The sequence below is a fragment of the Poromitra crassiceps genome (assembly GCF_964638095.1).
Source record: "Poromitra crassiceps genome assembly, chromosome: 6".
NCBI lineage: Eukaryota > Metazoa > Chordata > Actinopteri > Beryciformes > Melamphaidae > Poromitra > Poromitra crassiceps.
In genome coordinates this window covers 26,064,697-26,125,644 of record NC_139627.1, presented here as the reverse complement: position 1 = coordinate 26,125,644, position 60,948 = coordinate 26,064,697, and the positions used below count along the sequence as shown (strand labels likewise).

The window sequence follows — 60,948 nt, the reverse complement described above, 5'->3', positions numbered from 1 at the left end:
TCAATGTTTAATTGCTAACATATTAAATCTGATCAATAGAGCTCAGCTACACAATCCAGACTATTCTATAAAAAACAATGTACATAACACCTAGAAAGAACACATACAATGTATTACAAAAGCAAGATATTTCGTCTATCAAGCACTCAAGTACGAGACCCTTAATGACCCCTTAATTTGAGAGAATAGCGATCAACTCAAGCTAAATTGCATTGGCAATGTAAGCAATTCATACAAAACATTAATAATGGCACAGTTAAGTCAACATCAACATGATTGAGTAATGAAAAATGTACTGCAATCCTACAATCACTGCTTCAAGAACATTCAAGACTACAGATGGAATTTTAATTAAATACACAATTCTACCCAAGCTACCTCCTTAAGACAATTTTACAAGCAGAGGTAGCCTCAAACATTCAAACCGCACAATGCAACGACAGCTGATGTAGCCAAACTACTCACAGAAAAAGTTGTCAATTTAAAATCTGATTCAGCCATTTACATTTGTGTAACTTGACAGTATTCAAATCTACTTCTAAAAAGCTGTCAGTACTAAACATGTGAACAGTCAAACTCTAAAAAAGGTAAACCTGTCATCTCTCAAAATGTGCAAAATGGAAAAAGCAAATTATAAAAGTGTCCGCTCTTTATGCAATTCCATCATAAAGATAGTGCTTATAAAGGTCATGAAAATAACAAGCAAACAAATTCCAAATGAGCCACAACACACTTTGGTAAGGTCTCATTAACAATTAACTGATTAACCTTTATGCTGTTCATAAAAGGCAAATACAAAAAATAAGATTAATAAATAAGTCACACAAAGACAAAAACATTTTCAGAACCTTGTATTTACATATTCACCATTACACCTAAAGTGCCTTTTCTTTCATCTTCATCAATTCCAGAGAGAACATGGCATTTTCAAGAACACTGCCTTTCACGGACACAAAATGGACTAAACATACAGTAAAACAATCAAACATATAAATAAACAAAGAAAATAATGGTATAGTCCAAACTGAAGCTGAGAGAGAATTCCTTTCCCCTCTTGTCAGAGAGCTTGAAGAGGCAGCAGCGTTCCAGCATAATGCCGGGGCAGGGGTAGGGATGATCAGCTCCCCGGGGGAGACTGGGTGGCGCCGCTCTGTGGCTGGCTCTCCTCTGTGCTCTGGTTGGCTGGGGCCGGGGCCGGGGCGGGGATGGCAGGGGTCACGGAGGAGGAGCTGACCCCGTTTGAGGTGCTGACGGAGCTGTGCTGTATGGCCTCACTCTGGGGGCTGCTGGGGACTGACATCTCCTCACAACTCTCCTCTTTTTCACTGACTGCATTTGCAAAGATTACACACATACACACACAGGCACACACACAGGCACAGACACACACACAGAGACAGGCGCGCACACACGCACACACACACGCACACACTCACACACACACACACACACACACACACACACACACACACACACATTTAGAACTAGAGCAATTCGTATCACGATATTTCTGCCATAACGATATTCTTGACGACATGACAAAATACTTAAGAATAATAACATATTTTTCAGTTTTCATATTTTTCAAATATTATTAATTTCAAGAACATACAATTGCATCAGCCAGCCAGCAGCTGCAATGGCTCCAATGTAAGCACACAGGGCACAGCGCCCTGTCAATGTACGTCCAATAAAGTGCTAGTTTTTGCAACTGACAGGCTCAGATTGTTGTTATAAATACATGGAAATGAGAGAAATGGAACGTGTTTCTTTACCTTTCAGTTGATCTGGTCTGTTTGTAGCTGTGTGTAACAAAGTCTCGCTCAGGAGATGTCTTGAGGGGAAGATGAGAAAACTTGAGTTGTTGCAGGAAGAGAACGGTGGAAACGTGAGTGAGAGCTGGAGAGAGGAGTCCCGGCAGGATATTGTTGTGTTGGAGTACAGACAGCATAGCTGTAGCTTCTTTCTAACTGTATTTTCCTGCAATAACTCAACTCTCGCGAGACTTCTCCTTGAGCAAGACTTGGTCACACACAGCAACATACAGACCAGATCAAGCGAAAGGTAAATAAAGGCATTTGATTTATTTCGTTTCCATGTTGCCGGACAAGAACAATCTGAGCCGGAGTAATTTGAAAAAACAAGCAGTTTTAGTGTGGACGTACATTGATGGTGCACTGTGCCCCATGTGATTAGATTGTACATCAATATCAACAAGTCGGAATATTGCCATTATCACGATTCACAATATGAATTTTGGGTGATATATGAATATGAATTGTATCCCTATATCGATAACGATACAATATGGCACACCCCTCGTGTATGGGCCATTTTAGGAAACTGTATTTACCTGATACATTCCAGGAGGGGTTAGGGAAGTGCTCTCATGTAGGCCTAATAGGATGTAAAACAGCTATTTGCATGTGGTGTATGCAAAGCGTTTCATTAATCCCCATAATGCAATTCCTGCACCCCTTCCTTTAATTAAAGTTCCAATGTCAATTTAAACCCACATCATAAGGGTGCATTACATTGTGGGGCATGTGGCAGTGTTTCCCATCCCTAACTGCATTCTCATTTGTTTCTTGTTAGCTTGCCAACTACTGCAGCGACAGATGATTACAGCACCTGATTTTAATGATGCTCACACTGGAGAGTCGGGAAGACTTGGAGTCGAAATGCCACCAGCTGTTAGCCAGTTGCATTGAATTAATTGGATCGCGATGAAAAAAAAAAAAGAGAAGACTCTACTCTCATGCTCTGTTTCATAAAGGAATAAGGAGCACTGTGATCATTAATATTGCTAATGATATGAAGTCACTTGAAATGGCACTTTGTAATTAACGACTGGCTTTGGTATTTGAGAATGTGAAATACACATTTGATAGCAAGGGGCTGCGATAAAACTGCATTTAAAATGTCTTCACACATGGAGGCATCCTCTGCCTTCTCGTGGACTGGGACTTTGACCGTGTGATTTAGTGCTAGTGAATGTCAAAGCAGTATAAACTGCCTTGCCATTTCCCCCAGCAGAAGGTCAGCCTCAGAGTAAATCAGCTAGGAGTTTTGTTCCATGTTCAAGTGCGTATTATTGCTCCTAATGACATTAAGGGCTGCCCGGCTGATATATCATAATAGCAAACATTTCTGGTTCCCTCAGCAGCCAAAGCTGCTTTCTGCTCTCTTGGTTTCTGATGTGCTTTTCACCGTAAGCAGATGGACAGCTTGCACTGCCAAGTGAGAGCATGTTCTGGCTTGTTTGTGGGGCAGGCTTGGTAATTTCCTCCCACCTGCCATGGCTGCGCCTGGGCTGGACGATGAAGGGTATTAGCAGACAGGTCTGCAGGGCACTGGGACCTCCGGGATGTGCACCATTAACACAATAAAGGGCTTGATGATGCCTTTACATGAGTAAGGGCCATGGAGCGGTCAGAATAACACCATCTAACTTAGCAATAAATGTAACACTCCGCCACGCCTGTGCTCTCCTCTCACACATGATCAGTAATGTGGCCTTCCATCTAGGCTCATCTACATTGTACTTCGCTTGTCGACAGTATGCCAAACTGATGTACTACTCGGGTATCTGGACGAGGTTATATTTCCCCACCAGGGTAAAAAAGAGCTCCAAATGTCATCCTTCACAAAGGTCTAGAAAGGCAGGATAGACAAAGACATCCTCAGCAAATGCATGAGAAGGATGACCCAATTCATCTGTGGATCCTGCTAAAAAACAATCCAGACAACACACCAAATGAGGCCTGGCTATGACAGCCCACTCCAGCCTGGAAGCCATCAGTCCCATAATGCACCTGACGCGTGTCAGTGGGATGGTTAGCAATAGGGGATGCATAATGAACAGCCACCCCACAACCAGGACGCTCTGCAGTCTTGTCAAGCTTGCTGCTTTAATGGACTCATTTCGGAGGCAATCATTGTCAATACAAGTGAGCGTTGGCGTTTAGAGCACAGCAGAGACGTGGCTTGGAGCGTACTTGTTCTGCATACCGGCTCATCGGAGAGGGACAGTGAGTTATGACCACCATGCCGTGCTGACAGAAGCCAGTCTTGGGAACAGAGAAATATAGGTGGAAGGACATATTTGTAAAATGAGAACATGTGAGGATTGGAACGAGCCCTGGCAGGGAGACTGCACTCTACAGTTTGACAACAGGACATTTAAATGAAGAGGGAGCCTATGGCAGATTCTCCTCATACATTCAAACAGTTCTAAAGATATGATTCTAAGCTAAAGACATGAAACGTCGAGTGCAGATACCATATCATTAGATAGATACCATTCAATGCCCCTCTAATGCCTATTTATCTCGGACTGTAAATTCATGTAAATTAATATTCTATGCCTACTGAACACTCCGCCACTCGTATATATATATTGGACTGCACTTGCAACGTTGTGATGATCTTTTAGTTATTTTTCCTTTTTCTTTATCTCTGAATATTGACATGAGCGCTACGCTGCATACTGACCACTGACACTAAGACCAATTCCTCATATGTCATCTTGTATATTGTGGCAATAAAGGTGATTGATTCTGATATGTGGATGTCACAAAACAACAACAGGACAGTTGTGCTTCTTCATCTATTTGTGGACAACCCAAACATTTCTGATTGGTCTTCTTGGAGAATACAGTAGACATTTACCTTTACTTAGCTGATGCTTATTTACGGTGCAATCAGGAGAAAACAGGAAGTTGTCTGTGGATACCACGTGTGGCCTCTTGAAAGGACATTGAAGCCACAACAGGGAGAATTTGTCTCCAACAATGCTACCTATAAATATCTAAACTTCAGCCAAGTTTTTCCAAAAAAAAGGGGCCTAATATGTCCATAGCTCTTTCAGGTTGGCTATAAGTAAGACATGTCCTTCTAGTGGTTAGCTGGGGCTCATTTTAGAAGTCTTTCACTGGCAGCCCCGGGCTGAGAATAATGGAGCATTACTCACTGAGATAGGCAGATTTCTTCTGCATGGCGGTTACAGGGCAATCTTTATGAGCCAGAAGAAGCTGCTTCAGCTGAGCCACTTCGTTTCTCAGCAGGGTGACTTCATTCTTTGGGAGAGAGGAAACCGACAACAGCACTCAATAAAACGGTCACTTTGGAATACATATCTGATTAGAACGCAAATGCACACAGAGAACATGTGCACACAGCGTAACTATGCTAACATATGATTTTCCCAAAAGAACAATAGTATGGAAAATTTTTATTTCATTTTCAACCCCTCTTGCGTTCATTTAAGTCTGCATTTAAACGTGGTTGAAAGCCCATCTTCATGCAGTACATACCTACCTTCTAAATGGATTGGGATTTTAATTACCGGGTGTTAACTGTGCCGCTTGAACCCAACATTATTGCCGTGATTGTGGTAAAAAGCCTATCACTTGTACACCTGACGTTAAAATTGCTATTTAGATGAGATGGTCATGATGCATCCAAACCTTGTGTTACGAGGAGGATCATGATGCATCCAAACCTTGTGTTACGAGGAGGACCATGATGCATCCAAACCTTGTGTTATGAGGAGGACCATGATGCATCCAAACCTTGTGTTACGAGGAGGACCATGATGCATCCAAACCTTGTGTTATGAGGATCATGATGCATCCAAACCTTGTGTTACGAGGAGGACCATGATGCATCCAAACCTTGTGTTACGAGGAGGACCATGATGCATCCAAACCTTGTGTTATGAGGAGGACCATGATGCATCCAAACCTTGTGTTACGAGGAGGACCATGATGCATCCAAACCTTGTGTTACGAGGAGGACCATGATGCATCCAAACCTTGTGTTATGAGGAGGATCATGATGCATCCAAACCTTGTGTTACGAGGAGGACCATGATGCATCCAAACCTTGTGTTACGAGGAGGACCATGATGCATCCAAACCTTGTGTTACGAGGAGGACCATGATGCATCCAAACCTTGTGTTACGAGGAGGACCCCGAGCAACATGTGAACACAAGTGGAAATACAATGCTATTACATACAGCGACACGTCACGCTTGAATGTGGCTTTGCATCTTTTCTCTACAGGACTTGAATGACATTTATAAATGGGGTCAGAGGGTTAAATTCTCTAAACCTCCTTTGTAATAGAGGTGCACATGACCACTACATTACTGCAAGATAAGATCATATTTTCTCCCATGACAAACAGCAGACACGTCACATGGGGGGAAGGTAACAGCATCATGACAAACAGCAGACACGTCACATGGGGGGAAGGTAACAGCATCATGACAAACAGCAGACATGTCACACGGGGGGAAGGTAACAGCATCATGACAAACAGCAGACACGTCACACGGGGGGAAGGTAACAGCATCATGACAAACAGCAGACGCGTCACACGGGGGGAAGGTAACAGCATCATGACAAACAGCAGACACGTCACATGGGGGGAAGGTAACAGCATCATGACAAACAGCAGACACGTCACACGGGGGTAAGGTAACAGCATCATGACAAACAGCAGACACGTCACACGGGGGGAAGGTAACAGCATCATGACAAACAGCAGACACGTCACATGGGGGGAAGGTAACAGCATCATGACAAACAGCAGACACGTCACACGGGGGGAAGGTAACAGCATCATGACAAACAGCAGACACGTCACACGGGGGGAAGGTAACAGCATCATGGCAAACAGCAGACACGTCACATGGGGGGAAGGTAACAGCATCATGACAAACAGCAGACACGTCACATGGGGGGAAGGTAACAGCATCATGACAAACAGCAGACACGTCACATGGGGGGAAGGTAACAGCATCATGACAAACAGCAGACACGTCACACGGGGGGAAGGTAACAGCATCATGACAAACAGCAGACGCGTCACATGGGGGGAAGGTAACAGCATCATGACAAACAGCAGACACGTCACACGGGGGGAAGGTAACAGCATCATGACAAACAGCAGACACGTCACATGGGGGGAAGGTAACAGCATCATGACAAACAGCAGACACGTCACACGGGGGGAAGGTAACAGCATCATGGCAAACAGCAGACACGTCACATGGGGGGAAGGTAACAGCATCATGACAAACAGCAGACACGTCACACGGGGGGAAGGTAACAGCATCATGACAAACAGCAGACATGTCACACGGGGGGATGGTAACAGCATCATGACAAACAGCAGACACGTCACATGGGGGGAAGGTAACAGCATCATGACAAACAGCAGACACGTCACACGGGGGGATGGTAACAGCATCATGACAAACAGCAGACACGTCACATGGGGGGAAGGTAACAGCATCATGACAAACAGCAGACATGTCACACGGGGGGAAGGTAACAGCATCATGACAAACAGCAGACACGTCACACGGGGGGAAGGTAACAGCATCATGACAAACAGCAGACACGTCACATGGGGGGAAGGTAACAGCATCATGACAAACAGCAGACACGTCACATGGGGGGAAGGTAACAGCATCATGACAAACAGCAGACATGTCACATGGGGGGAAGGTAACAGCATCATGACAAACAGCAGACATGTCACATGGGGGGAAGGTAACAGCATCATGACAAACAGCAGACACGTCACACGGGGGGAAGGTAACAGCATCATGACAAACAGCAGACACGTCACACGGGGGGAAGGTAACAGCATCATGACAAACAGCAGACACGTCACACGGGGGGAAGGTAACAGCATCATGACAAACAGCAGACACGTCACATGGGGGGGATAACAGCATAACGAATGAATGACTACAGCTCAGCATTCAACACCATAGTACCCTCCAGGCTGCTAAGCAAACTCAGGGATCTGGGACTAAACACGGCAATGTGCGACTGGATCCTGGATTTCCTGACAGACCGCCGCCAGGTGGTGAGGGTGGGCAACCTCACCTCCTCCCCACTGACCATTAGCATAGGAGCGCCCCAGGGGTGCGTCTCCAGCCCCTTCTGGTACGACCTCTACACCCACGACTGCGTGGCGACTCAAACTTCAAACACAATTGTGAAGTTTGCAGACGACACAGCGGTCGTGGGGCTGATCTCGGGGGGCGACGAGACGGCCTACAGAGAGGAGGTGGGGGTCCTGGAACAATGGTGCCAGGACAACCACCTCTCTCTGAACGTCTCCAAGACCAAGGAGATCATTGTAGACTACAGGAGAGGGGGGGGCGCACACCCCCCAATCACCATCAACGGCACAGTGGTGGAAAGGGTGGACAGCTTCAAGTACCTGCGAGTCAACATCCACCAGGACCTGACCTGGGCCGGCCACACCGCCACTGTTGTCAAAAAGGCCCAACAGCGACTACACGGACTCAGGCGCCTGAAGAAATTCGGGCTGAGGAAAGAAATCCTCAGGGACTTCTACAGAGGCACCATTGAAAGCCTGCTGACAGGCGGCTTCACCGCCTGGTACGGGAACTGTACCACCATGGACCGCAGAGCGCTACGGAGGGTGAGGCGCGCGGCCCAGCACGTAACAGGAGGTGAACTGCCAGAACTGCACGAACTGTACAACCAGCGGTGCCTCAGGAGGTCCCTGAAGATCATCAAAGACACAAACCATCCCCACAACAGCCTGTTCTCCCTGCTACCCTCAGGGAGGAGATACAGGGTTCCAAAAACACGCACAAATCGCTTGAGGAACAGTTTCTTCCCGCAGGCCACGAGACTCCTTAATATGCACAAAATAGTGCAGTAGTCGTACCGTACCGTACTGCAGCTGCTACTATTACGGATGCCTAACGTTTAATTGTAAATTTAAGTGTATGTTTAATAAGGTGCCTAACGTTTAATTGTAAATTTAAGTGTATGTTTAATAAGGTACATGCTATTTGCATAATGTATGTATAAAACGTCGAATTTGGAATGTCTGAACACGTCTAACGTATGCACATGACATGTGCACCTATGTGCAATGAATATGCCACTGTCGTATAAGCCACCGACTTGTCTTATTGCTTATTGATGCCTATCTCTTATTGCCTTATTGCTGTCTTATTGCTTATTGATGCCTATTTCTTATTGCCTATTGCTCATTGCTTGTTGCCTATTTGTACTATGTCGTAAACGGAGTCCACTGCACAAGAATTTCACACGTGGTACTTGTACCATGGAGTGACAATAAAAATCTTGAATCTTGAATCTTGAATCTTGAATACAGAATAAAGCATGAGGCACTTTTTCAATTATGTTGTTCCTGCGCAATAATGATGGGCCTTCGCTGGTTAGCGACCAGCACATTTGTCAGAGGTGAGCTGTTCCGATTGTCAGCACAACTTTGTGGATGCTGCAGAGATTTACACTTGTCGTGTGGTTACAGCTCCCGGGGGAACCGGGGATTTCTGCATGTCGTAAAAGAGAGCCACATTACGCTGAAGGTGACTTTATCTGGATTTAGAGCAGCCAGGGGCCAATGGAACACCCCATGGCAGATTTAAGCTCCTTCGCTTCTCCTTTAAAAGGACTATGGGTGGCTTAATCTATTAGTCTAAAAGCAGCCAATTTATTTGATTCCATCTGTTTAGCCTTGTTGCTGATGGCAGGGCCGATCTGTTGTAAGACAGATTTAAACACAGCTGGGAGGACTGTATGCATCACATGTAGTTTGCTACACTTCCACCATGATTGCTACCACTGCTGCGGTGTACAGCCAATAAACGCAGGCTTTCATTTAAAATCTCCCTCTACTCCACGTCAACGCTACTCGAGAGATATACACACTCAATCCTTCGCAAAAGGCTATAGAATCGGTTACATGCTACAGACAACGACCTAAAAATGCAGAGTGATTTTTTTTTAAATACTACTCTGTCTACTTCAGAAGCAAAATCCATGGTAGGGGCGCTACTATCAATGTCCTGTCCACAGTAGCATAAAACTGCGTAGGATTTTATCCGTGGCAAATCTGGACTTTCGGGAGTTAAAACTAGTTTCTAAGTTTATAAATGAACAGAAATGGAGCAAATGGGCCTTGGGTGACGCTGGGAGCCCTGTGAGCTGCCTGGTCTGACACCTCATTAAGAAGCCAGTTAAGGGGGATGTTAAAGTAATTGTGCATCATTAGAGGCAGTTCCGCTGATCAGCTGGGCCATGTCAGCATCAGCATGTCACTTTTTATCAAACTGATTAATGCCTTCATATAGAGAACATTTCCATACTCTTGACATTCAGGTTGCTTTTGCCACATGTTGTTCCCTTCTTTGTATTTAACAGCAATCTGTAACCCTATACACTCACCTCGCCCTCCTACCCCTTTCATCTACCTACATTTAAGTCTTAGCTGGTGCACCTATGACAAGTGGTGATAACTTGTTTTTGAACGCAAATATTAATGACATGGACCCATTCCCCTCCACTGCTGTCCCCCCCCCCCCCACACACATCTTACTCTGCTCTCATAGACAAATAAGACAGCGAGCAAATAAACACCACATCTCATTTAATTGTCTGGAACACCGATGTGCCGCACCCCCGGCTCACACTTATCAACAGAGACAGCAGTTACATGAACTGTTTCGAACTTGTCAGCATCAGATCCTAATTGCTTCCAGCGAAATGAAGGTTCAAAAAGACACCTTTCCCTAGGAGATTTTTGAGGCCAGTCAGTAGGCTGCTGAGACAGAAGCGAAGACACGCTTGTGTGCGGCTGACATCTGGAGGATACATCTTTATTGACAGGGACACATCGATGTAAAGGGCTCACACACTGCCGCTGTCACACAGCAGCTCTTCTTAATCGGCTTTAATGACTTCATCACCACAGAAGGGGAAAGCGTGTGCCTGCGCGCACACGCACCCACACAATGATAAATAGACATAAACAAACGTGCATGGCATGCACACACAAACGGATACACTCGCGCGTATGAACACAAACACAACGAGTGATGTAGTAGTGGCTATTATCCTGCCCGGGGCTGAGTGAAGAGGTGAAGGCAGAGAAGATAATGGACTATAGATAGCTCATTCCAGGCTCCGCCAATAGTATGAAATGGTATATCTTCTGGCCTCCTAAATGGGCGTGGTCACCTCTCTGATGAAATATTGTGCTGACCTAGCACGCTAACTTGAGCTAGAGATCGTGAGTTCCCAAAACTGCATACACCAAACATATAAACACAAAACTGACCCTTGTTAGCTCAATCTAGATGTAATTAAGATATCCGCTGAAAAAAATATTTTTCTAACCACAGATTTAGCTACTACATCTGCGAACTTCATATGTAGCTAGAGCTAATCGCTGCCTGCTAATGTTAGCTCCTGTTGCCACATCTTGTGTGAGTGTGTTTGCTGAGACAGAGATGATTTTCTCCTGATCTGTCTGTCTGGAAAATTACATTTTAGTGTCAGAATGCTCAGAAGATATGTGGGCTTGTGGAAAATTAGCCCAATATTTACTTTGATGATTATGGGGTGAAATAATCTGTCATAAATCTGTTATGTTCACTTGTCCCATTGACTCCAATAGACGCATAGACGCAAAACCCACGTGACACAGATACAGGAAGTGATTGGAAGTTGTGCTGTCTCTATAGTCCATTATCTCTTGTGAAAGGTACCTGCAGTTGTCCGTTCATGGAGTTGAGGTCCTCCGCCTTCTTCTCCAGCGACTCGACCCACACCTTCCTCTTCTGCCTACAGCGGGAAGCTGCGGCCCGGTTGCGCTCCAAGAACTTGCGGCGCTTCTGGTCGGGGTCTTCGCTTGTGGCTCTCCGCCGTCGACCTCCTGTGCTTGGGGTGTGTTGGACAGGGGGCACTGGGGAGGCCTGCACATGGTACGGGATCATAACTAGCAGAACTAAACCAGCACAATCACTGCTGTCACACCCACGCAATACGCAGCATAGGAAGAGCAATATTCTAATGGTGACCTAATAAATCCATATCGGGTAGTGTAATTTCAACATTGAATAACTAAATGTGTATGGATACATATGTACATGCACACAATAGTCAAAGTTATGAGTAATAACACTACAGAGAGCGTCCAATTAAATGCTAGGCCAATACTCCACTTCTGTTATAGCATTTCAGTCTGGAACATGGAATATCTTTCAATAATCTATGATTTACCTGCTAAATTGTCAAATACCGCCGTCTGCTCGCTACCCAGGCACTTATGTATGTACTTAACCTAACTAACTATCCGGTGTGCACAACATTCCCAAAAAACCTACAATCCGCTACAGAAAAATGTATATTGTTTTTAACTGGCCCCTGGCCTTCTATCATTTCATGAAAGTGGCCCCCGGGCAAAGCAAGTTGAGTATCCCTGCTTTACATGGTTCACAGTAACATGTTTTCCTCCAAATAATACAGATTTACATTATTATTTAAGTCAGTTTAGTTTCCACAGAGGAGGACATGACGCACTGAGATCCAGTCTGGCCATCTTGATATTTGAAAAATAATGGAACAATGTCAAATTATGCTGATGTACTTACAGAAACCCTTGAAAGGGCCATTTTGCTGATTTTTTTGTATCATTACAAAATTGGTAGTATTATGCAAATTAACAATGTTTAACTAATCCCTCCATGTAGCCTGCACCGAGAACTCCCCTGTTCATTTGCTGACAAAACTGCTCTATTGTGTGAGAGAGGGAAGAGAGAGAGGGCCGCCGCGCAATTACGCAGTGATGTCCCAAAGCGTGTGCTTACTGTAATTAGACGTTTTGTTCATATAGGCTATAACATAGGCCTACACATCTAAAAATATTTGTTTCTTTAATAGGGTAGGATGTGTGAGATTTTACTTCTAGCCTATTTCAATAGCCTGTGTCAGAATTGTCCACTCTGGTTAAGCCATTGACTGCGGTCACGCCATCCGCGCTGTGGAGAAGCTGGTCTTGCATGCGTGCAATTGCAGGGAAAGAGGTTACTGTACTGGCCGGACACTACGGGTCAGTGCCCTGGGTGTTTTGGGCCGGCCAGGGTGGGGAGAGGCGGCTTGGCACACCACCGTCACAACTTTCTCAAAAGCAATCTACTGTTACCTCACACCACAAACCTGTATGGTCGGGAATTATGTAGCCTAATAAAACCATGACAAACAAATTCTCATTTTTAAATCAAGGTGTGTTTTTTCTGCAATGTAGGCTATAGTTGAAAATCAACATGGCATTCCGAGGAGAGAAGAGTGTGTGCAGGCGCGAGGAGAGTGACATCCATGCCGTGCGTAAATGTATCCAAGCAAGGATTTCCTGCACTGCACGGAGAATACTGTCTGCGCTCAGGCGTACGCCTGGCATAGTGGGGTTGTTTGTGCTAAGACCAGCTATTTGCTGCCGTTAAAATTGAGAGCACCCAAGGCCCATTTTTCTAACACATTGCGCTGGAACGCCTATTTTGGAACGGGCAACGCCCAAACCTCTCTTTGCGCTCGGCACATACCGACGGTATCTTCCCCACAGCGCTAAATGACACTTGCGCGAGACACATGATAGGCTAGAGGCCCACCGACACACCTGGGCCACACCTACACGTGTCATGGAGGCAGACGATAGCTTAAGACGCTGGGAAGATAGCAATAAGAGGCGCGCAAACGATAGCGCCGTACGACGATAGGGCCCTTAGTAATAGTAATAGTACGGTAATTTATTCATCATTACAATAAGAAAATTGTTCAATATACACTGATATGTCCCTTGATAATGGAGCGTGCTATGAGTGACATGCAAACAGCCAATCAAACAGCCAATTCTTAAAGTTCCTACCCAAAACATATTTCAGTCATGAGAGACCAGTTGGTAAGATTTAACAAGCAGCTTTATTCAGCAAGTGGCATGGCATGGCAACTAGGTGGCTCTCCCTGAAAGTGTAGCTAGCGCCTGCTGTAAGGCGCCCCCGCCATTTAACGTTATTCACCACAGCCAGCAATTATTGGGTTTCCCCGCAGCAAATTACACAGCTGCAACACTCAATTTGTGTTTTTAATTGTTGTGCTAACCTCTCTCAGATGGTAAATTAAATACTGAGCTTGGAATTAAAATATTTACCTGTGTGCCTTGATAAATAAGGTGGTTCAAAACAAAGTGGTTAAACTCAACCTTTTTTCTCGTGGTCTTTATTAAAAATAGGTAATTAAAATGTATCAATAATTACCGAGTGATATGAAATATTTTATATGGATAAACGTTTTGTCTATATGGCCCAGCCATAGATAGTACTCTAGTAGTCTAATGACTCTAATGTCTTGACATTGTGACAAGACTGATCAGTGATGTCTCTCTCACACACACACACACACACACACACACACACACACACACACACACACACACACACACACACAATGATGCCAATAGGGCAGGCGAGGCCTCGCCTAGGCCCCTAGCCGATGCCTAGTTACTCAAATTGCCCAACATGCAACTTTTAGCAACCAAGTTGAATTTCATCCATTTGGCCTATGGATGACATTTCAATCATAAAAGTTCATAGGAAACAACATTGCTGGTTCACTAGGCCATATAGGGGTTTCTACTAGACCAGGGATACTCAACTTGCTTTGCCCAGGGGCCACTTTTGCAAAAATGACAGGAGGCCAGGGGCCAGTTAATAAACAAACATTCAGATTAATTAATTTTTCTGAAGCGGATTGTAGGTTTTTGGGGTGTCAGCTGGAGTTTAGTCTCACAATTTTGTGCACACAGGATAGTTAGTTTAGTTAAGTTAAGTTAGTTAACTACATTACATACTGTAAGTGCCTGGGCGATGAGCAGACGGCCATATTTATAATTGTTTAGCTGGAGCTCAGTCAAACTTTATTTAACATTAGTTTTCATTGTGAATTAGAAAATGGTCAGGGGGCCACACTGCACCCTATCGTGGGCCGCATCTGGCCCCCGGCCCGCAAGTTGAGTATCACTGTACTAGACTATAGTGGAAGCTTGTGCCTTTAATGCAGGTGTTAATACTCACAGGTGTCTCTGTGGTGGAGGTGGCTGGCTGTTGAAGGGACTGGAGACAGGGTTGGTCAGGTGTGACCAGGTGAGGAGCGGGGCTCAGGGCCAGGTGAGGAGCAGGGCTCAGAGCCAGGTGAGGAGTGGGGCTCAGGGCCAGGTGAGGAGTGGGGCTCAGGGCCAGGTGAGGAGTGGGGCTCAGGGCCAGGTGAGGAGCCGGGCTCGGGGCCAGGTGAGGAGCGGGGCTCGGGGCCAGGTGAGGAGTGGGGCTCAGGGCCAGGTGAGGAGTGGGGCTCAGGGCCAGGTGAGGAGTGGGGCTCAGGGCCAGGTGAGGAGTGGGGCTCAGGGCCAGGTGAGGAGTGGGGCTCAGGGCCAGGTGAGGAGCGGGGCTCAGGGGCAGGTGAGGAGCGGGGCTCGGGGCCAGGTGAGGAGCCGGGCTTGGGGCCGGGGCTGGAGTTGGGGTTGGAGGCAGGGCCGGAGGAGGTGTTGGAGCAGCTGTGCGGGTCACAGCGCTGCTCTGGACATCACCATCATCCCCATTGGTTATCTGAGGAAGCTGCTGGCTTAACGTTGCTTTCAGCTTCAGGGGAGAGAATTCAGCACAGCAAAAACAATCATGAATCTTGATGCAGGGCTCTACATTAAGGCTGGAGTGGATGATTTTTTTTTTGTAGGACAAGTGGAAGAGAAATTGACTTGCCCCACCGGACAAGTTAAAAGTCCAGTGTTTCCCACACAGACTCTACATGGGTTGGCCGCCCAGGTATATTAACGGCTACCCAGGTATATGGTGACCCATTTCAAAAAAAATTATTCTGCTTTGTGAAACATGGCGCAAAATTTATCAGAACTGAGTGAATTGTGAAAAGTCTGTTTGATAAATTAATTTACATTTGAAATGACTGACGACAAGGCAAATAAAGTCTTCAACCGTTTCCTACGTCAGAGAAAAACCTCCTTTGCAAACAAAATGAAAAAAGTAAATTATCGTAAATTGACTCATTTTTTACCTGGACAAGTGACTTTTGGGCCTGGACAAGTGAAAGGTAAATTTACTTGTCCGAACGACAAGTGACTCAAAAGGTTAAGCCCCGTGATGCAACAATTACTGGTTGACACAAGATCAAAACTATATCCAATAAAGCGATGAAATATTGTTGAAAATAAAGAAGAGGTCACATTTACAGTAGACTATACTATCTTGTCATTCAGTGAAATTGAAAATGGGACTTTGAAAGCTTCTCGTTTTGAACAAGGGTTTCAAATTCACCTTCACCATGAATGATTTCCAATTGTGATTAGCTTCTTGTCAGGGCAAGATTAGCAATCCGCTACTTTTTAAGTCATAAAGTTACCCAACAAAGAAACAAGGCCCTTTCCCATGCATGCACAAGACACATTCTCTTGAACAGACCCATTTTTCTTATGTTTACATTGTCATCTTATCTAAGGTATAGAACTTTAATATTTTCACAGCATACAGTAATGCATTGGAGAAGCCTAACCCAAACAACCCCAATGCAAAAACTTGACTTGTAGGCTAAATAGGACTTTAATCACATACAACACACACTATCACAACACATTCACAGACACTATATTTCTGCAGATTGTTGTCCATGATTCACAGGCCAAATCCTCTAGCATCAAATATTGAGTAAACAAGGTGAAAGTGAATGAGCCTTTCCAACCACCAATAACAAAGTGAGAGGGAATACATTTACATGGGAAAACAGAGGACCACATTATTCTAACAACTACCTTTGCCAGACCAATCTATCTACCAAATTAGTTTATGGTGTAATACCCTTCCAGAAGCTCTTCTGGCAGAAACAAGATATTATTCTCCTGGAATGGCCCATAGAAGGAGGGAAAAACCAGTCAGATTCATATTTCATCTCTGCCATGGAAACCTCATCAGTGTAATAACCCTCCATCTCATGGGTGTTATTCAACCATCTGCTACTATATTACTTATCTTTATTTTGCAACTAATTAACAGCATAATCTTCTAAATTCAGCAAGTTAATTATCATTATTGTGGTCTTTGCAGCATCATCAGTCCTTGTAAAGTGCCGTCTCTGCGCCCCGTGAGAGCTGGGTGGGGGTGGGGAGCGGGCAGGTTGAGCGGGGGTCTGTTTTCTTGACGCGGGCTCATTAGGTGTTTGCTGATGAGCCGAGTGTGGTGGGAGGCACCAGGCGTAAGGAGGGGGCTGGGGTGGTGTGTGTGTGTGTGTGTGTATGTACAGGAGTGAGGAGGGGGCTGGGGTGGTGTGTGTGTGTGTGTGTGTGTACAGGAGTGAGGAGGGGGCTGGGGTGGTGTGTGTGTGTGTAAACAGGAGTGAGGAGGGTGTGTGTGTGTGTGTGTGTGTGTGTGTGTGTGTGTGTGTGTGTACAGGAGTGAGGAGGGGGCTGGGGTGGTGTGTGTGTGTGTAAACAGGAGTGAGGAGGGTGTGTGTGTGTGTGTGTGTGTGTGTGTGTGTGTACAGGAGTGAGGAGGGGGCTGGGGTGGTGTGTGTGTGTGTGTGTACAGGAGTGAGGAGGGGGGTGGTGTGTGTGTGTGTGTGTGTGTACAGGAGTGAGGAGGGGGGGGGTGGTGTGTGTGTGTACAGGTCAGGCAGGATTCTGCTGAACAAAAGGTTCCATGCAGGGTGAGGCTGACTTAATGTGCCGAGCGGAGCGGGTGCCAGGATGCCCCCAGCTGGCTTTGGGTGGAAGCCCCCCTCTGGCTGGCCCCGGTGACGCCGTGCTGAGCGCAACGCTGTCTCCGCGTTTGTCATCTCTGTACCCCGCGATCCCAACAACCCCCTTCCCTCCTCCCATCAGAATAACTGCCCCCCCCCCCCCCCCACACACACACACACACACACACTCACACACAGACCCCTCCTCTCTATGGTGTATCTGTTAATTTCCACAGGCGTAGCGTGCTGTGAACACTTACAGGTTCTGTGATCCATGCTCCATCACGTTGCCACTGATCTCCCTAACAACGCTTCATATCCCTGCCCTTCAACTCTCTCACTTCTCTTACTGTTGGGCTTCGGTACCACACTCTCCTGACTGCACGTAGCCCACTGAGGAATATTTGGAATAGTTCTTTCATGTTTTGACACACTGGTATTAAATACTGCCTAAATACTACTAGCTGGATTCATCTGAATCAGTAAACTGAAAACCATTTTCAAAAACAAAGTCCAGATGAAAAATTCCAGATTTGCAGGAAGGCCATCGGGTAAAAAGGGGAAAGAAAAAAAAAAAGGATGATGAAACCTTAACAAAAACCCAATACAGCTTTTGGATTTATATTCAACCAGCCTTTTACTAGCTCCCTCATCTGGTCAAAGCAAGCAACAGCTGTTACTTCTTGTCATGCTTTCTCATTATTTTGATAATACCACTCTCAGATGGTAAATGAAATACTGAGCTTGGAATAAATAAATAAAATTCACAGAAAGAAAAAAATAAAGAAAAGAAAATATTACCAGCTTGGCTCCTGATTGGACAGGCTGTGGCGAGGGAGGTCCTGGGATCCCGGGGACGTTAGGCACTATGGTGACAGGTCTGACAAGCTGACAGCAGAGACACAGGGACAGACCAGCACACAGAAAATTAGTCTTCCCCGGTAAAAGGCAGGCAAGTACTCCCCCAACACACACCACACGCTCTCAGAGTTTCCTCATATCTCAGCCTCATTAGGTTGGATGGCCTGTTATGTTGTGGAGGCAGCGCCACATGGAGATGCAGTTTGCACGCTAATGAACCTCTGCCTGCCTGTGTGAGAGCATATGGACAGAGAAGCTGGGAGAGGATGGAGAGACACCAGTCAGAAGGCCGGAGCCAGGCCTCCTCTCACAGCCCCACAGTGAGACCGGGGGGGGGGGGGGGGGGGGGGGGGCTGGCAAAGAGGAAGAGGAGGAGGAGGAGGAGGAGGGGGGGGGGGGTTGAGTGAAAGACAGGCCCAGCGGTGCTTTATGTTCTCCATCTCCTTCCGTCCTCCTCTACTTGTCAGAGACGTTCCCAATCCCCACAGACGAGGACGACAGAGGTTTTTCCCTGCTGTGCCACTATCAGGAGATAATCATCTGCTGCTCAGTGTTCCACACAAACAATCAGGACCATCATATAGTGAACAAGACAAGCTCCCACATAGGGGGACAAGAAGAAAAAACAAAACAATCGAGAAGACCCTCATTTCCAGCATATTTCCTATATGAAACACTGTCAGGGGGGCACTTCTAATTGGATTGCAAAACGCATTAGTCATATCATCTATCCGCTCTGCCAGAAACCAAGAGCAATTGAAATAGTAGAAGGACAAATAGCTGTCAAGTATCCTGGACTGGAGCCTGCCATGCCTCAGCCAACTCCTGTCTCTCTGCTACAGTGACACACAGCTGCACTCCAAAGTCCATTAGTTCCCTCAGCCTCTCCTGCTTTGAATGGAATGCCAAAGTCTGTGGTGCCAAAGTTGTAAATATTCAGTCTGTCCAAGTAGAGCAAGACAGATAAGTGGCATTAATATATCACTAGAACGTGAGAATAATGCAAATGGGACTGAATTACACTGGGGAGTGACTTCCGTTTTACTGAGGGGATAATTGTTCATTGACTAAAGGTTGCTGCATGCCTTTCTTACTCGGTCTTGATGATTTCTCCGATGATTTCAATCAAATAACCACTAAAATATCACAGAAACATTTTATAAACAAGCTAATTTCTAATTTCACACAGGGCATATACTGTATTAAAATCTGACAGACACAGTGACTATTAACTACATAACACTCACAGGGATTGTAGTTGGAATATGTACAGTTGAGCTTGTAATAATTGCTGGGATAGCCACCGGCATGGTCTGGCCGTTAGGGAGCTGTAAGAGCACAGGGAAAGTGCCAGACACTGGCCTGAAGGAGGAAAGAAAGTCATCAGCATTGAGAAAAATACCAATCAAACCACTTTGTGATCAGGACAAAACACAAAAATAATGGCAAATTGACTGATGGTTAATAAAACCCTCCAATATGGCATAACAAAGCTACAACTGATGGAGATTTAAATTGGAACTAAAGCAGAATCCAACAATCTAATATGACTGAACAACATTCACGTTCACTCAGTGACAAAGTAAATACAAATAAAGAACTGTGTTGTCATCAAAATGTTCATGCAATATTTGCTGCAATAACAATTATTTCACAATAACCAACATGAATAGAAATGGCTGCTGTGTTCAAATAAACCAACATAAGGACATGCCTGGTGAAATATGAACTTACCAAAACCAAACCGCACAAAAATAATTTAAAAAAGGAAACCAAAACAAAAAAAGGATGAGTTGATAATGGTCTACGAATTTTAAAAAGTAACATTTTGAGTTACTTACACTATAGGTCTATTAGTGGATGGGACTTGGGTAATAACAGAGCTAGATGTTGGCGATGGGAGAGCTTGCTGTATTACAACATGAGCCTCTGAGGTTGCTAGAAGTACATTGGGCACTTGGAGAGATGCAGGACGAACTATAGTGGATGTTGGCAGCGAGGTTGGCTGTAAAGATAAGTCCTGAAAACATCATACAAGACCTTAGCTGCAGTAAGTGTTGAATGAAAACCATAATCTTAACTAAAATCGCTAATTGTGATAAAATGATGCCCATATTTCACCTATTTTGTTCCCTCAATAACACATGAAAGCATGAAAATAAGTTAGTATTCATTCAAATTACTATATCCAATGGACAAAAAGAAAAATGAATATACCCGATTTCTTAATAATCATTTTCTGCAGTACTGTTAGTATTGTGTTGTATTCCCTTTAGGCAGAGGATGATTAATATAAAACATAAAAGTCACAGCGTCTCCACCACAGAATGTGATCTAAAAGTCTTATCCTTACAGTATGCAAGAGGGATTATTATTTAGTTCCTTCACAATTCCAGTCAAATAGTCAAGCACAATACAGATTCCTTTGAAGTCAAGTCAGCGGAAAAAGCATACCATCATTACAATGAATGTGGAAAATCAGTAAACTACCAATCACAGAAGCAGTGGGCCACTCTCCAGTCACCTATGTGCCACCAGGAGCAGCCCGTTTCCAGCCTTTACCTTGTCATCATTTGTAGTAGATTCAGGGTGAGGAAGTGGGCTGTCTCGGTGCGCCCCCATAGCTGAGTGTTCCTCAATTTTGTTCCTTATGATGGGTGTTGCAAGAGGTGACAAATCCAACGGTAACTACACGAGAGACAAATAAATAATCTCAGTACAACAGATCAGAGATGCTAACATGGAACAAATAATAATGTTAACTGATCAGCTGACAAACTATAGCAGTGACAACAACCTTTTTAAGGTCATCTTCAGTGACTTTTTTGAAGTCATGATCAAATGGACTTGCAGTTACAAGTTCATTGAAGAGTCCGACTTCCTCGCAGTTCTTCAAAAAGCGTGTAGGTGTAGGCGTTTGGTCTGCAATGGAGGAAAACCTCAAGCTTAAAAAGGAGATAGGTTAAAAAGCAGTTATTTAATCCCTAAACTTCAAGAACACTGACCAGCAACAATGACACTGTCGTTCCTTGCTGGACCAAACTTCAGTGTCATCTCATGTTTGTGCTTGTGGACAGCCAGGTGGTCTTCATTTGTAAATCGCTACATGGGGGCAGAGAGAGTCCTTTAACACAGCCTGTCATAACCATCATCACCACATGGAGGCAGAGAGAGTCCTTTAACACAGCATGTCATAAGGGACATCATTCACAACATTCATAAAGACAGAGAAGGTGCTTACCTGACCACATCCAGGAGCAGTACATAGGAAAGGTTTATCATCACTCATATTAAGGATTTCCTGTTACGTCACCTATACAATAAAACAGGATAAAGTTAACGCAGGAGTTTAGTGTCAGACTGCTAAGAGGCTCACTATATCCCTGTGTGTGTCTGTGTCAAGATTTGACAAGTTGTGTCAGAGTGTTTACAATGCCGTTCTTGAATCACAATTAAAAAAGTAGCTGTACCGTTACGTTATATACCAGTAAATAGACAGAGCTGGCATCAGAAAATTGGACTAACTGATAGGATGATGAATGGTAGTTTTTAAAGCGTGGGGTTCCTGATAAGAGGATGATGAATGGTAGTTTTTAAAGCGTGGGGTTCCTGATAAGGATCAATGTACCTACAGCAAAAAAAATGTGGACAGGACAAAGCGATGGGTGGTTGCTTTGATTCGGTTGTTTACACCTCTGTCTACGCCACGCTAATTTCTCGGTTTTGTAGTTTTTGACCAGATAAACGACAAAGGACATCCTGAGGATAACGTAGCTATTAGCTAACACCGTATCGCTTTCTATGTTGTGAATATGACAGCCGATCATGCAAAACATATCTATTTATTTGTATAGGAGCGACCATCTGTTCCAGGGAATAGTCACAGCCCTAGCTCTGGTAAGATAACGCCGTCGCCATATTAGATCTAAATATCATTGTAGACAAAGGGAACGTGAACATTTATTTCAAGATCACTTCAGCGCACTGATGCATTAGTCCCTCGCAGTCCAAGAAATTATACATTTTACAACAGCTTTCTAGTCTATCAGTTTATGTGGACACTTACCCCACAGGCACAACCCTTGATTTGAAATCCCACGTCTATGCCAATATCTCGCGAGCACAACATGGGATCTTCCGTAAACGTCACATTCAGTCATACAAGGTTAGATCCTTACCATTATTTTCGTTGTACGTATCGAAATTAAAAAACAATTACATGGCAGTATCCCACTCAAAGCTTTTTAGCCTGCTACTTGCCCCCTATTTATTTTATTCATTCGTTAGAATTACAGGTCTGTCTGAGCCAGTTTTTTCAGAAGGCAACAAGGAAATTAACAGCAGGGTGAACGTGTATTGATACTAACCACAGGCTTGACAACTTGACAAGGCTCTTTCCTCGATGTGGGGTCCAACCAAAGTTGTCTCAATTATACACAATTAAACAGCCATCATTCAGTTTCTTTCCCAAATTATGCAATTTAGTTTTGATTAGTAATGTAAACTTATCCGGTTACAGGACAGGTGCACACAGTGCATGATCCGAACATAATCAGAGGAGTCCAATAGTGTAGTTTTAAAAACAACCCTGCAGGTACTGATAAAATCCATTCATCACATCCAAAAAACTCAAAGCCATTATTTAGCACCAAATTGTTGTCTAGATTTATTTAATGCCATTTACAAAAGCACTGACTTGCTGCCTACTTACAGTACTGCTAATTGACCTGCAGATGAACCAAAGAATGCATTAATATGGACCCCAAAAAAGCTTGCATGTGATGTGTTGAGACACCAGGCTGATTCATAGCAAGTCTACATAGCTGCTTCGCAGAATAAGGTGACATTCATGATAGATTGCTCTCAGTTGCGTTGGCATGATATCCAGACATACAATTTACTGCCATTGTTAAATAGTCAAATACATGCCTTTTAATTGTGTAATTTCTTACATTTTTACAACACATGTTTTGCTTATCTTGACAGCATCTGACAGAAAATGTACATTTCCATGAAACCAACACAGAACAATGTTGGTAGTGTAAGCCACAATAAAATATGTAGTCACATCTGTAATTAAAGTGTTCTATGACAGCAGAGTTTTACATAGCAAACAAGATAAGGAAAGCGACCATCAAACAGAATAGACCCATGGCTTCGGACAGGGCAAATCCCAGGATGGCATAGGAGAACAGCTGCTGCTTCAGAGATGGGTTCCTGCAAAACAAGAAGATGATGTCAGGGAATCTGTCAGAAATACAACAAAACACACACCACACAAAGTTTACAACACATCCTAGTGAATTTGATTATGTTAGGACTCTTAATCATGAGACTGAAAGGGCCTGGGGCTTCTAAGCAATTTCCAGGTCTTGTGGCAGGCACTGAAACGAACCTAGCATAGCCAATGATGAGACTGCCAAACACTGTCCCAATTCCCGCACCAGATCCGGCTACTCCAACTGTGGCAGCTCCGGCACCAATGAACTTGGCGGCGGTGTCGATGTCCCTGCTCACGGCGCTGGTCTGGAAGCCTCTCAGTGCCACCTGAGTGAGGGGGCTCTGTGGCATCAGGGCGACATTGCTCTAAGGGGTGGAAACAGACCAGACATGGCTAAACTTTCCTCATCATTTATATTTTAAACTTTCAGCCTTAAAACATATCCAACAATCATATTGGTTAAATACACTGACTCATGAGATATGAATATAGCTGAAGTAGAAAGATGTAGCAGCAGCGTTTCTTACCTCTGTTACATCAGGCCTGGACAGCACAGAGGCAGAGAGGGGTCTGTAAAGAGCCCGGGAACCAGCACGGACCTGCAAAAAGGGCACAGACACAAAAACACTGATATTTAGCTATATGATAGCATTATGCACGTCCACTATGACTATATATTAAAAAAAGACACTTGCTGGCTATCCTTTGTCAGCGACAGCAAACGCATGACCCCAGGTGGAAGGCACCTTGAATGTCACTTGACAGTTGAACCTGTCATTCACTGTCATGCATGTTCACCCTATGACATTAATGATCTGTTAATACTGTACTGTATGTTTTTGAGTCATGATGCTTGAAGAGTGCAGTGTACTTTAATACAATAGTAAGCTTTACCTGTTATATTGTTATTTTAAAACAATGTGTTAGCTAGCTTAACCTGCTGGAAACGGAAACATGACCTTGGAAGATAACTCTCAGCCCAAATTAAACCTTTAAGGAGATCAACAGTTCCTGAATGAAATAAGTGATCGTTGGTGTGTTTGTTGAAGGCTTGAGTATATGTTTGACAATGAACTTTGCACTAGCAGCCAACAGGGACTTGTGTGGGTGACCTTTGCTGACGACAGTCATCTAAATTGATACTAGGAGCTTAAGCTATGCATTTTCACTTATTCCTGCAAATATCTGATGTGCACTGCATGCACCAACCTTGTTGCTACAATGCCAGGCACACAGGGTCTGTCATCCTGTGCCCATAGCATTAGCTGGCTAGCAGGGAAGCTAGCCTGCTGCAGATACCCTTGCCAGTCAGCTAACGCTACACCCAAGTTCAACCGGAGGCCCTCACGGATTTATGCGTGATATTAGACAGCAGAATCAAATGCTCAGCGACTGAAACAAACCGAACAAATACACTTACCAGAGCCGGCGTAGAGACGAACTTTGCACAGGCGTACATTTCGTTATTTAGGTTGTTTAACCGGTTTGGTCAAATCTGATTGAAGCCCGGGTCTCTCTGAGAATGGAACACCAGACAGAAGTAAGGTCAAACGGGTGTAAAAATGCTCCGCTGACAAAATAAAGACACTCGAATACACATTCACATCCATTGTGCATGCTGTCCTCACTTGTGCAGTGCAATATGCAGTTAAGCAGGAGGATGAATACGGATTTACAACGATCGTCTTCTCATAGAAACTGCAATTACACACTTACCGACTGCAGAGGTCGAACCACAGTGAACGAGTACGCATGCGCGACGTGATGTATGTAGATGCCCGGATGATGACAATGGAAGGTCATTTCACTGCAACTTTATTAATCAGGATCAGAATACAGGGGCAATATTCATTCACAACATAACCTCCTGTCCTTGTTCACAACTAGTCATGTGTTAGGCTACTTTCATTTGGTGTCAAATGAAAAAAATATTTTTCTTCTCTAAATACATTTATTGAAAAGGAACCATACCATTTATTTTCATCAATTTGTATGGACTATATTTAGCAGAGAGGTGGAATTTGGCATTCCTTACTGGCTATCCAAACTTTTTAACCCACACCTGCCTGGAATCCCTATTTATAATACCATGTTGGCATTAACCCCCTCTTTCTTTTAATTTAACCAATGTACATTTTTATTGTGTTTGTGTGCCTTGTTGTTTGTAAATAGCTCAGTAAATTAGATAAAACTCGGTTCCTAGCGTATCCATATGTTGACCTGGAAATGTTTCAGCAAAATGAGATGCATTGTAAATTAATTATAGTCTAGAGAGAAAAATATCTTGGCAGTATCTGAGGCAGTTTTAGATTTGAGCAGTAGGGGCACAGTAGCAACAAACATACGGTAGCTATTCTTTGTAGAACATTAACATTTTGTTTGTTCTCTCTAGAACCTTCCCCAGTTTCTTGGCCTAGTTTTTATTTGGGGCGCCAAATGATAATAGAGAATTGTTTTTTCTGAGTCTGGGCAGCAGAATGAGACACTTGGCTGACAGGTTTTTAAGGGGAATCTTACCCACAATACCTTGGAACACTGTTTTTGACCAGAGATTATCATTCTTTTCATGCCATCATTCTATTTCTCTGAATTAACGAGATAATGCCTAAGCATTCTATGAACATTTTCATGAAAATAAATCAGCTTTGTTTGTTTTTATTCAGAAAAACAGGGCAAATTCATTTATCCAGTGAATGTATTACGCTTCCGTAGATTAGCACAGTGGTTCTCAAAGTGTATCCATGGACCACCCAGGGGTCCAGGTGTCCCCCAGCAAAAATGATACTATATTTTCACTAGAATTCCAACCATAAGTAACACAATGACATTATGTATAACTATTTGGTCATGGGTTTCATACACTTTCTGTAATAAAATGTGTAATGACCCTCCCACTCTCCTGGCCCTTGCAGGAGCCTGGTGTCGGGGTTATTAGGCTGATTGGGTGCACCTGGGCCCGGTGCACTCCTTCAGACCATCAGTCTCTCTCCCTCCTCCTCACCGATGCACCTTTTGTTCTGTTTGTTTGTTTTAATGTAGTTTGTGTTGTCTAGTTATTTTCCCCTTGGCTTAGTTAATAAATTACTGTTTTAACTTTGACTTTAGTGTATGACTCGCCTTATAACCTGGCTTAAGGAAGTAACAAATGAGGGGTGTCACACACCAAAGTAAAAGTTAAAACAGTACCGTAATAGTTTATTAACTAAAATGAAGGGGAAATAACTAGACAATACAAACTACATTAAACAAACCAACAGAACAAAAAGTGCATCGGTGAGGAGGGAGAGAGACTGAATACTGAATAGTCTGGCCTTCGCCCAATGAGCGCACCAGGCCCAGGTGCACCCAATCAGCCTAACAACTCAAACACTAGGGCCAGGTGAGTGGGAGGGAAGTCACAAAAGCTCAAATCTTATCAGATGGGGACCCTGTGGGACAAAATCTTATCAAATGGAGGTCCGTGGTCTAATTTGTGTCCGTTTAGGCAGGGGGTCCTTGATGTTAACACGTTTGAGAACCACTGGATTAGCTATGCATGATAAATAAGCTTTTTATTTTTTGTGATTTCTCCATTTCCCCATTCCCAGTCTATGCAGAAATAAAATAAAGATATATAAACGCCAATATCTATTCCATATTGAACATAACTTGCAAATGGGCCTTTGACAACTTTCTCATCACTGAATTGAAAATGCAAGTTTATTTTGAATCAGTCTGTTTCCAGACATCACAATGTTCATGTCCAGTTACAACTGGAGGAAGAAGTAACATGCAATCAAAACTCTCAGGTTCCTCTGGCCATTGATAGTCACTTTACAGCAGCTAGAATAGCATTTTTGGAATAAGCGAAAGTTCAGCAAACTACTGGAGAGCTTATTGTAACACAACAGTTACTTTGATTTCTGTATTTTTAAGAGTAAATAATGTTAATACTTGTACTTTTTCAAGTATATTTGTTTCATTTTGTTTGCTTTTATTTTTGTTCTTTTTTGTCTTTGTTTATATTGTATGTTTTGATGTAATTGTTAATATTGGTTTAACTTCTTAGGTAAGAGACCTCACATGAGCCCATTAGGGTTGTATCTGTACAATCTTTATGCCTCTGCCGGCGATAGCCAGGCCGGAGGCATTATGGATTGTCTGTCTGTCCGTCCGTCCGCCTGTCCATATGTCCATCCGATGGTTTTTAACGTGATATCTGAGGAACGCCTTGACGGAATTTCATCAAATTGACTTGGACTCAAGGATGAACTGATTAGATTTTGGTTGCCAAAGGTCAAAGTTCAAGGTCACTGTGACCTCACGAACACCATTCCCAAGTTCGTGAACGCGATATCTCAGGAATGCCTTGATGGAATTTCTTCCAATCTGGCTCAAATGTCGACTTGGACACAAGGATGAGCGGATTACATTTTGGTGATCAAAGGTCAAAGTTTAAGGTCACTGACCTCTCTAATGCCATTTTCAAGCTCGTTAACGCGATATCTCACGAACACCTTGATGGAATTTAATCAAATTTGCCTCAAACGTCCACTTGGACTCAAGGATGAACTGATTAGAGTTTGGTCGTTAAAGGTCAAAGTTCAAGGTCACAGTGACCTTACGAACCCCATTTCCAAGCTCTTTACCGCCATATCTCAGGAACGCCTTGACGGAATTTCATCTTATTTGCCTCAAACGTCCACTTGGACTGAAGAACGAACTGATTACATTTTGGTGGTCAAAGGTCAAAATCACTGTGACCTCACGAACGCCATTTTCAAGCTCGGTAATGCCATATCTCAGTAACACCTTGACAGAATTTCTTCACATTTGGCTCAAATGTGAAAGTCTGGACAGACATGGAATGGATATGTCGACTGCTAAACTTTGTAAATTACATATTTAAAATAATCCCAAGACATTTAAAACAGCTTATATAATATTCACCAATACGTTTGGAGCAAGATGGTAAACATCCACTTTTTTCAAGAATTTCTAGAAAAAAAAGTGAAATGACATCAATAAATGTGTCATCGTTAACTTTAAGACACCTTGGTCACTCTTAAATATTGCTACATGGCCACACTGGACCGGAGCTCAACCGTGGGAACTCGAGGCGTTCAAGGCTAGAACTTCTTGGCTGTGGCATTCCTGATGGTCACAAGAAAACCAGGAAAAGTATGTTTAGATGGGATTTGGCCAAAAATAGGAACGCGACCGTAATTATTTATTGAAAGGCCTGTACTTCCTGTTTTAAGGTGCAGTTTCCAGTGTTTCACTGACTCATGTAGCCTACAGAGACATACAAATGCTCTTTTTTAAGTGGAGTGGGTCCTTTTTTTCCTTTCTTTTTTTGGGATCAAAAATTCAGTTGAGGTAGAACAAAATAAGAAGAGTGTAGCCTAAATTAGAGAGTAGCCTGCCCTGCAACATTGCAGTTAGTAGACCTCTGTACAATATCGCAAACACATGCCTTTTGATACATCTTTTGTTTTTATTTAGGTCCATATCTGATGTTTTTTTTTTTTTTCAGTCTTGCCTCCGGCTACGCTACAGGTTGTGGTTGCATGCGGTACCAAAATTTAAACTAGTTTCTCAGTGTGAGTTTTTCACCCATATCCAACCGCCTGCCCCTGTCCACCAGCATCACCTGTTGTGGTGTGAATGTAACAGTCTGCCCAGAGGGATCGTGGCTCAGGGCCTTGTCTCTGCATCTCACAGGCGGATGGTGTGGAGCTGGAGGCTACCAACACCAGGCGGATTTGTAATCTTGATGAATGACTCTACAGCAGCTGGTCTGTGATGGAAAGGTAATGAGCACAGGGAGTCTTTCTTTGCTGCATGCTGGCTGTAAGGGAGGAATGTCCCACTGGCTCCTCAGGTATGATCTTTTCAGTTTTGCCTGGAAGCCTGGACGAAGCCATAGATTCTTGAGCTCAAGAGCATTGAGTAGAATCAGTCAGTAGATCATAAATGTCTCAGACATGGAGTAAAAGACAGTGAAGGATCATAATGCATTAACAAAACAACAGAACAGCTAAATACAGGTAATTAAGGGTATTTTCTATTCCAATCTATTACATGTTATTGGGAACATTTGTGTCTTTATTCTGAGCTTGGACTATTTGCTCAAATTCAACTGTTCCTATAAAGGCCTATTTTACATGATTGCATTTGAGCTGAACATCAGAGCTCTCACCAAGAAGGCACAACAGAGGATGTACTTCGTGCGGCAGCTGAAGAAATTCAAAGTGCCAAAGGCAATGATTGGTGCACTTCTACACCTCCATTGTTGAGTCCATCCTTATCTCCTCCATCACCGTCTGGTACGCTGCTGCCACTCTTAAGGACATCAACAGACTGCAGCGCATCATCCGCTGTGCTGAGGAGGTGATTGGATGCAACCTGCCATCTCTTTCAGGACCTGCACACCGCCAGGATGCTGAAGCAGTCTCGTAAAATCATGGCCGACCCCTCCCACAAACTCTTTAAAATGCTCCCCCTCGGCAAGAGACTGAGGTCTGTCAAGACCAAAAGCTCTCGTCACAAGAACAACTTCTTCCCAACTGCCATTGGCCTCACCAACAAGGGCTGAAAGCCCCCTCTACTATGACTCTACCACCCCCCCACTACCCCTGAACACAGTTAAACCCCCCCACTGACGTGAGCCCCCCCAATCATATCTCACTTTACAGTAACAGCTGCTGGACTTCACTCGTTACATTAAAGTGTTATAGCTGCTTCTCCTAGCAGAACTTTTTACTCCATTAGATTACTCTTGTTAACTACACGCACCGCTTGGACTGTAAATTCCTACTTAATACCTATTTAACTTGGACTGTAAATTCCTACTTAATACCTATTTAACTTGGACTGTAAATTCCTACTTAATACCTATTTAACTTGGACTGTAAATGTCTATTTAATGCCTACTTATTTGTGTATATATTGGATTGCACTCACAATGTTGTGATTTTGTCTTTTAGACATTTTCTTTTTTTTGTATTGATATGATCACTACACTGTATACTTTTTTTGTAGACAAATTCCTCGTGTGTAATCTTGCATATTGTGGCAATAAAAGTGATTCTGATATTGTCATGTAGCCTATTAGGGATAGGCTATGCAATGATCAAACATTTATTTCATCATAACAAACAAATGTTGCATAATCTGGTAAAACTGTCTCATGTTCAATGATTATCATTTAGAAACTGATCAGTTTGCATCAATATATCTCAAGGCAAGTGCTACCTGAGACATGGATATGACTCTTGAAGGCATTATCAAGGAAGCAAGAACAAGATCATTCCTTTAAAAGTCCAGCAGATGGTGCAAGCGGGTCTAATGTGATCCTAGCCATTGTTGCCAGGGTCAATAGAGTGCAGCCTGAGCACTACATTGCAACAACAGCACCAAAATTCATTGGTATGGATTGATTGGCACAGAATATTTTATCTAGTTTTTACCTGATATACATATAAAGACTCATATCATCCTAAAAACAGTAAAATAAATAAACTTTTTTCTTTTTTTACATTTGTATGGTACTGTACCTAATGTTAGCTAAATTGTTCTGTGAATAGAGGGAGCTTTCACAACAAAATGCACCTTTAATTGAATGCTGCAGATATTATATTTCTGTCAATGCATATCTAAAACATAAGTAGGATTACGTGTAATGTAGTGTATATGTATAGGTCAGAGCTGACTGTATGATAAAACATTAGCATAATATATTAATTGCTAGACAGCACACATCAAAGTGGCCGTTAACTACCTGAGGTCATTGTCTATTGTCTAATTAACAGGGGAGTGGTTGTTTGGTCCTACATAGTCTAGGTCCTACATGACTGTAAAAGGTTGAGAGAGCAGCCTATCCCTTGCACCCCCCACCCCACCACCCTTTACTTCCTCCCAGGCACGCACGCACTTGCTGTCTGAGTTCTTGCATAGAACACTCTGAGACATTCCATTTGCATGCCCGTCCCATCAAGCTGGATGCACTCAGACTGGTAATAAAAGGCATTGACCCCCTTAACCTTTATGAATTACAATTTGTGCCTGCAGCACGTCCTGTCAGAGGCCTCAGAAAAGCAGGCACCTCAGCCGGGGTGTGTGCGTGTTGTTTTGCAGTTGTTAAGGAGAGGGGAAAAGGTTTTTACAGCTCCTCGTCGGAGCTCCTGACAAGCTGGGAGGAGGCGGTCTGACAGCAGAAGCAGGGTAGGGAGGGACTGCAGCGCTGCTGATGGCTCCATGCTAATCTCCATCCCTGGATGCAGCACACAACTACAGAGGATCATATCTTTGGCAAGACCAGAGATAGATAGGTTACTGCATGCAAGTTCATCTAGTATGTTGTACTATATGATCAGTCATCTTCTGAGAGCACTCAGTCACTTACCTCATTGCTCAGTCTCCAGTAGATCACTTGAGGCAGTTTCCCACTAATACTAATTGGAGAAAGGAATAGATAAAACCAAATCTTGGCCATCCAAAGAGTCTATTGTTGCAAGTTTTGTAAAAGGCTAACTCTGAAACTGTTTTGGGTTTGTGTGGAGAGACAGCAATCAGAACCAGAAGCTTAGAGCACTAAACATGATTGGTTTAGGGCTTATAAATGACAAGAACCAATCTTCAGTAGATCAGTGTAATCCAAATTAGTATTTCACTCAGGCGTTCTGAATTTGTTCAAACATCTCCCAGGTAAGATTTGTTGCAGCCTAAAGACTGAGGAAAACAGATATTTGAGCCAAAGTATTGTCTTTATGTGTACATCTACATGCCAGTCTAGTTAGCCTGCTTTCCGGTCATTTAACTAGGTGGTCCTTGGCTGTGTAAACATGAATTTCTGGAGCTCCAGTGGTTTGAGGGCAATTTCATGCGCTGCAGACTGGAAATGTCCTTGAGGGCAGCAGCAGCATACCAGATGGTGATTGAGGAGGTGAGGATGGACTCAACGGTGCCTTTGGCATTTTGAACTTCCTCAGCCGCCGCAGAAAGTACATCCTCTGTTGTGCCTTCTTGGTGAGAGCTCTGATGTTCAGCTCCCATTTCAGGTCCTGGCTGATGATGGAAGCCAGGAAGCGAAAAGACTCCACAGTGTTGACTGGCGAGTCACCCAGGGTGATGGAGGACGGTAGGGATGCGTTCCTCCTGTAGTCCACAAACATCTCCTCTGTCTTTTGAGCATTGAGCTCTAGGTTGTTTTGACTGCACCAAGTCATCAGATGGTCCATCTCCCGCCTGTACCCAGTCGTCACCATCGGAGATGAGCCCTATGAGGGTGGTGTCATCTGCGAATTTCAGGAGCTTGATGGACTGATGACTGGAGGTGCAGCTCTTGGTGTACAGGGAGAAGTATGGAGAGAGGACATCGCCCCCGGGCAGCTCCGGTGCTGATGGTCCAGGAGTCGGTGACATGCTTCCCCAGCCTTACGTGTTGCTTCCTGTTTGTTAGGAAGTCTGTGGACCATCTGCAAATGGAGTCGGGCATGCCCAGCTGGGAGAGCTTCTCGTGCAGCAGGGCCGGGGTGATTGTATCGAAGACCGAGCTAAAGTCCACAAAGAGGATCCTGGCTGCCGTGTCCAGGTGCGTGAGAATGTAGTGGAGGGCCATGTTTATAGCATCGTCTGCAGACCTGTTGGCTCTGTAGGTGAACTGCAGGGGGTTCAGGAGTGGGTCCATGATGGATTTTAGGTAGGAGAACAATGAGTTTGAAGGACTTCATGACCACAGAGGTCAAGGCGATGGGTCTGTAGTGCCACGGGCCTTGTCTTTTTCAGGACGGGGATAATAGTTGAGGGTGAGCTGAGGGTGAGACAGTGAGGTCCGGCTGGCTTTCGTGACTTCTGCCTTTTAAAGAGCCTGTTTACATTTATCTCCTGAATGCAGAGAGGTGTGAGGGGAGGGGGAAGAGGTGGACTGGTTGGGGGGGGGTTGGCAGCCTGGTTGAGCATATGTGAGGTGTCGTAAAGGATGGGGTGAGGGTTGCGATGTTTGTCAAAGTGGCAGTAGAACTCATTCAAGCGACTGGCTAGATGAGGGTCATCAATGAGTGTTTGGCAGACAGTTTGTAGCCTGTGATCTCTCTCAAGCCTTTCCAGACAGAGGCTGAGTCATTGGCCGAGACCTGCTGATGGAGACGTTGTGAATACAGGCGATTAGCAGCTCGTATTGCTTTATAAAACCTGTATTTGCTCTCTTTAAACGACTGTTTGTCTCCACTTCTGAACACCTCTTTCTCCAGTCGGAGCTTCTTAAGTTCAGCAGTGAACCAGTTCTTGTTGTTGTATTTGACTGTGGAGCGTGTTGGAATGCAGCTATCCTCAATCAGGGACCTGCTTTCGTAGTTGTAACCGGGCAATCAAGGACGTTGCTGGCAAAATAGTAATGGCTGCTCCCATGGGTCTCCGGCTGGCAAAGCAACGAGCAGTAATGTCAACGATTGTCGAGTTTACACAGCCGGAAGTGCAGTTATTGCAGAAATAGACCCAATAACAATAATTAAACAAGAACAGGAGTACTGTATGTACCAACAGAGTTTCTCGGCGGGAAATACGTTTTCGCTGTTCTTCCGAGTGGATTTGACTGGATCCAACACTGATTGGCTGAAAGACTGGATTTGGGAAGTTGATTGGCTGAAGGAGTTGTCTGTCAAGGCAAGTATTCCTGCGCACTGAAATGACTGTGAACTGCTTCCAGTGTCCAATTCTAACAACTGGTAGTAGCAAGTCTCTTAAATGCAAATGGCACGTGGTCACCTCTCCCCAAGTCTCGTTACTCTCCCCCGCCCCCACTTGTTTTCTTCTTCAAGCAGGGTTAGTGCTTACCTAGCAAGCTCACTTGAAATAGAGATTGTGAGTTCCCCAACTCCACACAAACCACACATATAAACACAAAGCTGCCCCTTGTTAGCTCAATACAGTTTAAACTAAGATATTCCATAAAAAAAAAAAAAATCTAGCCACAGATTTAGCTACTACGCGACTACATCAACAAACTTCACATTTAGCTTTAGCCAATCGCTCCCTGGCTGCTAACATACTGTAAGTTCCTGTTGCCAAATCTCGCAAGAGTGTGTTGCTGAGACAGAGACAGGTCTTGAACAAGTTTAATTTTCTCCTGATCTTTCTGTCTGAAAAATGCCATTTTAGTGTCAGAATATTCTGAAGATATGCGGCTTCGGAGAATGGGCAGAATATTTACTTTAATGAATATGGGGGCGAAGGGATCTGAGATCACGTTGACTTTTCCCATTGACTCCAATAGACTCAGACCTGCCGAAAATCTCTTAGTGGCCATGTCGGTGAAAAGCCATGGGCAAAACCCACATGCCAAAATGACAGGAAGTGAGTTGAAGTTGGGCCATCTTGCTTGAAATCCCCTCGTCTTTGGCTCAACACAACGCACAAACACATGTATCGGTGCGGGAATTCACAGCAAACACGTATGCTACTAGTACCGTCAGCGCAGATCTGCAGAGGGAGCCCGCCTAAAACCTGCATAATCTAATAAGAACCCTTTTTATTTAGAGTGTCGACAGCCTTCAAGCAGCTGGTCCAATAATCCACAATAGGAGTGGGCAGACAGTTGCCTGATACAGCTGGAAATCATCCCACAATAATGCACCAAACATTCTTTATCCCTGAAAGATTTAAAGAACATTAGTATTCACAAAATTGATTTTCCAACAAATCCATAATAACACTGATCTCTGTACTGCTGGTGAGCAGAGCGGTTGGAAGTGGGGTAAGAAGTGCTGAGGCTTGCAGTATCATTAGTCTTTATCCTGACTTTTTAGCTACAGTATGTCCGTAACACCTCTGCATGCTGCTCGGATGCCCATATGCTTAATAATATTCAACTGTACAGAGCCGGTTTTATGAAATAATTATTTAGCAAGAAGTAATGCCAGCCCAACATTGAATGGATTTTTTGGATTGAATGGATTATTTGAGTTGAAAAAATGATACATTCTGTTCTCACAAACAGCACGAAGCAGCTTCTTTCTTCCTCTTGTTTAACATCAGGAGAGCCAGCAGTGAGTGTGTGAACGGGAGCGTGGTTGACAGGGGCAGCCGTGCGATGATTGCTTTACGGATGTGTGCTTTCTCTTGTGACTTCAAGGTCACTAAGATTTACAATGAAATGGCTTATGACTCTTTAGTAAAAGCCACCTAAAGCTGATGACACAAAGAGAAAGAAAATGGAGCTGGCCACTGTAATGGAGTGTGCTTGACCTTTTTTAGTCCATCAATAAGAGGTACTGAAATCTCAATGCATCACAGTATCGAACAAAGATATGCACGTTAAGTTTCACAGACAGAAGGTTGTTAAGGAAGGCATATGGAGAAGAGATTTGATCGACAGACAGTATATGGCACATAGTAGATTACAAGTATGGTACATTTCCAGTTGCAGTCAAACTGTAGTCACAGTCTAGCACCCAAAAGAGCAATTAAATATGATTTAAAGGCCAATCTATAATAGCCTTTCAATCACGTGCTGCCCCCTGTTCAAACAATGTTGCCCTATTTGCTTTTTTAGATGCAGATTTAGTGTCAGGATTTATATTTGTAATGCAATTCTCAAATGTAATTCTCAAATGAGCTTTTGATACAAGGCCTAACAGTATAGAGCTAAGCATGAGTTTTACATGTATTTTGAACCTGTAAAAATGTTGAATAAAACTAAGCTGTACTTTTAAGTAATGATGAGTTTAGAAGGTCAACAAAGCTTATTTTCAAACTCTTCAAGAACAAGTGAGTATACCACAGATTGTGCTCAAATTAAATTGGTATACTGCCAAAAAGTACTCAATTCAGGCTTCTGCCTTTATATGTAATTTGTATCCATCACTCAGTTAGATTAACATACTTCAATAAGTTACTTATTCAAAATGTCAATGGATGCGAGTCTTGTTACTTCACCTTATGTAGCCCCGCCCACTTGACCCGTTTGTGTTACGACTTCCTGTTCAAAACGCGGCTGTTTTACCTGCTCAAACCAGAGATCATCTCTCTGGTCAAAGCTAGTGACTCACTGGAAGCAGGCTGCAGGGATATAAACTCTGCCACAGGAAGTGTCAACACAATCGCTTCAGATTGTGTTTACACTTCCTGTTAGTCTCTCAAGCCAGACTGTCTCTTCTACTTAAGGTGAATAAGCTGATATTGAAGGCATGTTTGCTTAGCACTCAAATGGAACACTGTTGATTTTTATGGGACACATATGGCTGGATTTTATTGTGCTCAAATTAAATTGCTTTAAACTGGGATTAACTTTTGGACGGGCCATCCATTATTGAATGTTTCCTTACTAAAGACTGCTCACCACAGATTGCTGCAAATGTCTCCTATAAGCACGGATCAGGGTGTCAAATATTAGGCTGTCACAATAATACTTAGTGAAAGAGGCCTTCCTGCTTTTAATGGCCTGACCTACATCCCAGTTCACAGAGCTAATAAAGGCGGTCTGGTGTGCGTCCAGGAGCTGCACAATGTCACTCACAGATGCCCAACTCAGCAAGTTCCGGAATGCTCAATTAGTTGCTTTTATAGGCCCCATTAATATGCATTAACTTTCTTTCCTTACGAGCACAGGCTAACACTGCCGGCGGCATATCAGCCATGTAACACAGTTCTGCCCCCCCATCTTTGTGTGTGTGTGTGGGGAGGGGGAGGGGGGGGGTGGATTGGAAAGTTTTTGGCACCAACAGAACCAAAACTGAGTACGGTAAATGTCAAATTATGAGCCACATACACACAGCAGGGCTAGTTACTGTATTGATTAGAAAAAACAAACCGCACACCGACACAATAAAAAGTACAGATTTAAGAATCAAGATCAGTACATTGACTTGTAATCACCTAGCCTGCCTCCGCTGTGCTCTTGCACCAGGAGAACAGATATCTTACCACACAAACCCGCACAATCTGGTACCACTCCTCCCACACAATAAACCAATCTGGCACAGAGCAAGCTGAATCAATCATGGCGCTTTATTATCCTGTCACTAGTCTGCTTCCTGCAAGTGTGTTTACCCCGTCCATGGCCCTCCGTTTGTGCTGTTCAGTGTACATTAAGACAGACATAATTGAGATTGTGGGCGGCCGAAAGTGCAGGGCTCAACCTGTGGTCGTTAATCTGTCATAACGTCAGGAGTCACCGCAGCGCTGACCTATAGGAGGCAGCACCTTGAAGGCATTGCTGATAGGCTCTTTGTTGTGTGTGTGGCAGAGGGCCCCACCTAGTTTAAGATTATTGCTTTGCCACCAGCGTAGATCCCAAGGAATGTGTGTGAGTTCAATTCCCTTGCTCTGCTCCTAATCCCTGTTGGGAACTTTATGACTAGGCTTGACTCTGAAAACTCATCACCTCCACATTATTTACTGGTATTCGTGATTTGACAGATTAAGAATTGCACGAAGGTTTCTTATTCGAAAGTATTATTATGAAGAATAAGTTGAATAACTAATAGCAACTAACAGTCATGCCCAGCATAATCAAAGCTTAATATTGCTCTTTGTAATATACAAAATTATACAAGCAATCAATTTGAACTAATTGGTAACCCTTCAAATGGCTGCAATCTCTCTTTAAATTGGATTACTGATGGCTGTGCAGCAAATTCCCCTTCACTTTGTATAAATTAAAGCTCTGGAAAAGCATTTACAAAATAACAAGATATAAATGACTGCAATCGTAATGTTGGAAAAGGTGCTTTTTACAATCACACAACATATTAGAAATAATAGCTAAATCTTGCCTCAGCGGCCGGTTATTAATTACCTGGCAAATAGGACCTGTCTGTTCTCATACAGAGTTATTGTGGCGGCGAGAGATCACCAAAGAAAATTAAACTGCAATCAAAGTACATTTCTATCATCATAATTCTGATTGTCAGGATCACCTTTCCCAAGATAGCGTATAGTAGTGTAACAAATCTTAGTTTTTATTAAGTGTCTCAATTTGCCACCATTCATATTTCATATTTATGTTGTATTACAACAATCTCATATATGTGTCCTGCATCCTTGTTATTTCTCATATGCAATGTGATTTATTAGACATGGAAATATGAGAATGCTGCCATGAAACTGAATTTGATAGTTAGAGACGACGTAGCTTCTAACCAAGAGTAATCTGTGGCATCCTCTGTACAGAACAGCGCTGTGTTTACACCACACTAAACTCGCCGGAGCCCCTGCTCCGTTTTCACCACATCATTCATGCCTTTTTACCCAGGTTTGATTTTGCACTGCGAAATTCACAAAGCAATCACTTAAATCTCAAAGTGGATGTAAGTATCTGCCTCTGTATCTTTAGAATGTGTCTTCTTTTATAGCGGGGCTTATATCAGCCTGGAGACTCATAAGTTATGAAATGTCAGGATTCTATGCATTCTAATTGAGTGTAGAGCAGTTAATGGCTGTGGAGATTCAGCCGCTTGACGTCTTATTCCCCTGTGTGCCGTTTCACAGCCAAGCCCATGAGCCTCAATTAAATGACAAAATGGGCCCATTCTTGAAAATAACAACAATAAAGACACAGGCTTATATGGCAATAATATCAGGTCTCACCTTGAATCAACAATGGTCACAGCTTGCAAATGGCTAAACTGAGACATCGCATCAAAGGTAGCGACATGAGATTTAAAGAAAGAGTAATGTATCGGGTTCTTAGCATAGTCATAATAGCCATAAGGGAACAGTGTGTATAAACAGTGAAGCAAAAATATGTTTTAGCATAAATGAGAATGAGTGGATTTAATTACTCGAGCTTCAAATTGATATACAGCAGGTAAAAGTTGGCCAGCTCACCAGAATGTATTTACCCATAGGGCTAACATAAGCTGTATGTACTTACCCATAGGGCTAACATACCGTAAGCTGTTGTGTAACAAGTCTGCCATTATTTTTTGAGTCAGACTCTGCCCCCCACCCATCAAACAACTACATCATGTCCCAAAGTGTATCTTCCAAAAACCGAAAGTTATCTCTGTGTTATTGAGTAAAACTTTTAAAATCCACAATCGATAATGCCTAAACCTTCTTTTCCCAATTTTCAGCAGTGACCACAGACTTGCAATCTATAAATACACGTGGAGCATGTCCTATTAAATCCTGTGTTATGGTGAGGGGCTACATATTGAAGCGATCCTGATTGGCGTAGTTTTTTTCACACCCTTCCTTATTGTTTTTATGACTACTTGACTTTAACCCCTTTACTGCTTCACTGATTTCATGCAAGAAACAATAGCTTTTCAATAATTCAATTTATAGCTGGGCATAAATGGAATTCAAAAGACAATGCTGCTGCCAATGAACAAGGAATGCTTTTGGCGCAAGCAACACGATGGTTGCCAGAGGAAAGAGCGAATATTTATTTTACGGTTGCCTCACATTCCCATTAAAACGAGGAAGCTACATTTCCAAGTGTGTGGTATAAATGTAATATCCAGAGTTGAAAGAGACAGATGGTAGAGTTAAACTCTCACGTGGCAATGCTGTGCTATGGTACCACCACTTGCAACCAATGCCAATGAAAAACCCTTCCCAATCCAATACCTTCCCAGAAGAGATCTGTAGGTTTCTAATATAATCCATGGATACGTTTTCATGTTCATATGCATCTATCATGTTCACATACGTGTTGAATGGGCAATCTCATCCTGATACGGAGGTGGCCTTATCTCCTCCAGACCTTTGCAACACTGAGAAGTGATGTGGAACGGATGTAAGAAACAGGCGCAGACCTGAATTAACATCCCATTTATTTATCTAGCTCTCTCTGTCAATCACAACAATAATCAGAACTAACTCATTCAAATTTTGAGAAAATGAAGGATAGTTTCCCTCCAATTTTCAATTTGGAAGTGGCAACTATGGCCATGATGAATGTCTGAATAGTCCATCTTCTTCCGCTCATTCCTCCTAACCTTTCCTGACAGCTTAGATATTGCCTACCTGGTAATTTGCTCTACAATAATTGTTACTGTGAGATTTCCCCCAGCTTTTAACAAGGATTCTTAACACCCTCTGTAGGTGACAAAATGCAATTACAAACATCAAGTGCCCCATCGTGACTGGTCATCAGCAGCTGCCACCTCCATTCCCCAGCCCCAACTGGTTCCATTAATGGGAGGGTGGGTGGGATACAGACAGATTCTGCAAACATTTGTGGGGAATAAAACCTTAATTAAAAGATATGAAGCTGCTTTATTGATTAACAACATCAGTGATTAAAGTGAACGGCTGACATTTTTTTCCTAGCTTGCGGTTTTGTCCCCCCTCCCGAGATCATTTATTGTTGCACGGCCCTGTTTATTGATAAGTGTGTTTGATGAATGCAGATGCGGCTTGTTTGTGGAGCGGGCTTGCTGATGGAGCGATCATATTGCGCGAAACGCCAAGCTGAGGCAGGAACAGCTGTTGGGGCTCCATCCACTGGGACGCCATGTTTCACCAGCGCTTCGGGTGCACACGCAGGCGCGCTGCTGTAAAGCTGCAGCCAACGTATTCACAGCGCCATAACAACTCTATGAATGTTATGACACATCACGAGAGCTCTCTGATCTCTGTCCAGCACTAAAACCTCAATTATTGGACTAATTGCTATGGCTATATTCATTTCTCTGGTAATCCTTTGGTCATTATACTTTGTGTTCAATGCCAGGCTTATCCTTTCATTAAAAGGATTATTAACCTTTAAGATGGGGCCATGTGGGATTAAACCCTCAAGTAAGTGTCAAAATTCTATTATTATTAGTATTCTTCGGAAAACAAGCGAAGTAAGAATGAGGTAAAACAGCCATTAATTCAATCATAATCAGGAGACTCTGGGGTGGTCAGATGGTTCATAGCTTCACTCCATGCTGGGCTTTTTGAAGAGCTGACAAACAACAGCTATAAACCATCATCCAAATCCCTTTTTCCAATTAAGATGGGCAGAATGCTGACACATTATGCCTTACGGGCTAACAATCAGTGTGAATAGATGGATCATGATACGGATCAGACCATAGAGACTTCAAACACGGTGAGAACAAGGTGAGAGGTCCCGTGTAAATGATAAAGAATTAATTAAAATACAGACAATGAAATGTTTGCCACGGCAAGCTTACAAGGCCTTTCACCTCCGGAGCATAAGTTCAAAGTCAGCCAAAGTGGAGCGTGATTGAAAATCATCGGGGCTCTTGAACAATAAGAGTGTAAGGACAAGGAAGGGGGGGGCTGGATGACACCACATTGATCTATGTGCTGCCCAGTCATGTACACCTGTGTGAGAAACAGTAAGGGGGAACATCAACAACTCTGATGATCGGCTGGACTCATATATGAATACATGAATATCAAAGATCTTATGCTCATAATGTCAATGTCATGGGTGCAGCTGTGGTCGTTCAATGCAGGATCTTTGTTTGTTTGTTGACGAGTTCTCTTTTAATTAAACATATAAAGGCATACAAAAAACATGCCGACCCCTAATTTAAGTACTCATATCGGTACTCGGTATCGGCTAGTACCCAAATGTAAGTACTCATACTCCTACTCGGTCAAAAAAAGTGTTATCGGTGCATCCCCTAGTAGGCAGGGAATGTACTGCTGCACTACCTGGAACGCCCCAGGATCATTTTGTTTGACCACCAACTGCCTTCGTCAATCATGCAATGGAAATGTTTGGCACCGATAAGGTGAACGCAAACTGTTTGCAAGGGACCATGATGCTGAAAGCCCAGAGCTGACTCAAGCAGTTTGAATCAAGAGCTGTTTGCCCATGCCAAAGCCACGCTGCATTATCCAGAGCAAGTCTTCATTTGAATGTCCTAATTAGTTAATTAGTTGGTGGTTAAGGACGATATGAGCGTCTCATCAATCTCTCTATCTCTAAAAATAAACACCGCGGGATGGTAGCGGTGACTCATTAGAATACTGATGACTGTGGGAAGTGTCTGTGACTGTGAGGATGAGAGGTCTGGCTGTGACACTCCATATTTCCACAAGCCACGCAGCTCCATAAAAAAGACTAAGAGCTCTGAGCATTGTATGGATGACAAACCAAGCATGATATAATGAGTTTACAGAAACTCTGAGCATCAATGAATATTGAGCTCAATTAATGTTTTCTCATGCATATCCTCTGGAATCCATTTACTTGTTTATCATTGGGGAGAAGGGAATAAAAACAAGGAAAATTAGAATTATAAGAGATATTGAAAAAGTGCAAAGTTATTTTAATAATTCACAACAACAGACTATTAAAAACAATAGTTCATTTTGAGAAAGTGCTGCTCATGACTTTCAAATTTCCAAAGGGGCCTTTGTTGAACTGACGCTTCTTTAACCCACTGTGGTCAAATACAAAACACCAGCCCCCGTTTGGAATTTCAAGACGCAATTATTTTGGGCAAAGTAACAACATTAGGACAGAGAGTTTGTACTTTACGTCTGCAGTACCGTATGTGAAGGGAAGAAAAGGAGAGAGGGGAGGAGAGGAGGCAAGAATAGGTTAAAAATAGTTAGCATATGGCAGCATATGATTGAGTTTCCAGGGCTCTGAAAATTCACTCTAATTATTCAATGGTATCCCTCTGTCATCCTTCCCTATATGCATTCCTTTGCTTGGAAGTACAAGTGACTCCAACTAATATACATAATTCTGCTACTTAATTGGCACGGATCGGGTGAAAGTGGGCTAGGGGAACTCCTTAGAGACTAATAGGGGCACATATCATTGGCTCCATCAGAGCAGTAGTCCCATAGGTGATAGAAGTCAGCAAATATTTCATGAGCTGTACTATCAAAGTACCTCACCTCTGGAGTCCTGCACACTATCCTGCTGAAGAACAGTTCCCAAACACTTCTGCTGGCAGGTGTATTTATAGCGAGCGGGAAGATGACTGATGCTAATGCCATGGAAATTATGCAGTGCACTATTGCTGTCATAACAATATGTTAGACTTAAACAGGAAGGTTAACTAAACTAGTCATTTAAGTTATAAGTGGGCCACTGGCGTATGTCTGCTTGCACAGATATGGATTAAGCCTAGACTTCCAGTAACTGCCTCTGGTTTCCATAAGCATGGCTTAAAATAGTCCTACTATAGATTTATTTCATTTTGGAATGATCTATACCTGGGTTAAATTAAGCCTTAAATTAAACCTCCATGGAGTAAGAGTTAAAGGTTACCACATGTACAGAGGGTGGACAAAATAACACAAACACCAAATTAAAAGAGTCAAATTTTAAATAAGTAAATTACACAAAGAATTTTAAAAGCACCGTGAGGCAATGTAGAGTTCCAAAGAGGCCAATTAGTTTGCCTGAATTGAAGGTGCATCAGTTACAGAAACTGCAGAATTTGATGAGTCTCAAAAATCAATACAACCAGAGGTGGAAAGAGTAAGTCCTACTTAGGTAGTACTCAAGAATTTGTTGTTGTTGTTGTTTTTATGGAGAGAGCATTTTTACCTTTTTCAATAGGACAGGAAGGGAGGGAGAGAGAGAGAGGGGAGGACATGCAGCAAATGACTGCAGGTCAGATTCGAACCTGGGGCGCTGCAAGAAGGACTAAGCCTGAATGGTATACATAACGTGCTCTACTACGTGAGCCCCACTTTAGTGAAAATTACAGGTAAAATTACTAGTCCAGAAAATTACTCAAGAGTAAAAAAGTTGCCTAATTAAAAGTGCTCAAAAACTACATTTGTGTTACTTAACAAATATTGTACTTATTTACCCTAATAATAATGAACCTAAGCTGTCCCTGTCTTTGTCTGTCTTGTCTTTCATACTGAACAGCCCGTTCAGCTGCGGCCAGCGATGCTCAGTTTCGCGATTCCCTCCTTTGCCAGACGAGCTAGAGCTGCTAGCAGCAGCAATATCACAATCAGATACATCCATTTTGCTATGGCTATCAGCAATGTCAAATGAAACTGTGATTTCTGAACATGACGATGGTGGGGTAGGATAGTGTCCATGGGATAATGTCCATGTAAAATACAGTATTCATATAAATGTCCATGTAAGATGTCAAGTAAAAGTCTTTTAAGTGTCAGTGGGATAATGTCCATGGGGGGGATTCCAGTCATTGCAGAGCCAGGTTGTTCAGGGTGGGAGGGACTGACAAAGTCTGATTTGTGGGGGCTTTCGGGTCTCATTGTAGAGGCGGATAGCAGTTGGAAAGAAACTGTCATGTGACAGGGGGTTCTGGTACTGCCAGACATCAGTCTTCTGCCATGGGGAGGACCCTGAAGAGTTTATGACCTGAATGGGTGGAGTCAGCCATCATTTTTTGAGACCACCTTAGAATCCTGGCAGTGTGTAGGTCAGGAATGGATGGCAGGCTGCAACCGACCACCTTTTCAATGCGGCGGATGATGCGCTGCAGTCTGGAAATGTCCTTGCGTGCAGCAGCATACCAGACGGTGATGGAGTAGGTGAGGATGGACTTAATGTTGGAGTTGCAGAAAAGTGCCACTGCTGCCTTTGGCACCTTGAACTTCCTTAAACGCTGAAGAAAGCACATCCTCTGTTGTTCCTTCTTGGTGAGAGCTTTGATGTTCGAGTCCCATTTCAGGTTCCAGCTGATTGTTGAGCCCAGGAAGCACAGTGTTGACTGAGGAGTCACCATGGGTGATGGGGGAAGGTGGGGCTGCGTTCTTCCTGTAGTCCACAACGATCTCCATTCTCCACTGTCTTTTGGGCATTGCGCTCCAGGTTGTTTTGACCAGGTCGTCAGGTGGTCCTGCGGGTACACAGACTCATCACTATTAGAGATTAACCCTATGAGGGTGGTGTCATCTGAGAATTTCAGGACCTTGATGGACTGATGGCTGGAGGTGCAGCTGTTGGTGGACAGGGAGAAGAAGTATGGAGAGAGGGCTCCACCCTGGGCAGCTCCGGTGCTGACGCTTCGTTCACACAGACAACCTACGCCTTGCCTTGCCTCAACCCACGCCTACGCCGAGCTGGGCGTGAACCTGTTACACGCTTTTGCGATCACACCGCACGCCTTTTGCACGCCGAACCTGGAGCCGAGTCACAAGCGCCTCTCCTCTCTCCCGACTGTATTTTTTAACGTGTTGTCCAGAATTGTCATGGGTAGCCTCTACTCTAGGTAAAATAAATCGGATATATCTAATGTTCTATTGATGCTGGATATGTATAACCAGGTCTGACTATAGTCGGACATTTTAGAGAGGTGATCTTGCAAGAATATGTGCTGGCACAACAACATTGTCCATCTTGCTTCTTCGGTCGCTATTCTCTCTCATGAAGATTTGTTTGCCGACGGGGAGAAAGCCCCACGTGATAGCTACCCGTCAATCTCTCTGTCTCTCTGCTCAACATGTTGTAGTAACTCCATTTTATTTTGAAATTCAGTTGACTTTGCTATTTCCGACGGATATTGTGCGTTTTTCTTTCATGGCTTGACAGAAGAAGTCTGCCTGCGCGCGCCTTGTCGGCTTCAAAATAGAACTCACGCCTATTCGATAAAATCGGCAAGGCACAGGCAAGGCGTGGGTACACGCAGGGTTCACGCTCAGGCAGCCGGTGTACACAGCCTCGTTGACTAAAACGGACGCCTATTAAAAAGCGTGGGTAAAGGCAAGGCATAGGCAAGGCTTGGGTCGTCGGTGTGAACCCAGCCTGATGGTCCGGTGACCTGCTTCCCCAGCCTTAAGTGTTGCTTCCTGTTTGTTAGGAAGTCTGTGGACCATCTGCAGATGGAGTCGGGCAAGCCCAGCTGGGAGAGCTTCTCGTGCAGCAACGCCAGGATGATCGTGTCGATGGCCGATCTAAGAGTACAAATCCTCAAAAACCTATTCAATTACTTGTACTAGAGTATTTGTACTTGAGTACTTTCTGTTGGTGAGCGTCTGTTGCCCTAGTCTTTGCAGTTGACAACTTTTATGGACGATTCAGCATGTTGAAACTGGCTGAAACTGGCTGAAACTGTCTCACTTGGCGCGCGGGAGAGAGCGAAGCACGCCGACACATACTGCTGCATCAACCCTTTCTACTCTAGAATTAGGACTATATGGACCAAAAATCAAATATCTGTATTTTGAAGCTAAATGGCGATACACAATATATATCTTACTAGTATTTTCTACGAAGTGGACTAAATGTTCAGTTGTAAGTCAAAGCCACATGTGAGATGTCACAAGCACTTTTATTAAGACAAGACTGTGATCAAAATAAAATGTAAAGACAGGGTTTCCTTCCCTGACTATTGGTGTTTTCACAAAATATTTATGATTGAGCACTGATCAACACTGATGATGTCATCAGTGATGGTCACTTGACAGTCGTGAAGATCGTGTTTACGGCCCAGAAGTCGTGCACACGCATGTTTGGCATTAGAGTGGTCACGTTGTGGCCATCCGCAGTTGACTAGAAGCCATCGAGGCTGACAATTTGGCTAGCGAGCGGCTAACTAGCTTTATATGCAGGAAATGCCAAGGCATAATAACAGAGGATACCACATGAGGGGGCCGTACAATTGGATTTATGTCATATTCACGGTAAACACGAGCCCACTTGAACGCAGCATATGACATCATCAGTGATGTCACTCGAGCACTCGATGATGGTCACATCACCTATGCTCTGTCACTTCCTTCCTGCTTCATTCTGATGAAGGTCGCCATGACCGAATGTAAATCTTTCTCCAAATAAACTGGAATTGAAGTCTACAGTATATCCAATGTGCGGACTCTACTTTTCTCACTACTGATCACTCACTGACGTCATCAGAGATGCGAAGTTGAGAAATTGTGCGCTGAGTGATGTCACTCGAGCACTCCATGATGTGATCTGTGATGGTCACTCGAGCAATTGTGATGTCATCAGTGAGCGATGTCATCAGTGATGCGAAGTTGAGCGAATGTGCGCTGCGCATGGCAATAACGCAGGCGAGGCCACGCAGCAGCCGAGCTATTTTTTACAGGAATTAAGCGCGCGAGCGAGATTTCTAGTTTAACCAAAATCCCCATACAAAAATCCCATTCACTTTTAGACTTGGGAACCGGAACTAGCATGACTAGCTGAGTTGGCCTACAAAAATATGTCATCCTTGCGGTACTATATGTGGTGATTTTACATGGGGATTTTGGGAATCATCCTTCCCCCTTGGGTCCTATAAATTTCAGGGGGTGTGTCTAGATTTCCATCTGAATTAAAGAGACTTCAGCAAATGGTAGTATTAGTAGCTATAGGATTCCCCCCCCCCCCCCCCCCCCCCCCCTGGGTGGTTAGAGAGGTAACATTGTATTGGCATATTTGTTATAGAGACATACACTGATATGAATGGTAAAAGTGGATCAAACCTTTAAGTGATGAGAAAACAGACACCAAAGTGATCCATCTGCTCCCTGCAGATGATTTGCTAAATGCTAACTCTTCAGCATAATGCTTTGGTAAGTGATCCCATGCAACTAGCATAATCCATAGTAATAACATTGATATTTAGTTGCTGGTACTTTTTATTATCTGGCCTGCAGGCTATATTTATACATTTTAAAAATTACATATTAACTCAATATAGCTAATGCAGCCACACTATTTTTTTTTTACTGTTTCAGGTGAATAACCTCATATTCATCCAATGCATGCAAATTCTTAGCTGTACACATACTAGCTAAATATGTTCACTTCCTATGGAAACAAAACAAGTTGTTCAAAAGTGTAGGTCATATTCATCTAGCCTGGTAAACCAGCCCATCACGTGAACTCACATTTCATTTGGTTCTGCGAGACTGTCTGGCACCAAGGCCTGGGAGGGTGTTAAGCAGAAGCTGCAAAGCGGAAGAGCCAATCAGCGACTGCGCTGTGATTGACAGCTCAAATTGGCCAATCAGGAACGCCACTTGCACTGCACTAACAAAACAATAATGGCCGCCTCCCTGCCTGTCCACCTCGAGGAGTAATGTCAGCGTTTGTCTAGTTTAAACAGCCATAAAGTGCCGTTATTGCAGAAATAGACTCAATAACAACAATTAAACAAGTACAGGAGTATCACCGCAACCGCAGAGTTTCTCAGTGGAAAACATGTTTTTGCCATTCTCCCGAGTGGATTTGGGTTTGACTGGATCCGACGCTGATTGGCTGAAGGAGTTGTCTGTCAAGGCAGCTACGCCCGCCCATGCTCCCGCCCCTGCTAAGGACTGGGTGAAGAGTTGGGGCCAGACCGTCACGCAGAACCAAATGAAATGTGAGTTCACGTGACGGGCTGGTTTACCAGGCTAATATTCATCTGCTATAACTGCCAGACTTAGCTATCATTTAAAATTGCTTACCATTTGGCTTTAGAGCTTCTTATTATATAGTTCTTATTTTCTCACGTTTGTGATCTTCGACTGCTATCACTCAACATAGTGTATGCTAAAGTGTTATCATGGAGCACTGGAGGAAACAATCTCCCGGGAACACATGAATTATTTTAGTTTGCCAACTGGCCAATGTCCCACAAACTCTATTCCTTTAAGAGAGTGCATTATAGCCATTATAAAATGAATGTAGACTACCCATTTATCTTAAGTTGCGAAGCAAAGCATAAGTGACAAAATGAATGAGTAATCTCTGTGTCTTTGCACCTAGAGGGACTTATATTTTAAAAGGAGTGCATGTATGTCTGAAGTGCTAGAAAGGTTATGCCAAGACTCCAGCAGTGTCAAAACTATAGCTATTGCACATCGATGCGTCATCTCCTATACAGCATACAGTGTATAACTGCCTTAGACTTGGTATGTCCATAGTGTATTATCCCATTTTAGACTCACCTAGAGATGAAGGTTGTCCCAAAACATACACTATACCATATATAATATAGCTTAGGGTAGAGTGGGGTAAGATGAGCCCATTTTTACTTATGTTGTCCTCAAGGCAAAGAGAAATGAGACAGAAGTAGGCCCACAATGAAAACATCTACCCTTATTTCAGGATGTCTCCTATATCAATTGAAGTTATAAGAATGCATATGAGAAAGGTCCCTGAAAATAATGCCGTCTAAAAAAAAGTGATCCTGTGGCTCAACTTGCCCCAGGTTAGGGGTAAGTTGATCCTGGGTTGACCTGTCAATTTTAGCCACTGATCAGATGACTTTTCTACCCTTGTTGGCATCTGCTCTGTCCATCTCTTCCAGCCCCAGACAGTTGGTTTTTCTCTTGTAGGCTCTTGGCATGATAGCTTTTCTGCAATGTTTAACATAATGATAAACCAAACCAGTTGTTTAATACTACATTGAAATACCATGTTATACTTCAGAGACTTAACTTAACTTCAGTGCCCTATGGTTGAACCACTGGTTCAATTTAGTTTACCCCACAACACTGGGCTCACTTTGCCCCATAGACACCATTTTGGGAAGGGGAAAAAACTGCCTAGTTTAATAATAATAATAATGATTGGATTTATATAGCGCCTTTCCAAGCGCTTCACAGAATCATTATTCGTTCACACCATTCGTACCGGTGGTTCGAAAGCGTGGCAGCCACACATCGGCGCTCAACGGCCCCTCCGACCACCATCATTCATGTCTACATTCATACCAATCATACGAGGCAAGGAGGGTTAAGTGTCTTGCCCAAGGACACAGCGACAGCAGCTGGGATCGAACCGCCAACCCTTGCGTCATTGGCCGACCCGCTCTACCTCCTGAGCTAAAGCCGCCCGTTTAGCAGTTTAGCAATTCAGGCTAATCTTTAGCTAAATCACATACATTGGCAAATCACCAACATGTTTAATACATATTTTTAGACCTGGATAAATTTGCTGTGACATACGGTAAGTCATTATACCTGATATGCATAACATTTAATTTGACAAACAAAAACTGTATTTTTATGACTTTCCACTTCTCCCATGCTTCTCTCCATCACAGCCAGATAGAAATGATGGGTGCTTACTGCAGATTTATGGTCACAAATGTGCATAGTTGCCTAGATACAGGGGGTCAACTTAACCACTGGCTCATCTTACCCCGCTGTCCCCTACTAAGTACCCAATACTGCGTGTCTTTGAAGCCATAGAAGTGACTATAACACGTTGTTATGCACTGAATCAGTGGTTTCAAACCATTGCCAGCGAGACCAAAGAGTGTACAGGTCACCATGCCAACCAAACACTACAGCAGCATGACATCACTGCTTAGTTCCCCCTCTGTAATTGAAGGCGCTAGTAATCATTGAAGTCAGCTGCCTGCTGCAGTGTTTTGGTTGGAATCTAAACCTGTATTCTCTTGGGTCCTGATGGCACATGGGTGAGAACCGCTACACTAAATGATCACATGACCACACCGTAATAAAAGGTTCACACCATGTCAAAACAAATTGTGGCCACTAAAGGAATCAATTTTTGACATTTCACCTCTATCTAGAGAGAGTTCAGTGACCCTGGCTATCAGATTTACTGCTGTGTACAGCCTCAATCAAAGTGTTTGTCAGCTACGCGTTTGGTTGAAAGTTTTAGTGTAACACGTTGCACATCATGACATGTGTATGGATTTAATGGGCCCTTGAGCCACCCTTATATATCTCATGTCATTCACTCAGGATAAATATCTTAGCTCTCAGTGTAATAGCATGGGAGGGGATTTGTGGATCAGACCCCCATTTCTAATTTTAGCTCCATTAAAGTGCTTCTGAATGAATCATCAAAGCTATTGATGTCACTGTGGGCTTGTTAGTTGGATCCTGGAGTCAATAACAATTTCTGATGGTATTTGTCAGATGAATGGCCACAAACAATAACTTTTTTTTAATAAACAATCGTACAATTACGTATTGAAGAATATATACAGTGAATATAACCTATTTTTATTTACATTTTGCTTTTCAAAGATTATGAAATGTGGGTCTCAAGAAATCGTGAGTTTTAAAATGTGTATGATGGTAAAAGTATATCGTGGTAGAGGCTAGCCCTTCGTAGCACAACGTTTCTAAGGTGTGTCAGCATTCAGGAAACGGATCAGACACCAACAAAGAGGAAAAGAGCAAATATAATCCCAAGCTTGCCGGTGTCTCCTCACTCCAAGAGCAAAGGTAAACCACTGGCCAGGTTTCATCCGAGAGTCGGAGAAGAGAGAAACCACTCAAGCTGAGGATTCCCTCTAAGCAGCAGAGACGACTCTCTCCATCGCGGCGAGAGGCTGTCGAGTTAGCCCGGTGAGAGGGATCATGAGTACAATATTGACTTTAAATTACAGCAATAGCTGCTGCTCATGCTGTCTCAGGACCATGCTGCGGATCAAACACAAAGATCAGGCCAGGATTAGGAGAAAGCCACTGACAAGCACCGAGCCCCCTCTCTGCTGCAGCAGCACGCGCGCTCACACAGCACCTCCCAAATCTCACACTAAGCTCTCCCCCGCCTCTCCACATGCAACACACAGACCTTACACTCATCTCATTTGGGTTTCAAAAGCCGCCATTGATTACGAACAAAATCATCTAAACACACAAGGGTAACGGAGGCTGGCGCTCGACTTTGGTGGGATAGATCTATTCCGAGGACTGCAAGATGACAGCATTTCCTCCCCGATGGTGAAGACTCTCACGTTTTGGTCAGGATACAGCCGTGTTCTTGCAACGCCTTGTAACTGGGCTTTTATTTTCCTTTTCCTGGCAGTTAAACACAAATAACAGCATGGATGATGTGCTGGGATGCATTGTCTCCGCTCAGGGAGGAGTGCAGGATATGACTAGTGTGATGAATGATCATGCCTCGCGCCTGGCGTGACAAAGGAACTGCTGCACAATCTGCATGTGCTCCATCCTCTCGCCATCATTAGGTGTAATTGGGACTCACGGCGAGGCGTGTTCTTTTTGGGCTGGGGAAGTATCGGCGAATGAAGGCGCGAGTCCTAATAGGACAGGCTACAAAAGGGAGACACGACCAGGCCGCTGGTGTCGCCATGATAGAACGTCCTTGTTTTTTCGGTTTTTCTCCCATTTGCTCCCCAGTTGTACTTGGCCAATTCCCCCTGCTGTCCCGGTCGTTGCTCCACCTCCTCTGCCGATCTGGGGAGAGCCGTAGACTATAGCACATGCTTCCTCTGACACATGTGCAGTCGCCAGCCACTTCTTTTCACCTGACAGAGAGGATTTTGACCGGCAACGTGTGGGAGGATCCCGCTATTCCCACCAGTTCCCCCCCCCCCCCCCCGAACAGGCGCCCCGACCGACCAGAGGAGGCACTAGTGCAGTGATGAGGACTCCCACCGGCTGCCCACCCGCAGACACGGCCAATTGAGGGAACGTCTGACCAAGCCGGAAGTACCGCTGCCGGGAATTGAACCCTGCCCCCATGAAAGAACTTCCTGATAGCATACAGTTGGCCTAAATGGAAGCTCAGCAGATATTTGGTTGTGTCAAATCTTCAAGGCTAAACTCTACCGTCGGACCAACTCTATTGTCATGTCAAACTACCGCAGTTGATGTTGACCTTCAAAGGTATACACACGGGGGCCGTTATTGGCGTCTGTCTCAGGAAGACGGAGCGTCACTCTAAACACAGTACTTAGGAAAGAAACACAACATCCAGTCAGGCGCTGATTACACTGTTGCTCATTAGGTATAATGGGGATGCATGTGGAATTTACAGCGTTGTGTAACGAGGTTAAAAACAGACTCATGAATCCTAGTCATCATACAAGCCTTTTTTCTGCAGTACTATTATTCATCATTAAGACAAGCATATCCACACAACACCACCGAGTTGTAAAAATGTGTTGGGAGTAAAGCGGCCGAGTAACAATAAATGAGAAGAGCTAAACGAGTTTTCAACATGCCCCTGTTTGTAAAGCCGATATACCACCCTGTGTTTCAATACAGCAGTCTACTCTACCACCCTGTGTTTCAATACAGCAGTCTACTCTACCACCCTGTGTTTCAATACAGCAGTCTACTCTACCACCCTGTGTTTCAATACAGCAGTCTACTCTACCACCCTGTGTTTCAATACAGCAGTCTACTCTACCACCCTGTATACAGTTGAAATACAGCAGTCTACTCTACCACCCTGTGTTTCAATACAGCGGTCTACTCTACCACCCTGTATACAGTTTCAATACAGCAGTCTACTCTACTACCCTGTATACACAGTTTCAATACAGCAGTCTACTCTACCACCCTGTATACAGTTTCAATACAGCAGTCTACTCTACCTCCCTGTATACACAGTTTCAATACAGCAGTCTACTCTACTACCCTGTATACACAGTTTCAATACAGCAGTCTACTCTACTACCCTGTATACACAGTTTCAATACAGCAGTCTACTCTACCTCCCTGTATACACAGTTTCAATACAGCAGTCTACTCTACTACCCTGTATACACAGTTTCAATACAGCAGTCTACTCTACTACCCTGTATACACAGTTTCAATACAGCAGTCTACTCTACTACCCTGTATACACAGTTTCAATACAGCAGTCTACTCTACCTCCCTGTATACACAGTTTCAATACAGCAGTCTACTCTACCTCCCTGTATACACAGTTTCAATACAGCAGTCTACTCTACCACCCTGTATACACAGTTTCAATACAGCAGTCTACTCTACCACCCTGTATACACAGTTTCAATACAGCAGTCTACTCTACCACCCTGTATACTGTAGTTTCAATACAGCAGTCTACTCTACCACCCTGTATACTGTAGTTTCAATACAGCAGTCTACTCTACCACCCTGTGTTTCAATACAGCAGTCTACTCTACCACCCTGTATACAGTTGAAATACAGCAGTCTACTCTACCACCCTGTGTTTCAATACAGCGGTCTACTCTACCACCCTGTATACAGTTTCAATACAGCAGTCTACTCTACCACCCTGTATACAGTTTCAATACAGCAGTCTACTCTACCACCCTGTATACAGTTTCAATACAGCAGTCTACTCTACCACCCTGTATACAGTTTCAATACAGCAGTCTACTCTACCACCCTGTGTTTCAATACAGCGGTCTACTCTACCACCCTGTATACAGTTTCAATACAGCAGTCTACTCTACCACCCTGTATACAGTTTCAATACAGCAGTCTACTCTACCACCCTGTATACTGTAGTTTCAATACAGCAGTCTACTCTACCACCCTGTATACAGTTTCAATACAGCAGTCTACTCTACCTCCCTGTATACACAGTTTCAATACAGCAGTCTACTCTACCACCCTGTATACAGTTTCAATACAGCAGTCTACTCTACCACCCTGTATACACAGTTTCAATACAGCAGTCTACTCTACCACCCTGTATACACAGTTTCAATACAGCAGTCTACTCTACCTCCCTGTATACAGTTTCAATACAGCAGTCTACTCTACCTCCCTGTATACAGTTTCAATACAGCAGTCTACTCTACCACCCTGTATACTGTAGTTTCAATACAGCAGTCTACTCTACCACCCTGTATACAGTTTCAATACAGCAGTCTACTCTACCACCCTGTATACAGTTTCAATACAGCAGTCTACTCTACCACCCTGTATACTGTAGTTTCAATACAGCAGTCTACTCTACCACCCTGTATACAGTTTCAATACAGCAGTCTACTCTACCTCCCTGTATACACAGTTTCAATACAGCAGTCTACTCTACCACCCTGTATACAGTTTCAATACAGCAGTCTACTCTACCACCCTGTATACACAGTTTCAATACAGCATTCTACTCTACCTCCCTGTATACACAGTTTCAATACAGCAGTCTACTCTACCTCCCTGTATACACAGTTTCAATACAGCAGTCTACTCTACCACCCTGTATACACAGTTTCAATACAGCAGTCTACTCTACCACCCTGTATACACAGTTTCAATACAGCAGTCTACTCTACCACCCTGTATACAGTTCAATACAGCAGTCTACTCTACCTCCCTGTATACAGTTTCAATACAGCAGTCTACTCTACCTCCCTGTATACACAGTTTCAATACAGCAGTCTACTCTACCACCCTGTATACACAGTTTCAATACAGCAGTCTACTCGACCTCCCTGTATACAGTTTCAATACAGCAGTCTACTCTACCACCCTGTATACACAGTTTCAATACAGCGGTCTACTCTACCTCCCTGTATACACAGTTTCAATACAGCAGTCTACTCTACCTCCCTGTATACACAGTTTCAATACAGCAGTCTACTCTACCACCCTGTATACACAGTTTCAATACAGCAGTCTACTCTACCACCCTGTATACACAGTTTCAATACAGCAGTCTACTCTACCTCCCTGTATACACAGTTTCAATACAGCAGTCTACTCTACCTCCCTGTATACACAGTTTCAATACAGCAGTCTACTCTACCGTGAGTTCTAGCAGCAGCAGAAAACACAAAAGTCTTTGTTCATGACCTCAGTCTGTATATCCTTTCCCCTCCTTTGAATCAAAGCCCCCACACCATCTTTAGCATTTAGAATTAATTGCGCAGTTATCCTCAAATTAATTCCTAACTGTTTTACAACACACAGAGAGAAAAGGGCAAACCAATTATTATTCTGTTTTCACCTTACAGAGGGGGATATTATGCAAATGATCTTCTCTACATGAGAAGGAACGGGGGCTTTATTTTCCTCAGCAGATGCTGCCTAGACAGTCGTGCGTTCTGTGCAGGGACAGGAAGTGGGGATGCTGGGAAGATCTGATCGCTCCACCTGGCTTCCTACTGACTCCATATCCCAGCAATAATAGAAAACACGTTGATTAATTATTTATTTCAACGAATCATTTTTTTTGTATTTTGTGCCAGACAACTAAGGTTAAAAGGAATGTTCCGAGTGCTGTCTGGAACTATTTTACAACTTCTGCACTTACGAGCTTGAGGTGTTTCTTGATGGAAGACAAAGTCCCTTGGCTATGCAGACCTGCAAAATGTTTTATTTGCTACTTTCCCAGGAGGAGAATATGTAAGACCAAGCAGCAAGTCTGCGAGCCAGAACGCCAGGTCTGCGCTGACAGGATGGCAACGGACAAAGCTGGGGTTCAGGCAGGACAGGGGGCATCTCACCTCCCTTGGCTTCTCCGCACCTCTGACCACAGAGTGTTTATTAATCGGAGACCTTGAGACCTCGGAGAAGTTGCTAAACAAAAAATAGAACATGGACCCGCAGCATTTTCCAACCTCTTAATAGTCTGGAGCTAGAAAGCGTTAGAAGGAGCTGCTTTGGGCTAGCTGCTTCAAAAGGTGGAACAAACAAAAGCTTTAATGAGCCGCAATGATGAGATAAGGTCAAAGCACTTATCATCTTTACAAATCAGGAGAAGAGGTGCATCATGAAAACCGGGTCCCAGGAGTATCCATCTTCACCTCAAAAAACTGCATGCAGAGGCACAGCTCCAGGTGCTCCGAGCAAATTGGGCTTTCGATGCGGAATGGATCAAACACCAGCTCAATATTCATTACTCTCTCTGACTGTGATGTGCCGCAGTTTTCTGAGTGGGCGAGGGTAATTGTGTAGCTCATTGTGCGTGTGTTTTGGACCAAACTTAATCATGATGTCAGCTTGCTAATAAAAGGTTATTAAAGGAACAAAGATCCAGGTTTTACATATGTTAGGCAGGGGAGGTCTCAGGAACTCCTGTCTCTGAGGTAAACATGGGCCTTGATGACAAATGATGTTCATGCTGAGATCAGATAGTTAACAAGAGATCCCCTTATTAACCAGGTCTGCATAGATAATTGGCGGTTGAGGCTCACATGTTAAATCTGGCCTGAGCAGTGTCATTTATCAAGAGCTCCAGCACGCTGTCAGAGCTCCATAATAAGCCTCAGTAACTGATGAATCAACATTAAGCCCACAGATTGAGAATGAAGGAAGAGAAAATGACCACAGCCACATTGCACATTGCTTGATATTCATAACATTAAAGTGGCATTATTCCTTATTGGGAGGGATCTATCCTGCATTACAAGCCAGAGTTGCGAAATACCTCTAGTCCCACAGCATCATGATAAAGAGGTTTGCAGTAGATTGCAACGCTTTTCTCTAATCTGCGTATACAGTACACATTAGCTCTCTTAGCTGGGGGAGAGGGAGGACTTGTGAATTGTTGGCTTGCTGTAGTAGAATGTGCTGCACAAGTTCTCTTCAACTGTTTTTCAGAAATCCTCAGCGATTTAAAAAAGATATGTGATAATAATACATTGTGAATAATGAGCATGAATCAACATTGCATTTTCATTTGAAGAATTCAAACATGATTCATATGATTATTGTGTACTATATCTCATTTCTGTCTTGGGCTGAGTAATACTACGGTAGCTATTGCTCAGTTTGAGCACATTCTTTCTTGTTATGTTTTCTTAATCTTAACATCAGCAACAATATAATTGGCATTAGCTAAACTAAACAATGTGGAGCCTTATATCATTGTTATTACTGCTATACAAATATATCAATCAAAAATAGTAATAGGAGATACCACTTCCTCATCACAATAATTGGGTGCTTTCATCCTAAATGTGCATACAGTATGGAGTTAGGCCAATAATCTACATCAATCATTGATCATACATGTATTCTTCTGATAGCCTCTGATGGCTTCATGTGATTATTTAACATACGTGTATGTCTGTGTTTGTGTCTGTGTCTGTGTCTGTGTGTGTGTGTGTGTGTGTGTGTGTGTGTGTGTGTGTGTGTGTGTGTGTGTGTGCATGCGCGTGCGTGCGTGTGGGGGGTGTGTGTGTGTGTGTGTGTGTGTGTGTGCATGCGCGTGCGTGCGTGTGGGGTGTGTGTCCACTGCCCCTTTTATTCCACTGGCATCTAAGTGTAGATAATTACAGATGATGGGCTGGTGATCAGCTGCAGGTATGGGAGCCACCTCAGGCCTCACCCAGCCTTCCACCTCCAGCATGGCCCCGCTCTGTCAGGCATGTTTGGCACCATCTCCCTTCCCTAACTCTCCAGCTGTCCAGAGGGGTGCGCCAAGTCACAGCAGGAATGCCTGCCTCTCCATCTATGGCCCATCTCCTTCTAGGAGTGTGTGTGTGTGTGTGTGTGTGTGTGTGTGTGTGTGTGTGTGTGTGTGTGTGTGTGTGTGTGTGTGTGTGTGTGTGTGTGTGTGTGTGTGTGTGTGTGTGTGTGTGTGTGTGTGTGTGTGTGTGTGTGTGTGTGTGTGTGTGTGTGTGTGTATTGGGGGGGGGGGGGGTCTCTCTGTCTCTGCTCGCATTACTCACTAGCAGACGGAGCACGCTGCCAGCACCCAGCACGTCCGCCCACACGCCCCTGCCCTGCCGGTCAGACCTCACGGTTGGAGGAGATGATGGAGAGAATCTGGGATCCAGGAGGGGGGTGGATCCAGAGGAATCTGAGAGAGAGAGAAAGAAAGACAGAGAGCAGACCAGAAGCTTACCTCCATCCCACAGGCCGATCCTCGGACAGCCCTCCCTGACATGGTACTCTGAGAGCCTCCTCATTGGGGTTGTTTGCTTTAGGGGGAATGGGGGGGGGGGGGTGGTGCTCTGAAATGACAAGCGAATGATAGTTTGTTTTTGTTTCATCACTTCCCTATATAATTGCTGTGCTACTACAGGCAGTATAGGTTTAGGTTGAGTTTCATTTCATTATTGCTTACAATGACCTCTGATGAATTTACAATTGTCTGTTTGATTGACATACTTTGCCAGTGAAATTCCATTAAGAGGATAAAGGGCGATTCCCAAAAGTTTAAGAAACATGTACGTACTTAACAGTATGCCTGCAGTAGGAGCAGCGATAGGATAAGAGGCTTTCAGGATACAAAGAAACTAAGACTGAATGTATTCCCAGTCTTTCAGATTCAACCATCAGTCATAAGTTATGAAGGCAGGCTGGTTGGGCTAGAATAGTGCTGTGATGTATCTAAGTAACAGTGTATGGTTCAGCTTTGGATATATTGGGGGAAAAAGGCTAATCTGATCATGTTCATCATGAACATTGGGGCAAATTCTCAATAACAAATCATCCTCAAAATATAAATAACCAGGGCTAATTACTATAGGATAGCATTACTTCCATGTACCCACAGGGGGCTCTAGTGTACCACAGATTCTGCTGGCCAGAGTCATGATCTGTTAGCTGCTTCAGACCAAGGCACTGACTGTGTTGAGCTTAGACCTTTTGAACTGCTGTGCTGTACCATTGATATAAACATTAACCAAGCTTATACACAAACTACAAATTAACCATTTTGTAATAGTACAAACTAATCATTGTAAAATAGAGCAAAAATTTGCAAACAAAATAGTAATATTCATTATGGCATCTAACACTATTAGTGACATCAAAGAGCGATGCAAAGAATCAGTGAAAACCTAACAGCCACAGTAGGTGTATGTCTATATTCGATCCTGATATTTCTGACTATATACAGTATATGTGTATGTGTCTATATGAAATTCCAAGGTGGTGAACAGTACTTGATGAGCTAGCTCTGGAGACCTCTGAATTTTAATGATGTTGGAGATGATATTGTGTGTCCTTCAGCTTGTTATACTGACACAAGCACTCCATAAATCATCATACCTAGCTATCGTAAAATCAATACCAAACTGCTACCTCAGCGCTAACCCGTAATAAGTTTTTCAGCCATCTAACAGCTTAAACTTTGCTGTAATGCCGTTCGACCTATAGGTTAAGATCAGAGCACGCTTAATTTGTTTTGTAATAGAGACTTTCTAATCCTTAATGAAGCGCCTATTAGTGGGGCTTTTGTTGGCACATTGGTGATCAGTTGGTGGAACAGCCACTGCAATTAAGTTTGAATCTTTGTCCTGGAGCAAGAAAAAGAAGGAGAAAAAGAAGGGGGGGGGAAGGAAAGCTTGAACGGTCAATAAATGTTAATCCAGTCAGAACTCGTCTGTGCCTTTGAACAGGCCTCACACTGGGTTTTTTCACATGCACTTGTTTCATCCTTCCCTAAGAGAGGCCATCCCTTAAGGATACTGCCACTGATCCTGAGACTGGCCCACCTCTCCCTAATAAGAGCCCATGTGTAAGCAATATTGTCCACATTAAACACATGATTAAGGGGCTTTGTGTAAAGCACAAACCATAAACATATTCAGAGAAAGGGCTCTTAAAAAAAAGAATAACAATGGAATTGCTATTCGGTTCATATAAAGTCAAAGTGGAAAAGAAAGAAAGAAAGAAGTGCACCTACTTTGTTTTGTGGCTAGACAAATGTAGGGATCCAGTAAAAAAAAAAATCTTTTAGCATTTAAATTTTCACTTGTGCTTTATCCAAACGCCAAAGATGAAGCAAATAACAAGAAAAATGCAATATGAAAAG

The 60,948-nt window shown here is 43.6% G+C and overlaps 2 protein-coding genes across 3 annotated transcripts; both read right to left on the bottom strand.

Annotated features, from left to right (window-relative positions):
• Positions 1–1,117: 1,117 nt before the first annotated feature.
• On the bottom strand, positions 1,118–21,752 carry atf2 (activating transcription factor 2; the record flags this gene model as incomplete). The annotated part of the gene is made up of 12 exons (XM_083638905.1): positions 1,118–1,329; positions 4,973–5,078; positions 11,578–11,784; positions 14,938–15,030; positions 15,364–15,498; positions 18,404–18,490; positions 19,711–19,825; positions 20,305–20,483; positions 21,026–21,151; positions 21,261–21,385; positions 21,469–21,565; positions 21,705–21,752. The coding sequence occupies 12 exons, from the start codon at positions 21,750–21,752 to the stop codon at positions 1,118–1,120; spliced, it is 1,530 nt and encodes a 509-aa protein (XP_083495031.1).
• Positions 21,753–22,962: 1,210 nt separating this feature from the next.
• atp5mc3a (ATP synthase membrane subunit c locus 3a) lies at positions 22,963–25,438 on the bottom strand. Of its 2 annotated transcripts, none has more exons than XM_083638462.1 (5): positions 25,401–25,438; positions 25,105–25,200; positions 24,212–24,283; positions 23,859–24,049; positions 22,963–23,680 (listed from the first exon to the last, which is right to left on the bottom strand). In XM_083638462.1, exons 2-5 carry the CDS (start codon positions 25,141–25,143, stop codon positions 23,566–23,568), a joined length of 417 nt encoding a protein of 138 aa, XP_083494588.1. In that variant the 5' UTR covers positions 25,144–25,200; positions 25,401–25,438; the 3' UTR covers positions 22,963–23,565. The 2 variants fall into 2 exon arrangements, with proteins under 2 accessions (XP_083494588.1, XP_083494589.1); XM_083638463.1 differs by having other exon boundaries at positions 25,313–25,423.
• Positions 25,439–60,948: the final 35,510 nt, after the last annotated feature.

Coding starts and splice junctions, on each gene's coding strand:
- atp5mc3a (XM_083638462.1), bottom strand. CDS start 25,143: ATGTACGCCTGTGCAAAGTTCGTCTCTACGCCGGCTCTG. Junction 24,050..24,211: donor CCAGGCCTGATGTAACAGAG/GTAAGAAACGCT, acceptor TCCACCCCTTAG/AGCAATGTCGCCCTGATGCC. Junction 23,681..23,858: donor CTCATCATTGGCTATGCTAG/GTTCGTTTCAGT, acceptor CTTGTTTTGCAG/GAACCCATCTCTGAAGCAGC.